This window comes from Hibiscus syriacus, unplaced genomic scaffold, assembly GCF_006381635.1.
Source record: "Hibiscus syriacus cultivar Baekdansim isolate YM2019G1 unplaced genomic scaffold, ASM638163v2 tig00010533_pilon, whole genome shotgun sequence".
Classification (NCBI taxonomy): domain Eukaryota; kingdom Viridiplantae; phylum Streptophyta; class Magnoliopsida; order Malvales; family Malvaceae; genus Hibiscus; species Hibiscus syriacus.
In genome coordinates, this window is record NW_024062223.1 from 1,458,006 (window position 1) to 1,518,953 (window position 60,948).

The 60,948-nt window shown below is 35.1% G+C and overlaps 8 protein-coding genes and 2 non-coding genes across 16 annotated transcripts; 6 read left to right on the forward strand and 4 right to left on the reverse strand.

Moving 5' to 3' along the window:
- Positions 1–2,612: 2,612 nt before the first annotated feature.
- On the forward strand, positions 2,613–3,159 carry LOC120204009 (TPD1 protein homolog 1-like). Its single transcript, XM_039204119.1, has 2 exons — positions 2,613–2,733; positions 2,825–3,159. Exons 1-2 carry the CDS (start codon positions 2,613–2,615, stop codon positions 3,157–3,159), a joined length of 456 nt encoding a protein of 151 aa, XP_039060050.1.
- A 2,555-nt stretch (positions 3,160–5,714) lies between these two features.
- On the forward strand, positions 5,715–7,036 carry LOC120204010. The gene is made up of 4 exons (XM_039204120.1): positions 5,715–6,286; positions 6,429–6,647; positions 6,727–6,816; positions 6,905–7,036. The coding sequence occupies exons 1-4, from the start codon at positions 5,780–5,782 to the stop codon at positions 7,034–7,036; spliced, it is 948 nt and encodes a 315-aa protein (XP_039060051.1). The 5' UTR covers positions 5,715–5,779.
- A 19,063-nt stretch (positions 7,037–26,099) lies between these two features.
- Positions 26,100–27,636, reverse strand: LOC120204011 (CASP-like protein 2B1). Its single transcript, XM_039204121.1, has 3 exons — positions 27,346–27,636; positions 27,135–27,267; positions 26,100–26,195 (listed from the first exon to the last, which is right to left on the reverse strand). The coding sequence occupies exons 1-3, from the start codon at positions 27,567–27,569 to the stop codon at positions 26,100–26,102; spliced, it is 453 nt and encodes a 150-aa protein (XP_039060052.1). The 5' UTR covers positions 27,570–27,636.
- A 2,671-nt stretch (positions 27,637–30,307) lies between these two features.
- On the forward strand, positions 30,308–31,045 carry LOC120204199 (NADH-ubiquinone oxidoreductase 20.9 kDa subunit-like). The gene is made up of 2 exons (XM_039204314.1): positions 30,308–30,567; positions 30,673–31,045. The coding sequence occupies exons 1-2, from the start codon at positions 30,414–30,416 to the stop codon at positions 30,834–30,836; spliced, it is 318 nt and encodes a 105-aa protein (XP_039060245.1). The 5' UTR covers positions 30,308–30,413; the 3' UTR covers positions 30,837–31,045.
- A 3,698-nt stretch (positions 31,046–34,743) lies between these two features.
- LOC120204198 (heterogeneous nuclear ribonucleoprotein 1-like) lies at positions 34,744–37,834 on the forward strand. 3 transcript variants are annotated; one of them, XR_005523918.1, is made up of 4 exons: positions 34,918–35,042; positions 35,211–35,433; positions 36,133–37,325; positions 37,601–37,831. XR_005523918.1 is itself a non-coding variant. In XM_039204313.1 (3 exons), the coding sequence occupies exons 2-3, from the start codon at positions 35,212–35,214 to the stop codon at positions 37,261–37,263; spliced, it is 1,353 nt and encodes a 450-aa protein (XP_039060244.1). In that variant the 5' UTR covers positions 34,744–34,795; position 35,211; the 3' UTR covers positions 37,264–37,834. The 3 variants fall into 3 exon arrangements, 2 of the variants coding, with proteins under 2 accessions (XP_039060244.1, XP_039060243.1); XM_039204313.1 differs by lacking the exon at positions 34,918–35,042 and adding an exon at positions 34,744–34,795 and having other exon boundaries at positions 36,133–37,834; XM_039204312.1 differs by having other exon boundaries at positions 36,133–37,834.
- A 943-nt stretch (positions 37,835–38,777) lies between these two features.
- Positions 38,778–38,866, forward strand: LOC120204275. Its single transcript, XR_005523927.1, has one exon. It is a non-coding gene; the product is annotated as a small nucleolar RNA snoR114 (small nucleolar RNA).
- Positions 38,867–39,213: 347 nt separating this feature from the next.
- LOC120204276 lies at positions 39,214–39,300 on the reverse strand. The gene has a single exon (XR_005523928.1). It is a non-coding gene; the product is annotated as a small nucleolar RNA snoR114 (small nucleolar RNA).
- Positions 39,301–47,249: 7,949 nt separating this feature from the next.
- On the forward strand, positions 47,250–49,625 carry LOC120204202 (ACT domain-containing protein ACR11-like). The gene is made up of 10 exons (XM_039204318.1): positions 47,250–47,458; positions 47,731–47,797; positions 47,882–47,998; positions 48,097–48,191; positions 48,355–48,439; positions 48,522–48,581; positions 48,823–48,878; positions 49,051–49,156; positions 49,255–49,323; positions 49,420–49,625. The coding sequence occupies exons 1-10, from the start codon at positions 47,316–47,318 to the stop codon at positions 49,480–49,482; spliced, it is 861 nt and encodes a 286-aa protein (XP_039060249.1). The 5' UTR covers positions 47,250–47,315; the 3' UTR covers positions 49,483–49,625.
- Positions 49,616–52,785, reverse strand: LOC120204203 (ras-related protein RABA5a-like). Of its 3 annotated transcripts, none has more exons than XM_039204320.1 (5): positions 52,575–52,785; positions 51,235–51,310; positions 50,884–50,953; positions 50,299–50,763; positions 49,616–50,192 (listed from the first exon to the last, which is right to left on the reverse strand). In XM_039204320.1, exons 4-5 carry the CDS (start codon positions 50,636–50,638, stop codon positions 49,867–49,869), a joined length of 666 nt encoding a protein of 221 aa, XP_039060251.1. In that variant the 5' UTR covers positions 50,639–50,763; positions 50,884–50,953; positions 51,235–51,310; positions 52,575–52,785; the 3' UTR covers positions 49,616–49,866. The 3 variants fall into 3 exon arrangements, with proteins under 3 accessions (XP_039060251.1, XP_039060250.1, XP_039060252.1); XM_039204319.1 differs by having other exon boundaries at positions 51,235–51,319; XM_039204321.1 differs by lacking the exon at positions 50,884–50,953 and having other exon boundaries at positions 51,235–51,319.
- Positions 52,786–55,057: 2,272 nt separating this feature from the next.
- On the reverse strand, positions 55,058–57,247 carry LOC120204200 (U-box domain-containing protein 4-like). 3 transcript variants are annotated; one of them, XM_039204316.1, is made up of 3 exons: positions 55,782–57,247; positions 55,452–55,536; positions 55,058–55,068 (listed from the first exon to the last, which is right to left on the reverse strand). In XM_039204316.1, exons 1-2 carry the CDS (start codon positions 57,111–57,113, stop codon positions 55,474–55,476), a joined length of 1,395 nt encoding a protein of 464 aa, XP_039060247.1. In that variant the 5' UTR covers positions 57,114–57,247; the 3' UTR covers positions 55,058–55,068; positions 55,452–55,473. The 3 variants fall into 3 exon arrangements, with proteins under 3 accessions (XP_039060247.1, XP_039060246.1, XP_039060248.1); XM_039204315.1 differs by lacking the exon at positions 55,058–55,068 and having other exon boundaries at positions 55,254–55,536; XM_039204317.1 differs by lacking the exon at positions 55,058–55,068 and having other exon boundaries at positions 55,254–55,536; positions 55,791–57,246.
- Positions 57,248–60,948: the final 3,701 nt, after the last annotated feature.

The window sequence follows — 60,948 nt, forward strand, 5'->3', positions numbered from 1 at the left end:
GTTCATAAACACGTTTTTATCTCAAAATTTTATACCAAACACAATTGAATAATATATGATTGTATTTTCTTAATATAAATTCAAATGTTCAGTTATTTTACAAGAATAAAGGTTTTAAAAATGTCAATGTGACATCTTGGACTCGTATCCAGGTCGGGTACGGGTTGGGGTGTTACACTGTCCCCTTGGTTACCCGGATTGGCAACCGTTCGTCGAGAAGAAAGGGGGAAAAACTGTTCGCTCTTCCCGTCGTTGATTCTCCCTCCTCCGGCTGGCGGTGCACATCACCGTCCGTTCCAATGAAGCGTCGTCAAAGCCCGACCAAAACCCCTAAGGTCGTTCGATGCTATCTGTCGCCGTTCAACACACGCACATATATATAAATATTAGGTATTAGTTGATGCCGTTGTTATTTTTATGCATTTTATAAGAGCTTTTTGGATCAATAATAAGCTTTAAATCAAAAGAGGAGAGAGTCTAAATTCCTAAGATTAACAGTAAAGGGACTAAACTTTAAATGTATAAATGTGCAAAGAATACAAGAACAAGGTGCATAATTAGACCAAATTAATGACAACAGTTTTCATGAAAATTGAAGGGTGAGGAACAAACTTCAAAAATGAAATGGGTATGTATTGATCCATCCTTATCCCTGCCAAAAATCAATCAACTATATATATATAAGCAGAAAAGCCAAGGTGTGGTATATACAGTCCCCAAAATGTAACATGTATATACATGTAAAATCTATTACCCGGACTATGTGATAAAAAATATTATTTTTTATAGAGGATCTAGTATCCAGAGAGAGAAGACTATTCATTAACATAAGCTAGTAAGTTGTATAATAATTAGGTCTAGCATTAGTCTCAAAGTTTCCAATTATAAATGATCTGCAGGAACAGCAGCTACCATTGTTTGAAATTCAAAGTCTTTACTGCTTGAAATTATTTTTTCTTGTGGCAATCCAAATGGAAGAAGCATCGGCTACATAAACTGCATTTATTGTAATTTTATTTAATTGTTTGATAGAATTAGAGTGAAAAGTTCTAATCAAGTGCGTGCATGCATGCATCTTGTGGCAGTGTCAAGTCACTGCCCGGGAATGTTTCCATGCATGAGATGGGAGTTATTTACCTGCACGAGTTCGTTGTCTTAAAACCAGCAACGACACCCACTTCGATAATCATTTAATTGATCATTCGATGGAACATCAAGGGTCTTGTTTTTACACGTCAATACACCCTGTTAATTAAGATTATGATGTGTTAACACGAAGATTAGGAGGTTGGTTAATCAAGGATGGTCATCGAAGGACTCAATATGGATAGTGAGCGCGTTTCTCAAAGATGGTTTGACTCTAGCTACATTAATGTCGCATTTGCACGTATGTTTATAAATCCTTTCTACTTCTACTTCACCATATGCAATCGGCCCCTCATTTATTTTTATGTTTCGGGAACGGTGTTGTTATACGTGTATGGTAGTGTACATCCATATCTTGGTGAGAGACTCGTGTTTATAAAGAAATCATGAAAATTTTAAAGGGGTCATATTAAAAATTATAAAAACAGAAAGACCAAATAATAATTTTCAAAAAAAACTTGGGATACTCCGGGTCCTCTCTAGCTTCCATTTAGGTCTGTCTCTCCTTGAGCCATGGTGACTAGGGTAAGTGTTCGATTCGAGTCAAGTTGAGTTGAGTTAAAAAATTATGAACTATTTAAGTTGATCGTTGTTCGAGTTTATGTTTAAATTTAATTGTTCATATTTAAATGATTTTCTATAATCATACACAATATATATATATTTTTTCATATGTGATATGCATATATCATATAGGGTTGAGAGAATCGACTCAAACTTGAAAATCAATATACTAATTACTAAAAAATTTGAGTTATTTGAGTCACTATTCAATTTATTCGAATTTTATTTTATAACTCGACTCAAATTTAAATTTTAATTGAGTCAAGTAAAATTTATAAAATTAGAAGTTGTATCGATTCAAGTTAATTTTAAGTTAAATTGAATCAATCGATTTTTTCTCACCCTATTTGCGACTTGATTGTAGTACTTTGAGCTGATAACATTTGTGATGCTAATAAAAATATAAAAATAAAAGTGAAATTCTTACACGTGGTAGCACAGTCCCCAAGAAAGGTGGGCAATGCGTTAATATGAGCTTGCCACGCTCCATGCTTGCTGGTGCTATAAATTCATCTGCAGCTCATCCAACTTGGTATTTCCCATCATCATCATCTTCTTCTTCAAAACCCTAGCCAGTTTCATCAATCAAAACACATACAAGAGAGGTCTGATATTTCTGGTGCATCAACTAATCACTTTTCTGAGTGATAATGACACCTGCTCCGGGAAGTCTTACACCCGGCAATGGCATCACCTTTCTGGCTTGGTTCTTGCCGCTGGTTTTACTTCTTTGCTTCGGTAATGTGCATCTTCTCCTCCGAAACTAACATGCATGTGTATTACTCTGAATCGAACATAATTATATTTAAATTTAAATTTAAATATATATATATATATATATATATATATATGTATGTATTCCATCTTCATAATATATAATTGAATTAAGACTCGATCGATAAATGAATGCAGTGGAGTCGTCGATTCAACAAGAGGAAGCACTGGGTCAAGGAAGCATTAAAAACTTAGTCTTTTCCAAGGAAAGCACATCTGCCATAACTAGGAAGCTGTTGCAGTCCACTGGTACGACACATATCATAAATTCCATCATTAAATATATCTAACAATTTTGACTTTGAACAAAAACCCTGATTTATGCACACACCACATGCAGACGACGGCGATGCCAATCGGATCGGCACCGAGTGTACTAAGGACGACATCGTTATATTCCAAGGCTCGACGGCACCGCTCCCCAACGGGATCCCGACGTACACGGTTCAGATAATGAACGTGTGCGTGTCGGGTTGTAGCATCTCCGACATTCACGTCAGCTGTGGGTGGTTCAGTTCGGTGAAGTTGATTAATCCCACCGTGTTCAAGCGACAGACATATGACGATTGCCTTGTTAATGACGGGGAGCCACTTGGTCGCGGCGAAGGCCTCTCCTTTGAATATTCTAATACTTTTAGCTACCCTCTAGCTGTCTCGTCTGTAGCCTGCTGCTAACTCACCACCACTGTTGTGACTCGTACTCATAACTCACCACCACTGCTGCTACCATACATACATATGGTATGTTGTTAGTGTTTTAGTAATGTTCTTCTACTTTGTATTAAGAGTCCATGGACTTTGAGGGGTTTTGATTAATTCTGTATAATGAAGAAAAGTGGTATAATTATAATTTTTACAATAATAGGGATTCAAATTGAATGTAGAGAACTATTAAATTACTAAATTTTAAAAATATAAAGATTTATTAATTATTTAAATTCTGAAATTTATAGAGTAAAATTTAATTATTTTTTTTTAAAAAGATATTTTAAGTGGGCAATGAAATTTAAGATTTTAATTTGAGTTTCTAGAGCTTAGAAATTTTTATATAGAATGTTAAAAATAATTCTTAAAGTTTAATTGAATGAATTTTTAAGTTTTATTTTTTAAATATTTTAATCTTTAAAATTTTATTTTTGATAAAGTCATATCTTTCATATAAAAATTATTAATTGATTAATGTCGCGAATAAATGCAAACGAACCGGTTATTCATGGCATCAATGTTGTGCGAGGGAATTAATAAAACGGTTCGTTTTGCGTTTAGGTCATGTCTGTGAAACATTGTCATTTTGATGGGTTTTTAGGCGGCGCCGTTTGATATTTGCTTAGGTTAAAAAGTCTCATTAAGGGTTTGGTTTTCAATCAATTGGAATGAAATATTATCATTTTAAAATTGACTCCAATAAAATTATTAAATGATATTAATAGTAAAATGTAATATTATATTTTAGAAAAATCTGAATTTAAATAATTATGTTTATAGATTGTATATACATCGTTAATAAATATTTTTTTTTTGAATAAATATTAGGATAAACTACGTGTTCAGTACTTAAACTATTAGTTTTTTTTCTGTTTTAGTATCTGACTGTCAATTTTTCAAAGACTTAATATCAAAATAAGTGCCCAAACTATATCATTATTCTTAAATAGGTGTTTAAACTATTTTTTGGCTCATCTATGTGTCTAATGTTACAAACATTACTCATTTAGGTGTCTCGATCCGTAATGGTCGTTATAAAACCCCGTTAAGTCACACGTGCTACAATATTAGAATTTTAAATTTTTTATTTTTTAAAAAATAAAAATATTATTAGGGAAAAAAACACAAAACCTTTATCTTGCATGCCCCTTTTTCCCTCCCTTGTTCCCCTCACCTTCCTCCCTTCTTCAACGGCCAAACGATCGACCAAATGGTCGGCTGTCACAGTCAGCGAAACAACTGATTATCACGATCGAATTTGAAGGATTGAGTTTTTTGAGATTTTAGGGATTAGAAATTTAAATTTAGGTATTTGAGAATTTTGAGTTCTGAGATGATAGTAAGAGTTGTGACCAGTCATTGGGTGGTCGAGAACGTATGGGTGGTCGATTGCCAGTGAATGGGTGACCCAATATGACCGACAGTAGGAGTAAATGGGACTAGAATAAGAGATTTTAAGAGTTTGAGGTTTTTTTTTATATATTTTAGATACAATTAAGGCTTTTTCGAAAATAAATTTTTAAAATTATCAGATTATGAAACGTGTCACTTAACTGGAAAATTAACGTTGTTGACGACCGAAACATTTAAATGGGTAATGTTTGTAATGTTAGGCACTTGAATGAGTCAAAAAATAGTTTAAGCATCTATTTGATAATAACAATATAGTTTAAGTACTTCCTTTTTTAAAACTATGCCTAACTTTTAGTTTTTATATCATTTTAGTATTCCGTCATTAAAAATTTAACGGATAGGATGACAAGGCATAGCTCCGATAAACGGATAACCAATCCAAACGGTGGACCATGAGAGAATGATGAGTCGACCAAACATAGTTCATTTTTAGGTTCATTGGACAGTTGACGATGGAGATCAGGGATGAAGAAATTGAAGAGTTCATCGCCAATTAAGGGAGATTGAGGCATTTTTCAATGAAACGGAGGTTAGAATCACGTTCAGGGGTTGAAAGGTACGGGCTGAAAAGTTTGAGCTTTATCGACCAATGATTGTAGATTCGACGATCGGTGAGCCCGTCCGTTAAATTTTTAACAGTGATGTACTAAAATGAAATAAAAAACAAATGTTAAAAATATTTTGCAAAAAGTTAAAAAATTAAATATTAAAACGGATCAAAACTGATAATTTATGTATTAAACGCATAATTTACCCCAAATATTATCTTGCTATCGCTCGATATTATTAAAAATAAATAAAATTAACTTATATAAATTTAATTAATTTAATTAAAAAATAATTAAAATAATAAAATAATAAAATAAACACTTATCTGCTTGATAACACTTGTTCATTAGAGTTTATATCATCATTAGTCCATTTAAACCAATAAAACACAGAGGCGCCTTTGGCATGCAACACAATTCAAAATTCAAAAAGCACCGCACACCCAAATCAACACATGTCCGTAATCAAAATTCGAAATGTCTCGTTCCCCCCCCCACCACAGAATTCAACGAAGACAAGACCCTTTTCAAATCAGTGAACACACCAAACATAAACCAGAACAGAACAGGGCGAGCAACTCTTACAAAAACCTTCAACAAAATCCCCAACTGCGTTTGTCCCTGTAAAAATGGCCACCCGCTACAAGTCGTACGATTCCTGCTCTTCCAGGTCCACCTCATCATCCATAGACCTCAACGCTTCCTCTTCCGCCAAACCAAAGCCCTCCTTCTCTAAAGCCCTCGCCAAACCAAACCCATCGGCCGTCACCCAAGGTTGCCGGAGCAAGACCACCAGCACCACCACCACTCACCACAACTTCACGAGCATCATGAAGAGATTCGTCGACAGTAAATCCAAAAACAAGACAATGGGCCAGCTTTTCATTCCGTCCGATGTACTTGCCGAGGATCTCAAGAAGACCGCCAGAAAGGGAACTGCTTTCACGGCGTTGCAGAGGAAGCTGTTCGGGAACGGCTCCGCCGATAAGGAGAGGAGGGCATTGACGGAGGTTAAAGGGAATACTAGGACTCTGGCTATGGTTTTGAGAAGTGAGAGGGAGTTACTGAGTTCAAATAAGGAGCTGGAGACGGAGATTGCTTTGCTCAAGCTTCAGCTTCAAGACAAGAACACAGAGGTGATCCCATTTGCTAATATAATTGCTTTGGGCTCGAGTTGGTTCGAGTTTTAGTTTGAGTTTGAATTCGAGTTGAAGATGTTAGAATTAACTATGAATTTTTGGGTTCGAATTAAAATTTAATATAGAAGGTGTTTTGCAGGTTGAGAAGCTGAAAGATTTGTGCTTGAAACAAAGAGAAGAAATCAAATCATTGAAAAGTGCAATACTTTTCCCCGACGCCATGAATTCTGAGCTTCAAGAACTTGTGGAAACGCAAGGTTCTGAGCTGACACAAGCCAAGCAACAGATCCCAACTCTGCAAAGACAGGTCAATTCTCTTACAGAACAACTCCAATGCCTTGCCCTGGATCTTCATCAGGTAATAATAATCCCAGTCCACACAAACCAATCCCATTATAAGCATGGATTCTTGTAATCAAACGTATGATTTTGAACAGATGAAAGCAGATCGGTCTTGTGACCAGTGGCATAGTAGCATCTCTCCCATGACGCCCGTGTTAGATGGAGTCGAGCATTCTGATTCTTTGGTAAGAAATTTAGATTTTACGATTAACACGTTATGTTCATTTACACTCCTAATCTCAACTCGAAATAATCGAGATCTAAAACTTTCAGGAATCTAGTTCTGGCGATCCAACAGCTCCTGGTAGTCCAAGTGACTTGGTCCTTGAAGATTTGAATCCATGTTTGACACCATACTATGCCAAGACAAAATCCAAGGTAGACGACGGTAGTTCGATTGTTTAGAATTCGATCCTGGATTTAAAATAAATTTATTGTAAACAAGGTTTTAGTTTAATTCGAATAAATTTATTCAATTTCCAAGAAAAAATGTATTCTACGATACTCTCTTTCTTGCTTGCAGAGGAGTGGAACATGAGAAATTACACGTGAAAAATTAACCGGCTTTAATGAGAACAAATTTCTGCAGAAAGAAGCAGCCTTCATCTATTGTCAATGGGATTCCAAAACTGATGAACCCACTTTTGTTTTATCATCATCAACTTATATATGAAAAACATAAAATTACAGGAAATTACCCTATAAAAGTGAAACATTTCGGGACACATGTTCTACCAGCCGGAGTTGTTCTTGGCCTTGTTGCCACCATATAAGCGGAACAGACCAAATGCAGATATACAAGACAGGACCACCATGCAAATGCAAACAAGTAGTGCCACCGCTACTCCTTCACCTACTTGGTTACAGAATTTCCCATACATGTTGTGAAGATACTAATTTTTTTATCCATATTATTATTATTATTATTATTATTATTATTATTATTACTATTATTATTATTATTATTATTACTATTATTATTATTATTATTATTATTATTATTATTAAATATATATTAAATATATATATAAATAATTAATTACAGGCCAATTACAAATGGACCGGCCCAGTTACAAACAAACCAGAACCGGTCCAGAACAAACCAGAAACCCTAAACATTTGGGGGTTTCAGTTAGGGTTACCTAACCCTAATCTAGCCGGCCGCCTCATCACAGCAGTTAGGGTCCCTAGATTGCTCCAGATGGAAACCCTAGGGTCTGATACCCTAGGGACACGCGGCCGCCGCTGCTATCTCGCCGCCTCCGCCACTGCCACGTCCCAACCGAAGGCTCCAGAAGCTCCAACGCCAGCCGTCCACGCCATGGCTACGGGGTGAGTCACCACTGGTAGTCCGGTGACTCACCGAGACCCCATCTTCGGACCGGTCCGATGGCCACACCGGTGGTGGCTATAAAAGCCACCACCCCAACCTGAAAAAAAAACACAGAGAGACAGAGAAAAAAGAGAGAGACAGAACCGGAGAAAGAAAAAAACAGAGAAACGAAAAAAAAAACAAACTACTAACCAACGATCTCAGTCAAACATCCCACAACCAGAAACAAAAAAGAAGGAAAAAGGAAGAAGAGAAACTTACCGAGGAAGCCCCGACCACCGGATCTCACCGGAACCTTCGAAACACCGAAGGTACTTTTGTAGATTCGCTCCGATTGGGAGCTTTTTAGGAGAAAATACCACCGGAACCGTCCTTAGGACGGTCCGATCTATCTATTAGAGTAAAAATTTGTTGCCGTCCGGTGACCGGCTTCCCTCCGATGAGGGAAGCTAGAGAGAAGGCAGAGAACAAATTTGTTCTCTCTGTTAGAGAGAGAACAGGGAAAATGAAATGAGAAGCTGGCCCTACGGGCCAGCCGGTTTGGGTTATAAATACCCTCTCCCAAACGACGTCGTTTCGGGGAGGGTATTTCTGTAATTTCACAAAGGGTAAATCCCATTCGAAGCCATTCCAATTTGTAATTTTTACATTCTAGTCACTAAATCGATTTTATAATACTTTTAATTTGATCTCGAAATTTTAATTTTATTTATTTTAGTCCTTCATATTAAAATAATATATTTAGGATAAATAACAGATTTAATCCCTTAATTTTGATAAATAATATTTTAATCCCTAGTTTATATTTTTAATTTATTTTATTATAATATCCGAATTATAGATAATTTTATTTTAGTCACTAAATTATGAAATAAGAAAATAGCTTGATTAATCCCTGTAATTTTGATTAATTATGAATTAGGTTTGTCAATTTTAATTTCACTATATTTTAGTCATTTATTTTAAGTATTTTTTTTATTGCTTTTAAATATATATTTAGAATTGTATTCTTTTACTTGCTTATATATTTAAATGTTGTTATAAGTATATAATAAATAAATATTTAGTTTTCAATATCAAAGAACAGGACAGTCTTAAAACAACTGGATGTCCTATTCAGATATTTTAAAATTAAACAATATTATTTAAATTAATATCAAAGAAAAGAGCTGTCTTAAGGCACCTAGAAGTTTTTTTCTGATATTTTTAAATAAATAAATATTTTTTATATAATTTTGAAATAATAGGATTATAAATTAAATATATTTTTTAATTTTAATAATAGAGACAATTTATAATTAAAAAGTACCAATTTTTGGGCGTTGTAGGGGTGCTAATCCTTCCCTAAACGTAACCGACCACGAATCCCTTTTTATTTAAAAAAAAAAAGATAGAATTTTTGGTTATAAAACGCAGATCAGTTCATTTTTTTTAATGGATGTTTTTTTAAAAAAACTCTTTTAAAAAAAATAATTTTTAGGTATTCGACCTACCTGATCCAAAAGGCCGATGGCGACTCACAAATTATTTTCAAAATTATTTATTCACATCAATTTCCCCGTCAAATAAATATTTCGTGCCCGGACGAAAACCGGTTACGACAGCTTGGCGACTCTGCTGGGGACAGGTCAAACTTTTAAAAATCAATTATGAATTGTCTCTATTAATTAAGAATTAAAAATTCATATATTTAATTTTTAATTTTATCTTTTCAAAATTTTTATATTTTTTTATTATTTTCATAATATTTACATATTTTATTTTATTTGTAAGTATTTTATTTCATTATTTATTTTGTCAGAGGTATGAACATTTCTCCTCACACACAACACTTGCATTGCATAACATAAAGCTCTAAAATTGAGTTGTCCCTTTTAAGTGGGAGTGAAAGCGACGTCTTCGTGAGAATTTATTCTCCGTGTCAGACCTAGCAAGTAACTTTCGGGGTTCATATGCTCTATGTTTTCGTGAGAATTTATTCTCCGTGTCAGGCATAGAGAAATGTATCCCCTCGAATTGAACTCAATCCACTTTAGTCTGTGATGGACTAGGGTTGAGGGTTAGCAACCCAAGGGGGCACTAACAAGAATAATTCGGGTACCTTTACTCTTAGATCTGAAACCCTGCATATAGAAAACCCTAGAAACTCTTCCGATCCTAAGTCATGCCGAAATTTTGTCTAAAATAGGTGTACACACAAGAGAAATGTATTCTAACTTTCTAGTTTATTTATTTTCTTTAAATTACATGTATATTTAAATTATTTAAATTTAGAAAAGCATGTTTAAATAAAAAATTATTTATGTAAATGTTAAATTTCTTTATTATGTAAACTAATTTATTTTCTTTTTGTGTGTTCTTTATTTTTCTGTTTGCATAGCATCATACAGGATAAAAGGCATTGATCCTTGTGTTAATTGTCTCATTGGAAAGCCTTCACCTATGGATAAAAAGTGTTCAAATCAAGTAATTCTGAACTCAGAAGTAAGACAGTGGGCTGAGGATGTACAAAGACAAGAAGGAGACAGTTTACAGGATGATTATATATCTGACTTGGCCAGTTATGCTCCAGTTTCATTAAAAAGAAATGATACGCAAGATTTGCGAAGCATTTGGGAAAGTTGGGATTCAAACAAAAAATTGCAGTTTTATCAGACTTACGGAGACATCCCATATTTGCTCTATGTAGAAGTTGATGATGAATTACTCCGAGCCCTAATTCAATTCTGGAATCCAGGGTACAATTGCTTCACTCTCAATAAAGAAGACTTGGTCCCTACTATTGAAGAATACACAACTTTGCTACATATAGATGGGGCTTTGGAGAATCGAATCTATTCAAAGTCAATTAAAACTCAACCCTTTCGAGTTAAATTAGCAAAGATTGCCGGGGTACAAGAAGAATGGGTGGCATCACGTACAAAACAAAAAGGCGAAAGCGAAGGCATTGCTTGGACCAACATTAGAGAGCTTATTCAGAGCCATCCAGATATTAAAGTACGATTCGATTTATTTGCTCTGGGTATATATGGTATGGTCATCTTTCCAAAAGTATTGGGATATGTTGAAGCTGCAGTGGTAGATTTGTTTGAGCAGCTACCGAAAAAGATTAATCCTGCTTCTGCAATCCTAGCAGAGACCTTCAGATCGTTAAATGCTTGTAGAAAGTTAGGAGGTGGACGATTCTCAGGGTGTACCCAGTTGTTATATGTTTGGATCCGTAGTCATTTCTGGAGGACAGAAAAAGTGTCATACCGACGCTTTAATACGGATTACTCACCATTAAAAGAATTTCTGGAGCAGGAATGGCCGAAAGAAATTAAGAAAGATATGTGGATTAATGCCTTTCGAAATTTACAAAGCAATGACGTGATTTGGCGAGCCCCGTGGCAAATCCAAAGGGAATTCTTTTACAAATGTGGAGATTACAACTGGATAATGCTGCTCGAATTATGGGGAGGAATTGGATATGCACCACTTCTGGTTATAAGACAGTATGAAGGTCGTCAATTTGTACCTGTCATTGCTGGATTACAGTCATCTGAATTCACATTCCACAGCAAAAATTATAAAAGAAGTATTATGGAAGCCGTTACAGCTTGGAAAACAACTTTTTGTATCCGAGCTAAAGCAGCAAAAGAAATGCTAACTCCTGATTATGAAGAATGGAGATCTGTCAGAAAAAACGAAAATATTCCTTTACCAGATCAAAATGAGGATATCTCTATGGAAGATCGCATTAAGGTGGTTCCGTCAGAGATTGAAATCTTGAGAGCTGAGTTTGAAGCAGAAAGAAAAGGCTGGTCGAAAGAATTAGAGCAAATGAGACAAGATAAAGCTATGATGGGGGTTGACATTGAATTTCATTCATCACAATGTGCAATGTTGAGAAAAGATAAAGAAAAAGGTGAGGATGAGTACAGAGCCTTACAGAAAAATTACCAGGAGTTATATAAATCCCGGAAAGCATCAGGATCAAGCCAAGCAACAATACAGATGACTAGAGAGTTGAACATCGAGAAAAGACGAGTTGAAGATCTGAAAGGAAAGAATAGCCGTCTACTCAAAAGCCTTGAGAAAGGAAAGCAAAAAATGGAAGATTTTGAGGTCGACAGAAGAGAGCGAATTATAAAACACAAGGCTGAGCATCGCGAGATCATGAATGAAATGCATAGAGAAAGAGATCGAGCCAAAGATTTAGAAGAAATGAAGAATGACATCTTTAATAAATTTGAAGGTGAGAAAAATATCATGTTCAAGGGATTTGAATCTGAAATGAACCAGTTGATTGCTGAACTTGAAGTCAGAGGCCAAAAGATGGAAGAATCCAATGTTGAAAAAGAAAAATGGGAGCTGGAAAGAAAAAATTTCAACACCAGACTTGAGGTAGAGCAGGAAGTGGCTAGAAATTGGATGCGAAGATGCAGAAACAAAGATGTGCAGATCCAGAAGCTTAATCAAAGAACGCAAGAAGCACGAACAAAACTTGAAGAAGATCTGGATCAGTCTAGAAACAAAAACTCAGAGTTTAATGCTTACATTTTGCAATTTGAGGAATCATTGTTTCAAGAAAAGGTTCGTCTAGGGCCTAATGATCTCAAAGAAAGTAATGAGGAAAATGCTTCACTGCGAAGACGCATTAGAGATCTTGAAAAAATTCTGCACAATTGTCAAGTCAGAATCACTGAGTTAGAGCAAACTCTTGAAGGAACAAATGAACAATGGCAAAAGTCAACTGAGTTCTATGTTGAAAGAAGTGAAGAAAGAAGTAATATGGTGTTCGAGGCCATGGTTCAAATGAGCGAAGTTGCTAGATATGTTGGGGAACTAGCTGTTGAAGCCAAAATAATTGAGCATCACGTTGATCCAGTTTCTAAGTGCGGAAAGAAGGTGTCATGGTTAATGAAAGAAATTATAGAGCTTAATAGGAAAGCTACGCCTTATCTGTAGTTCTGAACTATTTTAAAGAAACTTTTGTATGCCGATGAAAGTTGTTCTATGACAGTTAACTTTTTGGGATCAATACCTTTTTGCATACTTACATTTTGCATACATTCATCATTCATTTCATATTTTTCTCTATGAATAATTTTATAATTTTTTATTATTAAGATAAAATTCATTAATTAAAATTTGAAAAAAATAATAAAAAGATTTTTCAATCGCAGTTATTCTGGCCAAAAGAGAAATACAACATCACTACGGTACTAGACAAGCTACTAAGAGAATTATGGAGGATAAAATACAGCGTATTGAAGAACAGCATCATAAAGAACAAGAAGAAATGAGAATGAAGCTGGAAAAAATTGAAGCCAGTATTGCAAATTCACAAAACAGTATGATGCAGAAAATAGAGGACATGTTTAAAAGACAGGCTATCATTGGAAAAATGCCTGAAAATCCTATATCTTTTGATCAAGAATCTATGTATCCTTTAGGTTTTCCACCAGAACCAATTTATCATTCTGGCACTACACCTATACAAATCAATGCTCGTACATCTGCATTACAAGACGCCAAACCACATGAAGATCAATAAGTGAATCCTGCATCTTCAAGCAAAAATCCGCTTATATCCGATGTCAAAATAGGGGATCTTAATACTGAGCATTTGATACCAGATTTGAATGAGCTGAATGAGAAACAAAAAGTAAATGAAGAGCTGACCAGACAGATCAAGAGCTTAGAAGAACGAATGAAATCTGTGGAAATAACTGAATCATTCTATGGGTTTGACGCTAGTGAGTTGAGTTTGGTTCCAGACCTAATCCTCCCCATCAAGTTCAAAGCTCTTGAATTTGATAAATATGATGGTACTACATGCCCTTCATCTCACATTACAATGTTTTGTCGCAGAATGGCAGGGTATGTGAAAGATGAGAAATTATTAATTCACTGCTTTCAGGATAGTTTGACAGGACCGGCTTTAAAATGGTATACTCAATTGACCAAAGCCAACATTAGATCCTGGAAAGATCTGGCTAAAGCATTTTTAGAGCAGTATCGCCACGTAACAGATATGGTCCCTGATAGATGGACTCTCCAAAATTTGGAGAAAAAGAATAATGAAACATTCAGATAGTATGCCCAAAGATGGCGTGACACGGCAGCCCAAGTTCAACCACCTTTGTCAGAAAAAGAGGCCACAGTATTATTTGTCCATACATTGAAGGCTCCTTATTTAAATCATCTAATGGGGAATGCAACCAGAAATTTTGCAGATTTGGTCATTTCTGGAGAACTCATTGAAAATGTCTTGAAAAGTGGAAAAATTGAATCAAATGAGGGGTCTAGTTCCAAAAGACCTACGTACCGGAAAAAGGAGAATGAAGTCAACAATGCCAATTCTTACAGCAAGGATTCATCGAAAAGTGTTACAATAACCCAGCCAAGGGTTAAGAAAGAGGAAACAAACACTAATCGAGCAGATTCAAGAGGATCTCGAAAGGAAAATGAAAGGTTGTCTTTTACACCTTTACCAGTACCATATGCTGAGATCTATGATTCGCTGTTAAAAGCAGATGTCATACGGCCCTATCCTTTGGTTCCCATGCAACCACCATTCCCTCCTTGGTATGATACAAAGGCACACTGTGTTTACCATGAAGGAATTACGGGTCATTCTATTGAAAACTGTTTAGCATTCAAAAGGGTGGTTCAAAATTTGATCAACACTGGGAAATTGAAATTCAATACACCATCTGCATCAAATCATCCATTACCAAATCATGGAGACAAAAACGTGAATGCAATTCAGGAAGAGAACAGAAAGAAAGCAAAAACTGACATTTCTGAAATTAAATCTCCGTTTATTTGGATATTCCAACAACTCTCTGTAGCCGGTATAATTCCACAACAATTCAGGCCAAAGCAGAATGAAGGCAAGAATTATTGTGAATATCATCAGGAGAAAGGGCATAAAATTCAACTATGTCCTGAGTTTAGGGATTTGGTGCAGAAATTGATGAACAATAGAGAAATAGAATTCCTTGAAGAAGAACCAGGGAAAAAAGAAGATGATGTTTTCTCATCAGAGGATTCTAAACCAAGTCAAAGAATAAATGATCCTGTGATCATTAATGTAAAATCATCTACGGTGATTCCTACACCAATAAAGCCGAAAGTAGTTATCACCACTCCTCTACCATTTCCATACAAAGATACCCGCAGGGTACCTTGGAATTATACTACCAATGTTTCAATGGTAGGAAGATCTGTTTCTCTAGAAAAAACAGAAGAGAAAATACAAAGTTTGGGTACAACATCGACGTCTGAAGCAGTGAGCGAAGTCGGTTTCTTTACAAGAAGTGGGAGATGTTACTCTCCCGAAACATCTAATGCTTCAGAACAAGTGAAAACAAAAGGAAAAGCCATGGTAATACCTCAGAAGGTATTTGAAGATGAATCCCTTCCAGCATTTAATGAGCCTGTGACAGAAAAACAAGCCCAAGAATTTTTGAAATTCCTGAAACATAGTGAGTATAGTGTGGTTGAACAACTACACAAACAACAAGCGAGAATTTCTATTCTTGATCTATTGATGAATTCAGAAGCACATAGAAATGCATTGATGAAAATTCTCAATCAAACATTCATCCCTGAAGATATATCCCTCAATAAACTTGATAGAATTGTGGGACATATAGACGCTGACAATTACATAACGTTCACAGATGATGAAATACCGGAAGGCGGAATGGGGTCAGTAAAAGCTTTGAACATCACAACACATTGTCATGGTCATGTGTTGCCAGGAGTATTGATTGACAATGGATCCGCTCTCAACTTGATGCCTCTAGTCACACTTCAAAGAATGCCTCTGGATCAATCACACATGAAGAGTTATCAGAATGTAGTACGAGCATTTGATGGTACTCAAAAAGAAGTGCTTGGGAAAATGGAAATATCGTTGTTAATTGGCCCAGTCGTGTACAATATTGACTTTTTAGTGATGGACATCCACCCCACATATAATTGTCTATTAGGGAGGCCATGGATTCATTCAGCAGGAGCCGTTCCTTCTTCATTACATCAGAAATTAAAATTTGTTATTGATGGACAACTAATATGCGTAGGAGCTGAAGAAGAAATCATTGCATCGGTAACAAGTGATGTTCCATATATCGACACCAATGATGATGCTCTTGAATGCTCTTTCCGAGCTCTTGAATTTGTAAATGCAACCTTTATTGCAGAAGGAAGTAAAATTCCATATCCCAGATTGTCTGATTGCACCAAGATGACAGTACAACAAACTTTAGGCATCGGAGTTAAAGCTGGGAAAGGTCTAGGAAAGAATCTTCAAGGGATTTCAGTTCCTATCAGTATAAAGATGAAAAAAGATCGTTTTGGGCTGGGGTTTAAGCCCAATCTTCAGCAAAAGAACAAAGAGATGAAAAGAAGATGTGAAGACAGAAAGGCAAAATTGAAAGGGGGAGAAATCCTTTGGAAATACATGTCTTTCCCACATTTGAAGACCACATTCAGATCAGGGGGAACAATTAATGTAGAACAGCAGCTTGTTGAAGCCTTTAAAGAAGAAAAGTTGACGAAAGATCAAGACATAGTTGAAGAAGCTATGAATGGATTATTTATCAACATGATCATGAATGACAACAAAACTGGCAAATACTTGGACAGGATTCGACCATGTCTTCCTGGAGAAACACTCACCAATTGGACCACTGAAGATCTTCCTATAGTTTTTAATATTAACGCAGAGTAATATTCAGAACTAATCTTTATGTTTAGCTCAAAAATATGAAAAACTTTTTGTTATCTTGTAAAAGAAATTATGTTAAATATAATAAATTTTCTTTAAAATTTTCAGATGGAAATCATTCTTTACATTTTATTACATTTTTACATTTCATAAATTTACTATATTCTTTCGGAAATATGTCCGACTTAAATTTACAGGTGTCACCGTGTTAATAGCATCTGTATTCCTAAATTTAATCCAGTGATAAATTTAGAGCATCCTATATGTCTGGAAGAAATCAATGGTTGTGAGGATGAACTGGAATGTGATGTTCCTACTGAACTATTAAGATTGGTAGAAAAAGAAGACAAACAAATTCTACCCCACAAAGAAGAGGTTGAGACTGTGAATTTGGGAACAGATGAAGAAATGAAAGAGGTGAAAATTGGTACTACTCTGACAATCCAGATAAAACAAGAATTGATAAATCTCCTTCAAGAGTTCAAGGATATCTTTGCCTGGTCGTATCAAGATATGCCTGGTTTGAGCACAGATATAGTGATACACAAGCTTCCAATCAATCCAGAATATAAACCGGTCCAACAAAAGCTCAGACGAATGAGGCCAGAAATGTTGTTACAAATCAAAGAAGAAGTAATGAAACAGATCAATGCAGGTTTCCTACAAGCATCTAAATACCCAGAATGGGTAGCCAACATTGTGCCCGTACCAAAGAAGAATGGGAAGGTTCGAATGTGTGTGGATTACAGAGATTTCAACAAACTAGTCCGAAAGATAGTTTTCCATTACCCCACATAGACACATTGGTGGACAATACTGCAGGACATGCATGGTTTTCATTTATGGATGGATTTTCAGGATATAATCAGATAAAAATGAATCCTGAAGACATGGAAAAAACAACATTTATAACCATGTGGGGCACATTCTGTTATAAAGTGATGCCATTTGGATTGAAAAATGCAGGGGCAACGTATCAAAGAGCCATGGTAACTTTGTTTCATGACATGATGCACAAAGAGATTGAAGTATACGTGGATGACATGATTGCCAAATCCAGAACTGAAGAAGAACATATTCAAAATCTGAGAAAGCTTTTCCAGAGATTGAGGAAGTATCAATTAAAGCTCAACCCCGCAAAATGCACTTTTGGAGTAACTTCTGGGAAACTTTTGGGATTTGTGGTCAGCAAAAAAGGAATCGAGATTGATCCAGATAAAGTCAAAGCAATTCAAGATCTTCCACCACCTAATACAAAAAAAGAAGTTCGAGGCTTCTTGGGAAGATTAAATTATATATCTCGGTTCATTTCTCAATTAACTGACAAATGTGATCCAGTGTTCAAATTACTTCGAAAGAATAATCCTGAAGTCTGGAATGAAGAATGTCAAGAAGCTCTGGATATTATTAAGAAACACTTATCCAATGCCCCAATTTTAGTATCACCAATGCCTGATAGACCATTAATTCTCTACTTGACGGTTTTCGAAAATTCGATGGGATGTGTACTAGGACAACATGATGAATCTGGAAGAAAAGAAAAAGCTATTTATTATCTGAGCAAGAAATTTACTGATTGTGAAGTTCGATATCCCCCAATACAAAAATTATGTTGTGCTTTGGTGTGGACTACTCGAAGACTCAGACAATATATGTTATACCATACTACTTGGTTGATATCAAAACTTGACCCTTTGAAATTCTTAATGGAATCACCAGCTTTGACAGGCAGAATGGCTAGATGGCAGATGTTATTATCTGAGTTTGATATTGTATATGTCAACCAAAAAGCAATAAAAGGAAGTGTCATAGCTGATTTTCTGGCCAGTCGTGTATCAAATGATTATCAGCCTTTGAACTTCAATTTTCCCGATGAAGATTTGTTGTGCATATCCATGAATGAAGAAGTCAGAACAAATGATGAATTGTCAACTTGGAAGCTTTACTTTGACGGAGCATCTAATGCTTTGGGACGAGGAATCGGGGCAGTGTTAGTTTCTCCAGAAAATATTTATTATCCCTTTACAAGTAGACTGGAGTTCTTTTGCACCAATAACATGGCGGAATATGAAGCTTGTGTCATGGGATTGAAAGCAGCTATAGAAAGAAAAATCAAATGTCTCAAAATATATGGAGATTCATCGTTAGTGGTGTATCAATTGCGAGGAGAATGGGAAACAAAAGATCCTAAATTGTTGGAATATCGAAATTTTACACTCGAATTAGTGAAATAATTTGAGAAAGTTACCTTCAATTATCTCCCTCGAGAAGAAAATCAAATGGCAGATGCTTTGGCTACATTAGCTGCTATGTTTCAGGCAACTAAGAAAGTTGATATGATGCCAATCAAAATGCAAGTATATGAAATTCCTGCACATTGTTATAGTGTGGAAGAAGAAGTAGATGGTAAACCATGGTATCATGATATCTTGCAATATATCAAAAATCAAAGTTATCCACCAAATGCATCAGAAATTGATAAAAGAACCTTGAGAAGAATGGCTACTGGATATTTTCTTGATGGAGAGATTATGTATAGAAGAAGCAATGATCAAATGCTATTGAGATGTTTAAATACCAGCGAAGCTCGAAACGTCATTGAAGAAGTACATAGTGGAATATGTGGAACACATGCAAATGGTCTTTCCATGGCCAGAAAAATAATGAGATATGGATACTATTGGGCTACCATGCACACAGATTGCATTGATTATGCAAGGAAATGTCATAAATGCCAGATATATGCAGACAAGATTCATGTACCCCCATCTCCTTTACATGTAATGACAGCACCCTGGCCATTTTCTATGTGGGGAATAGATGTCATTGGTGCAATCACACCAAAAGCATCAAATGGACATTGCTTCATCCTTGTGGCAATTGATTATTTTACCAAATGGGTTGAAGCTGCTTCATATACCAATATTAAGAGATCCACAGTTTGCAAATTCATAAAGAAAGAGATAGTTTGCCGGTATGGCCTACCAGAAAGGATCATTACAGATAATGCTCTGAACCTGAACAACAAAATGATGACCGAACTTTGTGCACAGTTTAAGATCAAACATGCAAACTCAGTGGCATATCGTCCAAAGATGAATGGGGCAGTTGAAGCAGCAAATAAGAACATCAAGAGAATCATTACAAAGACCACTGAAACTTACAAAGATTGGCACGAGAAGTTATCTTTTGCTCTATATGCATACCGAACTACTGTTCGAACATCTACTGGGGCAACACCGTTTTCTCTAGTCTACGGAATGGAAGCAGTCTTACCAATTGAAGTTGAGATTCCATCGCTTCGAATATTGAGAGAAACAAAATTGGATGAATCTGAATGGATCCAAGCTAGAGTTGATCAATTGAACCTTGTTGAGGAGAAAAGATTGAAAGCTATTTGCCATGGACAGATGTATCATAAACGGATGATGAAGTCTCATGACAAAAAAGTACATCCAAGAGAATTCCAAGAGGGTGATCTAGTACTAAAAAAGATCTTGCCTATACATAAAGATTTCCGTGGGAAATGGATGCCTAATTGGGAAGGGCCATACGTTGTAAAAAAATACCTTTTCCGGAGGAGTATTGATCTTGGCAGAAATGGATGGAAAAATTCTGAGAAATCCAATAAACTCGGATTCTGTCAAGAAATATTATGCTTGAAGAAAAAAGAAAAAAGAAAGAAAAGAAAAAATAGAAAAAAAGAAAAAAGAGAAAAAAAAAGAAAAAGAAAGGGGGTCAAGGTGAAAACCCGCAAAGGGCATCTTGTAACCAAAGGAAGGATTTGAGTTGAAAACCTGAAAAGGCGGCTTAAATGCAGGTTGATATTAGGCATCTGGCAATTGAACCCTCTTAAGATTTTGACAGTTTGGAAGAAACTTCACATCTACAAGCATTTCAACAACGTTTGAGATCTTCCAGACAAAAGCTTACATCATTTCTCTAAATTGTGTCAATGTGATTAATTTAGAAATACTTATGCTTATAATTTGTTGAGACATTTGAATTTTTATCATTCTTATGCTTGCCATAACTTTGAATACAATTCTATCTATTTCAAGTTCAATTTATTTGAGATTCAATTTATTTTCGAAAATTCAATTTATTCTTTTATTGAATTAACATAATTTTGAAATAATTTAAAGATTTTTGAATATCACTTTATGATAATACTTTTAAATACATGGAATACAAAGTAAGCCAATCATCACCATCTTAAAGCCATGAACATTAAGATTGTTACACGGGATGCTACCGACAACAAGGCTGAATTTGACAAATCTACTCATCAATTGCTCCAACCGATCACCATTCAGTTCTTGCACCTCTGTTTTCAAAGATATACTAAGACAGTAGAAGGCGATCTTTGCAGCACTGATTCCAGCAAAAAGAAACAAGACATTGATATCACTGGGAAACATGTCTCTAGCAGCTCCTCATGTATGGTTTTTAAGGAAACCTAGAAGCATTTCCACTTCATCAGGTTCAAGTGGAACAACTTTATTCCTTCCAACCCATACTAGATTCCATTTTCAGCACTCATCAAGAACATACTTTTGGATACTCGAAGGTGGCTCATTGACATAAGCTTCAAGAACCTTACAGATCCTTTCTGTCAATTTGGCACTTCCTGTACATGTTTATAAACAGTTCAACTTTGTTCTTGGATCCCATGAAGGCCATCATTTCTTTGTCAATGGAAAAGCATCAGCACATGGAGGAAGCAGGATAAGAGAAAATCTGTTCTTAATTGGCAGAATTATGAATATAGCCCTTTTCAATGTAATAGCATGAAAATGCTTCGAATCTACAAATTCTGGCTCTACATCAAATAAGCATAGTGATATCCTAGTCCAAACATTAACTGAAAGAGACTCAATAGCATCTTCTGGAATTGTTCTTTGAGTTATCTGATCTGGTTGGACAGAACAATCATTGAATTTAGAAGATGAATTTGCCAATAGCATCTTTTGGAAGTGTTCTTTGAGTTATCTGATCTGGGTGGACAGACCAATCATTGAATTTAGAAGATGAATTTGCCAATAGCATCTTCTGGAAGTGTTCTTTGAGTTATCTGATCTGGGTGGACAGACCAATCATTGAATTTAGAAGATGAATTTGCCAATAGCATCTTCTGGAAGTGTTCTTTGAGTTATCTGATCTGGTTGGACAGAACAATCATTGAATTTAGAAGATGAATTTGCCAATAGCATCTTCTGGAAGTGTTCTTTGAGTTATCTGATCTGGTTGGACAGAACAATCATTGAATTTAGAAGATGAATTTGCCAATAGCATCTTCTGGAAGTGTTCTTTGAGTTATCTGATCTGGGTGGACAGACCAATCATTGAATTTAGAAGATGAATTTGCCAATAGCATCTTCTGGAAGTGTTCTTTGAGTTATCTGATCTGGGTGGACAGACCAATCATTGAATTTAGAAGATGAATTTGCCAATAGCATCTTCTGGAAGTGTTCTTTGAGTTATCTGATCTGGTTGGACAGAACAATCATTGAGTTTAGAAGATGAATTTGCCAATAGCATCATCTGGAAGTGTTCTTTGAGTTATCTGATCTGGTTTGGAAGACCAATCATTGAATTTGGAAGATGAATTTGCTCATAGTAAAAATAAGGATACTCAATAGCATCTTCTGGAAGTATTCTTTGAGTTATTTGATCTGGTTTGGTAAGAACTACAGAACCAATCATTGGAATTAAAAGATGAACTGCATGATCGTCTTTATTAAGAAGTTTCTTTTCAAGCTTCTTTTGCTTATTCTTTTCCCAAAAAAATCATAGCCCAAGTTTCGCCTTTTCTTGTAATTGGGATCATTGCATAATGGCTTCCCATCTTGTACCGGAAGAAATGTGTCAGTAACATTAGTCATGTGAGCAGCACATATAAAATTTGCCAATTCTGCAATTGATGAATCTGGACCACTTCTCTATATGTCTATTGAAGCTTCAGCCTTTGAGAATCCCATTTTTGTCAAGTATAACAGTTTATTCTCCTCATCAGAATCAGAATTCAAGATTTCTCGGTATTAAAAGAACTATCGATATCTGTGAAATCATCTTGAAAGGTCACTTCATAATCAGATGAGTTGTTATCAGAATCAACATGTTGCCTGAATGCAAGCTTTTCAAGAGCTTATACTATTGAGTTTTATTCTCAAGAGGTTTTGTGACATTATATCTACATTTACATTTGTCAAAGATGATAGATTCTCTGATTTGAAGAAGACAGATATATTGGGTTTTTACAATTGAAGAAATACTCAATTCACCAGTCTGAAATCAAACAACTTAATATTCATGCATCATATTTAGGTATTTGCAAAAATAGATGCATTTTCATTCATTTTTATTCTTGTTGAATTTTTAACATAAATTTCAAAGATTTTAGCAAAGATTTCGAATCCACTTGATGGATCAGTTTTTGCCAGAGAAGGTTCATAATGAGAAGAACTCATCTGAAGAAGGAAGAAGAAGTTCATAATGAGAAGAATTTGTTCAACCTTTTACCTGAACCCATCATTTGATGGATCATCTTTGCCAGAGAAGGTTCATAATGAGAAGAACTCATCTGAAGAAGGAAGAAGAAGTTCATAATGAGAAGAATTTGTTCAACCTTTTACCTAAATTCATCAATTGATGGATTATCTTTTCCAGAGAAAGTTCATAATGAGAAGAACTCATCTGAAGAAGGAATAAGAAGTTCATAATGAGAAGAATTTGTTCAACCTTTTACCTGAATTCATCAATTGATGGATTATCTTTTCCAGAGAAAGTTCATAATGAGAAGAACTCATCTGAAGAAGGAATAAGAAGTTCATAATGAGAAGAATTTGTTCAACCTTTTACCTGAATTCATCAATTGATGGATTATCTTTTCCAGAGAAGTTCATAATGAGAAGAACTCATCTGAAGAAGAAAGAAGAAGTTCATAATAAGAAGAACTTGTTCAACTTTTTGCATAATTCTATCACAGAATGAGATAGATTAGCATCAGCCTTTCTAGAGAAAGTTCATAATGAGAAGAACTCATCAAGAGCTTATTCAACCTGTTGAATGACTCTATCACAGAAAGGAGGCCATCATCATCCCCAGCAGAAAGTTCATAATAAGAATAACTCATCTGGAGAGAGAGAAGAATTTATTCAATATCTCCATTATGATCAAAGTAAAGTCAAATGGATAAAAAAAAATTATTATCTTTTCATCTTTGCCCTATTCTTGTTAACACAAGAATGAGCAAAGAGGGGCAACTGAAGATACTAATTTTTTTATCCATATTATTATTATTATTATTATTATTATTATTATTATTATTATTATTATTATTATTATTATTATTATTATTATTATTATTATTATTATTATTATTATCATTATTATTATTATTATTAAATATATATTAAATATATATATAAATAATTAATTACAGGCCAATTACAAATGGATCGGCCCAGTTACAAACAAACCAGAACCGGTCCAGAACAAACCAGAAACCCTAAACATTTGGGGGTTTCAGTTAGGGTTACCTAACCCTAATCTAGCCGGCCGCCTCATCACAGCCGTTGGATCTGAGTGATCCAACGGTCCCTAGATTGCTCCAGATGGAAACCCTAGGGTCTGATACCCTAGGGACACGCGGCCGCCGCTGCTATCTCGCCGCCTCCGCCACTGCCACGTCCCAACCGAAGGCTCCAGAAGCTCCAACGCCAGCCGTCCACGCCATGGCTACGGGGTGAGTCACCACTGGTAGTCCGGTGACTCACCGAGACCCCATCTTCGGACCGGTCCGATGGCCACACCGGTGGTGGCTATAAAAGCCACCACCCCAACCTGAAAAAAAAAACACAGAGAGACAGAGAAAAAAGAGAGAGACAGAACCGGAGAAAGAAAAAAACAGAGAAACGAAAAAAAAAACAAACTACTAACCAACGATCTCAGTCAAACATCCCACAACCAGAAACAAAAAAGAAAGAAAAAGGAAGAAGAGAAACTTACCGAGGAAGCCCCGACCACCGGATCTCACCGGAACCTTCGAAACACCGAAGGTACTTTTGTAGATTCGCTCCGATTGGGAGCTTTTTAGGAGAAAATACCACTGGAACCGTCCTTAGGACGGTCCGATCTATCTATTAGAGTAAAAATAAATTTTTCCGGCCACCGGATGCGGTGGCCGGCGGTGACAGTCACGGCGGCAGATGGTTGCCGTCCGGTGACCGGCTTCCCTCCGATGAGGGAAGCTAGAGAGAAGGCAGAGAACAAATTTGTTCTCTCTGTTAGAGAGAGAACAGGGAAAATGAAATGAGAAGCTGGCCCTACGGGCCAGCCGGTTTGGGTTATAAATACCCTCTCCCAAACGACGTCGTTTCGGGGAGGGTATTTCTGTAATTTCACAAAGGGTAAATCCCATTCGAAGCCATTCCAATTTGTAATTTTTACATTCTAGTCACTAAATCGATTTTATAATACTTTTAATTTGATCTCGAAATTTTAATTTTATTTATTTTAGTCCTTCATATTAAAATAATATATTTAGGATAAATAACAGATTTAATCCCTTAATTTTGATAAATAATATTTTAATCCCTAGTTTATATTTTTAATTTATTTTATTATAATATCCGAATTATAGATAATTTTATTTTAGTCACTAAATTATGAAATAAGAAAATAGCTTGATTAATCCCTGTAATTTTGATTAATTATGAATTAGGTTTGTCAATTTTAATTTCACTATATTTTAGTCATTTATTTTAAGTATTTTTTTTATTGCTTTTAAATATATATTTAGAATTGTATTCTTTTACTTGCTTATATATTTAAATGTTGTTATAAGTATATAATAAATAAATATTTATTTTAAATAAATATTTAGTTTTCAATATCAAAGAACAGGACAGTCTTAAAACAACTGGATGTCCTATTCATATATTTTAAAATTAAACAATATTATTTAAATTAATATCAAAGAAAAGAGCTGTCTTAAGGCACCTAGAAGTTCTTTTCTGATATTTTTAAATAAATAAATATTTTTTATATAATTTTGAAATAATAGGATTATAAATTAAATATATTTTTTAATTTTAATAATAGAGACAATTTATAATTAAAAAGTACCAATTTTTGGGCGTTGTAGGGGTGCTAATCCTTCTCTAAACGTAACCGACCACGAATCCCTTTTTATTAAAAAAAAAAGAACGAATTTTTGGTTATAAAACGCAGATCAGTTCATTTTTTTTAATGGATGTTTTTTTAAAAAAACTCTTTTAAAAAAAATAATTTTTAGGTATTCGACCTACCTGATCCAAAAGGCCGATGGCGACTCACAAATTATTTTCAAAATTATTTATTCACATCAATTTCCCCGTCAAATAAATATTTCGTGCCCGGACGAAAACCGGTTACGACATCCATTGAAGCTGCGTTTGCCCCAACTTGGCAAACGCTGCCGATTGTGTGGCGGCTCCAACTGCAGCCACGTTCAAGTATGCCAGGGTCTGCAAAAGAACCATCACATGTTAATCATATAATCCATATGAGACTTCAAAATTTTCAGGGGTTGCGATCACATCCTAACACTCCCTCAATCCATCTTTGATCCCCTCTTTCAAGGTAAAAAATGCATTGAAATGAATGCTTAGCAGCCATTGTGGTACCCAGGGATAAATAGAAGGGTGATAGGGTGCGGTTGTACCCCTAAAAATTTTAATTTACCCTATATTTTAAGTTTCTTTTATTATTTTTTATTAATTATCTAATTTCACGCCTCTTAAAATTTTATATACCCATATCCTTAAAATTTTTAATATAAGTTCTTAAGCTCACATCCTTTGACGTAAGTTACTGCGCCTGTCCCTCATGATACCTACCACCCTGCCAAATGTTCCAAATACATTAACATTGACATTCAAACCTTGTCTATCAACAAATTTTGTGGCTAACCTCGACTCTTCTTTCTCAGTTTCTCTTCCCTTTTCTCTACCACTTGAATGAAAGTTGTTCACTTTCAATGTATTCCACCTACTTAGAGATCAATATTCAGTTTACCTCCTTAACTATGCTCGTTTGCTTAATTCATCCTCAAAATTAATTAAAAGAAGACGATAAATAACAACGAAATTCAACGACATCATTCATAATGTGTAAATACAAACACATGGTATGATGTTGTACACAACGTCAATATATCCTATTCTTACCTATATACAAGGACGAGAAAGATTTTATGTCAGATGATGAATTTAGAAAATCCTGAGGTTAGACTTGTAAAATGTTAGTGGCAAAAATGTTTTATCCATACAAAATATAAAGAAATTATGTAATTATATAAGAATTTAAAATTGTCAGTGACGAACACTCCTATCAACATCCCTCCATCCGTCCATGTCTATACTCTATATGCATGCAAAGAGAATATTAGCAAAGAAAAAACATACCTGATCTCCAGAGAAAATAACCAAAGCCAGAGGCTTATTGAAGAGGACACTTCCTCTCACCATACCCACAACGCAACACACTGCTTGTAGTAATGAGTAGGCTGCAGCTATGCCATTGGCCACCACCAAAAACCTGAGTAAAAATGCAACACCAAAGTTGATAAGAAGAAGACGAAGAAGAAGCTAGAAGCTGAGAGCAAAAGGGTCTTACACGAGAGCTTTCATGTCTGTAAATCTAGCTTTCTTTTGAATCGTGAAGATTTCCTTGATCTGAGTATCTGTTCCAACAAGAACAGCTGCAAGTACACTGAGGCCACATATCAAAATCCTTAAGGCCAGTTCTGTGATTCTCACTCTTCTGTCGATAACCTTCAAATTAGTGCCGTTGTATCCGGGGACATCACCGGAACTAACCTCCACACCCAAATAACTCATGGCTTTTTCTTGCTGAAATCTGACGCCCTAACAGAGAAGGAAGAAATGTAGAGCAGCCCAGAAGAAGAAAACTCTTGATGAACAATGCACGTACACGGCAGACCGAACTCATTACCATGGCCGCCAGCCTACAACCACCCCCTCCTTAAATAGGCTTGGCTGGATGTGTACTGTGTAGAACAAAAATAAATAAATAAAAATCATATTAATATACTACAATACTATAATGTAAGTATTAAAATTATGTATTAAATAAAAAGATAGTAAAATAAAACATCAACGGAATAGACGTAGAGGAAAAGGAAGGGAAACTCTTGTGTACACGCACACTGAGACCACAGCCGAGGGGGGCATTAATGGTGCTGTACCCTTGCATTAAAGACCTTTTCTATGGCCAATACTAGAAGGAGCTTTTGGTGTTCCAAGAAGGTAAGGGACAGTGCCTTAAATCCTTCTCTCTGCAGTCTGTGGCTTGAATTCAATGACCACCCAGTCCTCTAATAGTTTTAGTGGTTTCATTATCGATCAAAATTGTACAAGATTCAAGTACCTTGAAACATAAATAATTTGTAGGTAGGAAGGTGACCTTCGGAAGAAGATAGCATGAGCCAAATCTTTCGTCTAACAATGTATGCAAAATCATGGGATTGTGAGAACCGAAAATACTGACATACATCTTCCGTGATACATGCAAAAGGTGACGAAAGGGATTGTGAGAACTCGAAAAGTACATATCAAACAGAGGATCTTTTGGGTTAGATTATATCAATTTGGTCTTGTTTTAAAATTTTCAAAAAATTTAACCCTCGATACATATAGAATATGTAAATTATGTGTTGTTTTTTAGAATTGGAATCAAACTGATATAATTCGTAAATATTAAGAATGGACGTTTAATACTTGTTAGAAAATAAACAACTAGTGACTCTTGCCTTAAAGCCTTTGTAAATGAAATAACCTAATACCACACCAAGAACCAATCACAAGTGGTGTATCATTTGTTACAGATGAAGGGATGTATCAACGTCATCACAATAGTCCAAATCTCGGAATTTGTCGACGACGACGATCGAAGACGTCGACGAAGTTGTCCCCATAACCGTCGGCAACAGAGCAAAAAGCGGGGTCTCCATGCACCCCAAAGTGCAAGAACTCGGAGCAGCTGCATGAGGATGTGAACCGCCAGACCAGAGTGATAGATTAAGTACTTGATGAGGTGGTGACGCTGTCAACAAGTAGAACAACAGCAAACCCGATGGCAACGGCGGCGGCGGAGGAGACTCCGACAGCTTTCGTAATAGTTCCCTTTCTTCCCTCATCTCTTTCTTTCTCTCCAACTGCCTAAACCTCTCTTGCAACAACGCGATGCTTCCCATTTTGTAGCCTTGAGGAAACCTTGAAGGGCATTTACGTGTGTGTGTGTATATATAGGATCTTTGATTATGCCGGTCACTTGCTTTTACAAAGTCATGCATTTGTAGTTGCTCCATGAAATTATAAGGGGCAAACGTCCAATAGGACAAGGTTGCATGGGACAATCTATGTTGGGGGGGGGCCCTTTGGTTTAGGGTATGCAAAGAAAAGGCAAATTCAACGTGAAGGGGAGATAAAGAGCCCAAAAGATTAATGTTGGAGGGTAAGCACATGGATTGGAATTTGGAAGGGCATATTTGGAGCAATGTAGGTTGAGGGATGCTCTCTTGTCGGGAATATCTTAGCTTGCCCTCAATCCAATGCTTCTTTTCTAGCTTTGAAGATACCAAGTAGAGCAATAGTAGGTTGAGGGATGCTCTCTTGTCAGGACTATCATAGCTTGCCCTCAATCCAATGCTTCTTTTCTAGCTTTGAAGATGCAAGTAGGGAAGGCACATAAATTCATATCAAATGGGTACAAATTTAGAAGTTAAACTAAAAATTTTAAGAGTGTGAAATTATAAGATTTTAAGAGTATAAAATTAGATTATCAATAAAAATATTAAAAAAAATTAAAATATAATAGAATTTTAATATTTTAAGGCCTGTGATCACATCCAGCACCCCTCAATCCATCCTCGTACCAAGAGATGGTGGATGATCCTTTCATAGTGGGGTAAAAGGCAAGAGGTAGAATAGAATAAGAATAGAATAGGGGGGAACAATCTTAGGAGGCTCATAATGCTTTGATTGAACAACAATGTACGACAAAGACAGACTGACAAACAGACATCCAAACATTCTCTCTCGTTTTTGAGATATGTTTTGTCTTCGAGTTGTTGGAATGGCATGGCATGCTGAGATGAAAGCTGCAGATGCCAACACTGTTTGGGATTTGAATGCTTCCTCGCTATGTAGCGGAACCGGAAAACGGATGGCAATGTAACGGGATAATCTTTTTCCAATCCGATTACAATTCGATGTTCTTGTTTATCGACTCGATCTTACCTCAAACTTAAATCTATTCAAATTAAAACAACTTTATGAGCTCTTATAAAATAGAATCGAATCGAAATCCATTAATTTGGAATATTTTATCATCCCTGTCTCGTTACTTAGTATTTGGAACATCGATGTTCGGAACTGCTGGTGGGTGGAACGAAAAGGGATGTGGGTTCATGGACAAGTTTCAAATCACTGTAACAAATATCATAATTCTCAAAATAATATCTGTGGAGTCGTATTGGGCTAATAAAAAGCCCGTTTTCCGTATTAAGTCAACTTTTGCCTACAAAATCTGAAACACACAGCTTAAGGCCCAAGAACAACAGAAACAGCTACGGGGTGTTCTGTTGTGTTTCCCCAATCTAAGTGAAGTCGTCGAAGTTGAGCAACAACCGTAGCATAATCGAAAGAAGCGAAGAACCACAGATGAACACGGACATCACAGCTTCAGCTAAACCAGAGTACCCGGTCATAGATCGGAATCCTCCCTTCACCAAGGTCTGCGGCAATTTCAACACCCTCGATTACCTCCGTTTCGTTACCATCACCGGCGTTTCCGTCACCGTCGGCTACCTCTCCGGTAACTTAAACATCATTACCTCGTTTACATCAGTCAAATGTAATTTGGGTCTATGGATTTGATTCAAATGGAATTTTGTTTTGAACCCCTTTTTGGGACTTTTAGGTATAAAGCCGGGACTGAAAGGGCCATCAATGGTGACAGGAGGGCTGATAGGATTAATGGGTGGCTTTATGTACGCCTACCAGAACTCGGCTGGTCGACTCATGGGATTTTTCCCTAATGATGGTGAGGTCGATCAGTACCAGAAACGGGGATTCAACAAGTAACTCCTTTTTGTTATAATCAAAGACATTTTGGATGACTTAAATGATTTTCAATAATCAGATTGTTTCTGCTCATGTCTCTTTGTCTTGCTGCTGTATTCAAAGAGGCTTTTGAAAAGTAACTTATGGGTCTAAGTTCCCAATGAATTGTAGTAGTATCTTTGCTTCGTTGTTATTGAATTATTTTGAGAATGCACCCCTTTTTTTCTTGATTTCCTTCTTTTGCTTGCATGAACAATTTAGATCGAGGCGAATGTATTTTCATTGATCTACATCACCTACGTGATAATTGGAGTCTTGATCTACATCACCTTCGTGATAATTGGAGTCTTTCTCTGGTTAAAAGAATCAGCTTCTGATGAGAGCCCAAGTGCCTTATTGAGAGGCAAAATTCAGATCTTCATATCTGCTGATTTGGGACTAATTTATGCCTTTGATCCTGGCGGAACTAGACTGAAGATAGGAATTTATGGTACTTGGGTTCTCATCAGCTTGTATCCTGTAAAAGTATATAACTTATATTTTTGTCAAGGGGGTTGAAAAAGACAACTTTCGCTTCGTAGCACTGAAGATTCAGGCCTTTCAGCTTGCGTCTTGTGCCGATATTACAATCTAAATTCTAGAGGATGTTCACAATCCAAATCTTTTGGAATAGTACTAGCTTCTTGGTTGGGGTGATCCATCTTTTTGTTTTGGACAGGTTGTGGTTACAAATATATCGAAGTTGTGCATATATGCATAAGTCGTGTGTAGATGTGTTCTAAATAGGTTCATCAAAACTAGATGGATCCTGGTATAGTTTTGACTTTGGAGAAATGGAAAGTCCAGCTCCATTACAATAATTTATCACTTTCTTCTTGTTATGAATTGGAGGTATTCTGGCCATTTTTCTCGGCCATACCTAATCCGTAGAAGAGTCTCCTTTTCTGGTTTAAAGCTTGCTAAACTTGTTCTTCTGGGTTTGAGTGGGAAGGGTTCTCCCTGCTTGCAAAAAGCACATAATTTTGACATACGGTTGCTTCAATTTTGAGTTGAGAACCCTAATTAGACCGCGATTGAGAAGAATATAGTGCCGAAACATTTATGTCCTTGATCTTATCTGGATTATCTTTGCAGCCTTTGTTTCTCTGTCAGTTCCTCTTTATGATAGATTCTCTCTCCATATAGCCATGTTTAATACCTGTATATGGAATTAGTAGATTCGCTAAGATGATTAACTAAATATTATGAAATAAATTAGTAACTTATACCATGCTGGAATGCAATATTAAACTGTATGCATTTTAGAGCATCGACATTTGAACTGTTCATACATTCATGTCGGACGACATACTCTTCGAGCAGTTGGAATATGTCTAATCTCGAACGGATGTTCAAATTTCTCTTTAGAGAACAGTATCGCAGTGAAGTATTGGATGTAGTTGACTCTAGGGACTATTGATTTTATTATTATTTGTTTGAAACTTTGAGTTTCGGTGAACAATCAATGGTGCATTTCCATTAGTCTTTAGTATATCCGTATGAATATCATGGATAACACCATTTGATGGTTTAAGTAGTTGGCATTCTCGGAGATCGGGTTTGATTATTTTATGGTCTTAAAAATGAAAAGATGCTTATGTTCTTTCATCTGCACACACAGAGATGGAATAGATTTTCATATGGAGTTGCTTCGTGTCGGACGGACGGTATAGATTTTCATCTGCAGGCTCCATTATGACCCCAGAAACCCTCATTTTCCGTCCAAGTTCTGCCAAAATTTTCCAAAAACCGAAAGTGGCATAGGCACTAGACAATACCACATATGTTCCTGCACTTGCCAGTTCCACATATGTTCTTTCTCATATCGTAATATAGATCGAGTCCGAATTTTCCTCATCCCTTCTGCACAAATCCAGCAATCATTGTATTCCAAGAAACCAAAGCTTTCTCGAGCAATTTATCGAACAGAACGTAGGCTGGCCATATTGGACTGGATTAACATGCTTTGTTCCTCCTACATTTTCCCGGAAGAGTGAAAAAAACATCATTTGAAGAAAATACCAGTCCAGAAAATGTAAGTGGAACGCATGTAAAAGAATATAAGATAAACACAACTAACATGAACTTTAATATTTTAGCTTCCCTTGTTTGGGACATGATTAGGAATCTTGGGATGAGGGTTGCATTTTATAGTAAGTCTAGATTAATGGAAATATGACGGGGATCTGGTCGACATTACACCCCCTTCCTACATTAATTAATTATCATCTTCCACGTGAATGTAATGATCATTTTCCTTTGTTACTATATATATATATATATATATATATATATATATATATATATATATATATATATATATATATATATGCATGCATGCATGTGTTTCATTTATATAAAACCCCATCCATCCGTTGTCTACCCATTGCTTAATTAATGTATAGTGGAACTATTATTATCAATAAAAGAAAGATTAAGAGGGACATGTGCGTAGATGATGATGGGTAGCGAATGGTAGAGCTGGCAGTAGTCTAATAATACAACTACTGGATTACCCTAAACCTAAAGCCAGAAAAAAGAAAAAAAAAGTTAAAATTTGTAATATATATATATATATATATATATAAACGCACGCACGCAAGCATGAATTAAGTGACCTCTATAATGAAAAAATTATTATTTCTTGAAGATTTGGGTTCAAGCAACATAAATGTCATACAGGAGTGTGAACGTTTAATGTCGGAAGATTGAATATTATCTGTAAACAGATATTGCGTTAATATCTAATATTTATATATTTTATTAATACAATTATAAGTATTTTCTATTATTTTATAATTTTTTATATATTTTTAAAAGAAATTTCATTGAATTATATGTTAACATAACGTACATGTGGGTTTTCATTTAAAATTGTTAAAAGAATAATATTTCGATAAGATTTTTTTTTAAAAATTGAATGTGAAATTGAATGAAGAAAAATATGATAAAATTATTAAATATTAAAAATTATTATTTTTTAATTTTTTTTGGCAAAATATCCTTCAATCCTTTGGAAGTATGTTAAGTATTTTTAATTCCTATTCAAAATCTGGTGTCCATCCATTACCTCTACGTTAAGTTACTTTCTAATTGATTTCTACTGTATTTAATTATAAAATAAATAAATAAAACATAAAAAATAGTTAACCAAAATTATATTTGTAAAGAAATAGATAAACAACGTCTAAAAAAATTCAGACGTAAATTTAGAAAATTAAAATCAATAAATTTTATAATAAAATTTTCAAATTTTACATTCTTTAGGTATCAATTATTTTTAGAATTTAAAATATTTTTATAAATGTATATGTATTAAATGATTGAATATATATAACTTCAAACATATACATATGAGAAGATTTTCAATAATTATTTGTAAGATATATATATATATATATACAATGTCGATGATTAAATTGATATTATTTAATAATAATTATTTTATACTATTAAAAAATATTTTTATTTTTTATCTTTCTTTTGGTGTAATGAACGAAAGAGTTACTAAATGCAAAAACAATGGAGTTTCAAACGAAAGACACAAATTTAGAAAGTCATGAACTCCAATGTAAGTTTCTTACATAGAAGGCACATGGATAGCCGAACTTCTCTCTTTCTCTATAAATTTAATAATAAAATATAATAAATTATAATCTATTTTCATCCAAATCGATTTCACTCACACATCTATGCCTCTATGTTCGATTCACTCATTCACGCATGTATATATATATATATATATATATATAGATATAATTCCACCCCATTGATGCATTAGCTTCGACAAAAACAAAAGGAAAAGGGGGGAGAGAGAGAGAGAGAGAGCGGAGGGCCTTTAAGCCCCTCTCTCTTCTTGTTATGCTTCTCCTCAGATCTTAGATTCTCATACTTCTCCCCATCTGGGTTAAAAACTAAATAAAAAAACATAGCCAGCAAAGGTTGATTCTTTGTTTCCTCTTGTTTTTGTCTTCATTATTTGCTGTTTTTCATTTCTGGGTATTGCTGTTGCATCTCATTTCTCATAAAAGTTCGATCCTTTTTTAGGAATCCTGGATTGTTGGTCGGTTGATGATGATCGAATTGGTTTCATGCTTTTCGATTGAATCCAACAGCGCTCGATCTCTGTTTACATTGATATAAAAAATAAGGACCAAAGCTTTGTTTGATTTTCTGTATTCAGACAAGGTATAATTTTCTTCTGTTTAATCTACATTACCATGTTTTATGTTGGATTGTTCTTTAAGACATGATGTTCAATCCTGAATTTCCTTGATCTATGAATTTGATTTAGCTGATCTATGAAAAAGACTCGATTTTTTTCCTCAGAACAAGAGTGTTGGATTTTGTGTTTAGGATGGAAATGGAACTTGGCAAGCTGTTCATTGGTGGGATTTCTTGGGACACAAATGAGGAACGTCTTAGAGAATATTTTCAGACTTTTGGAGAAGTTGTGGAAGCTGTGATAATGAAGGATCGGGCTACCGGTCGTGCCCGGGGGTTCGGGTTTGTTGTGTTCGCCGACCCGGCCATTGCGGAAAGAGTTGTTATGGAAAAGCACATGATAGATGGTAGAGCTGTAAGTTCCTTCTTTCTTAACTGTCTTATATAACATGATGAATTCAAAAGGATACTCTTTCATTGGTTTTCTTTCATGTCATGTATTATAACATTCAACATTAAGATTTAGAATTGGCAAGTTTCCTGTCATGATGTAGTTTGACGAATATATATGCATACATGCATATATATATTGTTGTTCATATTGTTGAATGTATATATATTGTTGCTCGCACACACATGTATATAGATTGTTGTTCATTGTGAGGTTTGCTTGGCAACATGTTGCTATTGAGTAGGAGCTATTCTGGTAATATGTATTCCCTAAAGTAGGCCATAGAGTCCCGAGCATTGTCGATGTCAACTGCTTTCATTTTCGGTTCTAATTATAAGTAGGATACCACTTCCGGTTGAGGATCAATGCTTCTCTTAGAAGAGAAGAGAGCAATTGCTGCCGAGAAATAGCACAAATTTTCTCGGTACAATTTCATTAAGAAGGGAACTTTTCTGATTGTGAGAAGGGTCACCATTGATAATAATTTACCATCCAAGAGACTTTGTAAAGAGCGTTTCAAAATTATGATTTACATGTAGCAGAAGAGCATATTGTACATTGTTTTTCTGAGTTGCTTGAACGAATTCTGGGGAAATTAAACAACATTTTACATTAAGATTCAAAGATTTTGTGCACCTGAGGAACTTGGATTTTCTCTTTCAGGTTGAGGCAAAGAAGGCAGTTCCTAGGGATGACCGTAACGTTCTAAACAAAAGCAATGCTAGCATTCATGGATCACCTGGTCCTGCTCGAACAAAAAAGATATTTGTAGGAGGGTTAGCATCCACCGTCACCGAGAGTGACTTTAAGAGGTACTTTGAGCAGTTTGGTACGGTTACAGATGTGGTTGTGATGTACGATCACAATACTCAGAGGCCACGAGGTTTTGGATTCATTACATATGATTCAGAGGAAGCCGTGGATAAGGTCTTGCAACGAACATTTCATGAACTCAATGGAAAAATGGTTGAGGTCAAACGGGCTGTCCCCAAAGAATCATCTCCGGGGCCAAGTCAGAACCAGTTAGGCGGATATAACTTTGGTCTGAGTAGAGTCAATAGCTTCCTTAATGGTTACATGCAGAATTATAATGCTAATTCAGTTGGAGGTTATGGTATTAGGACGGAAGGTAGATTTAGTCCAGTTACTGTTGACCGGGGTGGATTTCCTCCATTGGGCCCTGGTTATGGTATGGGACTGAGTTTCGAGCCAAATTTGAGTCCAAGCTATGGAGGAAGCTCAAACCTTAGTTCTAACCTCAGTTACGGCCGGGGATTGAACACTTCATTTAATGGAAAGCCGGACAGGTTTGCTAGCCTCGTTGGGTATGGTGGTGGTGGTGGAGGAAACAGTTCTATCTCTAACTTAGCAAGTCGAAATATGTGGGGAAACGGCAGTCCTAGCCATGCTGCTAACTTCCTGAACTCGAATTCTATCATGGGTTCTGGAAGTGGGAAATCAGGGGTGAATTCTTTCGGCAGCGTTGGACCACTTTGGGATTCATCTCCTACTACTGGTCAAGGAGGAGCTGCTTTTGCATACAACAGCGGAAACCTCAGATACGGAAATGGAGACTTTGGGGTTAGATCAGGAGGGATAGACTATGAGAGAAACAACAGGTTCGGTGCTGCACAGGTACCATCCCGTGGTGCTTCGAAAGGCGGTTATAACAGGGCTTATGCTGATATCGATGACAATGATTCACTTTATGGGGATTCCACTTGGCTGCCTTCGCCCTTAGAACTAGAGCGGTCTAGTTCCTTTTGGGCTGGGAAACACAACTGCAGATGTTAGGACTAATACCTCTGCTGGTTACATCGGACGCTACGGTGTTACCAATATGCAGTCAGATAGAGGTAAGCCGATTTCTTTTCTATTCTACTGTTTTGCTATTATCCTTTCCTTTTTCCTCGGATAATCTTGCCTACGTACCTACGGCTCTGCATATTTAAGATATAGAACACTCATCAACGGATGCTGGGAATGTACACTAGTTTTAATTTGGTACTCCATTTTTCACGCATGGTGCTAGACCAGTAATGAGAACAAACACATATATCAGTGATAAGTCGATCAATTCGAGTGCTTTCTTTGTGGTACTCGTCTCCTCTTGATCATCAGCTTTCTCCAGGAATTGCCGCGTAGGAGGACGATGCTACGATGTGAAAAATGACAATCGTAGGAAATTTGTACCGCGGGGCGGTTTAACGACCGGATTTCTTCATATTCGTAGGGCTAACTTGGTTTGCCGTGTTCGATGAAAACTTGATATAGAGATCAGTTACCGAGAATTCATGTAAGGTTTGAGCATTAAGGGTTTTCTTTTTCTTCTTCTTCATTTCCCCCCTTAAAGTTTCAATACAGGGTTTCCAGTGAACTTGCTGGTTTTATTGAACTTTGTAGATTGAAATTGTAATGACATATTTGGTTTGATTTTAATTTACATTGTAAAACTCTACTTTCTAGCTTTTTGGATCCCCAAGGCCAAGATTAGGGATGGATCGAGGGAAACGAGTGGGGCAAACTTCCCCTTAAAATTTAAATCATCGTAGATTTTAGATTTTTTTTCTATGTATTTTCTATTGAAAGTATATTTTCAATCCTTGGAATTTTATAAGTTTAAGTTCGTTCTCCTAAAATTTTAAAAGTTTAACATCGTCCTCTTGTCATAAAATTCTGCTTATGTCTCGGCATATATATAGATACACAAAATGTTTCTCTACACTCGGCGTTTGGTACGGAGGAAAGTAATTACTTTTTTAGACAATTTAGTTGATGAGAGAATGACGGATATAGGACTTGAATCTAACGGATTTCGATATGATTTTTTTAAGATTAATTTTTAAATTTGAGTTTAGGTTTGATCGGATTAAGTTCGAATTTAAAATGAAAAAAGTTGATATAAAATAATTGTATAATTATCTTTGGTATCTTTAAGAATAATTGCAATAATATCTCGTTTTATATTTTTCCAATTAATTTTTTATTTTATTGATTGAGAATAAAAATTATATATACGGGATCAAATATGATTGGATGTAGATTTTATCTAAAAAAATAGATCAAATTGAAATCTTTTTAAACTTGAATTTTAATCAGTATTTTCGTGTATATAAGATATTGTAATTTACATTTTTAAGAATCACATTCCCTAAATATAAAATTGTCAATCTATTCTATCTAAATCAATTCAGTGTTATCTAAGTTTGTTGTCTGGATTGATCCAACAGGCACCAGTGGTCTGGTGGTAAAATAGTACCTTGTCACGGTACATGTACGGGTTCGATCCCCTGCTGATGCATCTCTTGAAGTTGTGATGAATTCTGCGCTTTCAGTGAAGATAGGGTTTCCTCACCATCGTCCGATTTCCAGACGACAGATCAGCGCCTCTGAACTTCACATTATTTGTTTTTTCTTTCTGCCATTTAGCTTGACTCACCCTTCTCGCTTACAGCCTGCAATTTTCCTGCAAAATGCTTTGAACGTATTCCTGGTGTGGGAATGGCCATGATGAAGAACTCTAGGTACTGTTCTTTGAAACGCTAAGAGCTTCAAGAAAACAAGATTAAATTACTCTAATTCATGTTATGCGTGTATAAGTGATTACCTGGGTTTGTATCATTCCCCTTTTACCTGGTTTCAGTCACACCATAAGTAATAAATGTATGTTCAACTCTCACCATTAATCTTAACATGAACAGGATCCAAGTCTGAAACGATGGGAGGGGGGGTAAAAAAAGAATGAAGTTCAGAGGCGCTGTTTTATCGTCTTGAGTCAGTCGATCAAGAAGAACCCTTGCTTCATTGGAAGCGCAGCAATCATCACAACTTCAAGATGATGCACCAGCCGGGAAAATCGAACCCGAGTCAGTACCGTGGCAGGGTACTATTCTACCACTAGACCACTAGTGCCTGCTGTTCTTATTTAACTTCATTTTTATTTATAGATTATCCATTTTATACTTTCTTACATTATAAAAAAAAATTCATTCTCAATAAAATGTTCTCTTTTAAGGTATGAGTTCATTATTAAAATTGAATTATAAAAAATAAATAATATCAGCATTAACAAAATAAGATACGATGAACGTTTAAAAATGAAATGCGTGGTTAATTTGACATATCGAGATGGTTCTTTTATGGTCACTTTCATGGGTGCATTTCATCACCTACCCAGCGGTCCTTTCTCGCTTGCTGGGAGTTAGCCATAAATGATCACACTTGTGACATAGAACACCTCTCTGCTTCTTCTCACAAACTGTAATTATCAACATATGATGAATCACATTTTAGCCCTTGAATTTGTCAAACTCTTTTATGTTACTACTTAAACATTTTAATCTATATTGGTGCCTGAACTTGTCCAATTTTCTCATATTAGTACCTAAATATTTCTTGTTCCATATTGATACTTGAACGTATTTATTTTTCTCATATCAATATATATATATATTTTGTAACAATGTTAGAAAAGATGGTATGCCACTTTAAAATTTTACGTTGTTTAGTTCACGGAATGTAAGATTTAAGGGAGCTTAATGAGTTTAGCAACTCAATTCGATTAAAACTCGACTCGAGACCTTAACGAGTTGAGTCGAGAAAAGTCCAACTCGACTCGATAAGTTTGTGAGCAATTCGTTAATTTTATATATATATAATTTTAGTAGTTATCTTAAAAAATTATTACATTCACGAGATTACTAATTTAATAATAGATAATAAAAATATGATAAATTGCTAATCTATTAATTTTCTAATAAACAAAAAAAACTAAATTGTTAATTAATATTTTACTACACCAAAAAATAAAACCCGCTTTATCATTTTAATATATTCGTGGAATGCTATTTTGGAGTTTAGGAGTTTAGACTTTGAAATTGATTCATAATCTCTTTTGATAAATTTTTGGTTAAATTTATTAATTAATGTTTATATTAAGTTCTATATGTAGATTTTACCTATAGTTCATAAAATAAGGTAAAAATTTTGATGAGGTTAACGAGCAACGAGTTTCTTAAGGAGCACGAATCGAGCAAAATTTTAACGAGTCGAGTCGAACAACATAATTTTTTAACAAGCACGAGTCAAGTATTGTCCAACTATTGATCGACTCGCTCTATAAGCACCCCTAGTAAGATTACTGAAATGTTACATTACTCACCATATTATTAGGAATGTCGTATTACCTTGTTTGATTTGTTTTGTATGAATGTAAGATTATAGTGTTTGGTTAAAAAATACTCGATAGAAAAAATGTATGTTTTATCAAATTATCTTTGAGATATGTTTTCTTTTTTAGTCGGTTGAATTCTCCATATTAAAGTCAAAATATTTAAATAAAAGTTCATAGAAAATATAATTTTTATTATTTATAATGTATTTATTTATAAATAAAATTTATACACAAATAATTAATATATATATATATATATATTTTTATTATTTTAATTTTTTATTTCTTTGAAAATACAGAAACATACTTACACCAATATAATTATGTATTATTTTTAAGTACCAAAATTTTGAGAGATGTACATACTTACACGGGTGTAAGTATGTGTTTATTTTTAGGTACCAAAATATTTAGAAATGTACATACTTACATTGGTGTAAGTATGTGTTATGTAACATCCGCAATACCGGGTTAGTGATTAAATTGAAAAGTTTTAGAATTTGGTGATCAATTTAGGGAAAAATTGAAAAGTTTAGGGATTTAAAGTGTAATATTTTGATAGTGGATTAAATGGTAATTATGGAAGAATTGAAAGGGTGTTATGGTATTTTTATGTAAAAGATAATTATCTCTTATTTAAAGAGATAAGCTGATGGGTGAGGAAGTATCTGGAAAGCTACTTTCTTCTTCCTTCTTCTTCCCGTTGGTTTACTTCATAAAGGTGAGTTTAATTTCAGCTTCTTAATTCTTGAATTTATAAATTAGTTTTGATTCTTTGGGTATTAAATAAGCTTAAGGAAAGCTTATTTGGGATTTAAACAATAAGATAAAGGAATTAAGAAGGAATTTGTAATATGAGTTTTAAGATGAAATTTTGATATGGTATGGTTGTTGAAGTTTTATGGATGAATTTGACTTGTCATCAGTCTAATTAAGAGATTTGGAGTGATAGAATTGGAATTAGAACACATTGAAAATTTGGTATGATTCTTGAATCTCATATGGAAGATAGGATTTTGAGGTTTAAGATGAAATAAATGAATATAGATTGGTTTAAGTATGTGTACTAGAGTTAAGAATGAAAAGGGGATGATATATGAAGTGTTTGAGAGAAAATGAAGTAATTTTCGGGCTAAAATATGATTTCTGGGCAAGGGGAATCGGTACCCATTCAAGGGGAACCGATACCCCTTCAAACGAACAACATTTCCAGAATGCCAGAGGGGAACCGATACCCCCACAGGAGGGAACCGATTCCCCCCTAAAGGAAAATGCGAATATTGGTTTAATAAGTTCGTTTAAGTTGCTAGTATCCAATTACAAGGTGTAGGTATCTAATGATTGCCTCAAAATGTACATGTATGTAGATTCTACGCATAAAGCAATTCCGAAACGTTTGGCAAGTAAGATCGATCAAGGAAGATAACATATCGATATTGACTAGTGAGGCCAGGTGAGTGCATTTTAGTTTATAGGATTATAAGGAATTGGACTTGTGATAAGTCTATTTTCAATATTTGTTGTGTATGGATTATTGATTATAATGATGTGAATGACAGAAAAGGTATGTATACTTGATTATATGAAATGATATGTGCTTAGATGTGCTATGTGATTTATGTGATATGCCATATGGGAAATTAGAGTGTGAACTTTAGGAAGGGATTATATGATGTATATATGAACATATGTGAACAAAATAAGACATGCATGTTTACATGAATACATGAGAAATAATATAGGTAATATGATATGAATCTATGTGACTACGTGAGAAATAATATATGTCTATGAGAAGACATAAGAACAAAGTATAAGCTATGTGATATATGAATATGAATTCATATGAAAAGTGACATGTATTACATGAAAGTAAACTACGCGATTATATGCACATGTGAATGTGAATCACATGGAAATGTTCTACGTGTAAGTGAATTATGTAAAATAGCAATGATTTATATGATAACAAGAGAAAGGATATAAATTACATGAGTCATATGGTAAAGACTTATGAATCTATAGGAAAATGTTATGGGAACTATGTGATGATAAGTTATGAGAAAATATTTATATAGGTAACAAGCTATGTGAAATGGAATTAAGTAATATATGAAACTAGAATATAATGAATGTGAAATAAGTGATTAGGTAAAACTGTGAGAAGTTATAGGGCATTGTTATTCGAAGTATATGAAAGTATGTATATGGATAACTGTATAAGTTTATAGGTTATACTATGTGCTATGTGATATACTTAGTGTATGAGAATCATATGAGAATAAGAGATGACAATGAGTTACATGCCAGATGAACACAAGAGAAGTGTTATAAGCTACGTGATAGATGATTATGAAATCATACGAAAAGTGAAATATACATGTGAATATGTGAAGTGATATGAATATAATGCCCATGTTATATGATACGAGAGCTATAGGTATAGTTGGCATGCCAAGAGTCGAGGGTTTACCTATGTCTTTCGAGACATATGGACAGTTTACCGAGGATCTTTATGACCTCTGGACAGTTTACCGAGGATCTTTATGACCTCTGGACAGTTTACCGAGGATCTTTATGACCTCTGGACAGTTACCGAGGATCTTTATGACCTCTGGACAGTTACCGAGGATCTTTATGACCTCTGGACAGTTACCGGGGTCTTGGTGACCTCTGGATAGGTCCTTCGGGACATTTATATGAGCTGTGGTGACAGCATAGTGGTGCACAACCTCAATAGACTCACATATATACAGTTCTCACAGGTGCACATGGGCTAATAAGAGATAACATTGAATGTAATGTATAAGATATATGTGAAGTATATACTTATGGTGATATGTCATGTGTTGCTTGAATTATAATGATGTTGATAAAGATAATAATATACATGGGCAATGCAATTGGAAGACAAACGAAAAGTGAAAGTAATACAAGAAGATATGTTGCGTGTGTGTATGACATGATTATATATATTGTTATCGTGCAATAGATACATGCATATTGAAATGTCATGATTCAATGGTATGAATGCACGTTCATGAATTATTGTTATATGTTTAATTATTGCCTCACTAAGTCAACGACTTAGCGTGTGATTGTTTCACACGTAGGTTTCGAGAAGAATAAAGAGTAATGCGGAGCAAGACAGGTCAGTTCTCCTTACCAAATGTCAGATCAGAAAATATATGTACTGTTTACAGAGTGTAGTTGGCATGTAGTCTAAAGATATAAATGGTATGAACTCTGATATCTGTGGTAAACGTTTTGAAATAATTTAAATGTTATCAAAGTTTTTAAATTACTCACTATTTTATACGAATAAATGTTTGAAAAGTCAATGTGACACTTCGGACTCGTATCCGGGTCGGATACGGGTTGGGGGTGTTACATGTTAAATGGTACATTATTGTATTTTATTCATGTTGCATGTATGAGTTGTATAAAGAAATATAATATCAAATTATTTGAAAAAATCAATAGAAAACATAAAAATATAATATGAAAAATCTTTTATGAAAAATAATCTAAAAAAACGTAATAAAAAGCATACCAAAAATAAAATTTGAACCAAACACGTATATAATAAAATAAAATATTGATATTATTGTTTTACTTTTTATGATGAAGCATCATATTATTTTACAATAAGTTAAAAAATTAAAACCATTAAAAAGTAAATAAAATAAATTAATGATCATGTAATTGTATATAAAAGTAAGGATCATTTTGAAATAAATATATTATTTTAGGAGTATTATTGTCCTAGGAGAGAAATTTGTATATTAAAAAAAAGGGAATGACATTCTCTAAAAAAAGACTCAAAAGTTGTCACTCTGGGAATACTTCATTACCTTTGAGAGGGAATGTTATTAAACCAAACGTGGTTTAATAATCTTTCCGTGAACTAAACACCCTTAAAGTATGGTTGTAAATGAGACGAGACAGATCGCGAGCTACTCGATATCGACTCGATCAAGGCTCGATAAGTACTCGAATCGAATGGACTCGATTCGAGCTCAAGCTTGACTCGAGTTCTTAATGAGCCTAAACGAGCTACTCAATACTCGACTCGAAAAACTCGTGAGCAGCTCGAAAAAATGTTATATTGTAATTTTAGATTTTTTAAAATTACATTATTAAAAATACACTATTGATAATTATAAAATTTTAAAAATATATTAAAAATTCTATAATACAACTACCCTCAAATTTTAATTAATGTACTTGCAATGAACCCTAAGCCTTAAACCAAACCTATAAATCCTAAGTCATAAACCCTAAATGATACTTACCTCATAAATCAATATCAAGTCGATTAATTAATGTCTTTGCAATAAACCTTAAACCTTAAACTCTAAACCTTAAACCCTAAAATTGATTATGTGATAAAGATTAAGTTATGCACACGAAGGTAACATACAAATTATGCAAAATGATGTTATGCGACTCCTAAATAAATCAATCGCATACTTATACATAAACATATCAACATGCAAAATAAATATACACAACTAATTAAAGAAAACAATCTTAAATAGGGACTAAATTAAGAGAAATCTAAATGTGAGGACTAATTTAAACTAAATATACTAACTTTAGAATGATGATTAAATTTACGTAAATGTAAAATTAAACTTACAAAATTGGAATTAAACCAATGACTTAAATACAAAATGTGCATAAATTATAGGGTCTTATATGCAATTGATCCTATTCGATTTAAGCTAAAATAATATGAAAAATAACATAAATGACACCTGAACATTTAAAACAAATTTATGCAATTTCATTCGATTGAACCTAAATTTATTAGATTAAATTATACAAATTATCATTAAACTATGTCGGAAGGGTCTTTTAGATATGAAAGTTTAGATAGTTAAAAAATAGTTATTAAATTTATTAAAATATTATAAATTAGTGATAATTCTTGATAAATTTGAATATTGCTTTTATAACAATTGGGTAGGTTTTTAGAACCATTTTAAAATAGTTTAATAAGTTTAATGATCATCTTATAATAATTTGAACTTTTTTAATATTATTTATGTTGTTTAATGATTATTTTATAACTTAAAAAAATTGATGATTAAAAAGATATTTCAACATAATTTATTAGATTATCAAATTAGAGTAGATGATTAAATCTCAAAAGTAATAATAATAGAGGGACTAAATTATAATTTGATGAAATTTTATAAAACTTTCAGGTTTCATCTTCGTCACTTGAAGTAGGAACAGTTCCAACCATGACTGATCCAAACGTTACCGGAATCAACAACCAAGCTTCCCGAGTAGGCAGACTCGACCGAGAGGCTCGATTTTTACGGTACAAATAGCAGAGAAAGAATCGAAGATTCGAGAAGACAATCTGATACGCTTCCCGAAAGGCCTACGCCGAATCAAGGCCAAGAATCATAGGTCGGTTCGTCAAAAGAACGGAAACCGACATTAATGTCATCGACGACCACATTTTTGACTCCATGTCTTCTGCTTTTGCAGTGGCTTTATGGCGAAAACAAAGTACGGCATCGTCACGTCGTACGAGTCAGATTAAGAGGAAGAAGAAGATTATGATTGTGTATTATAGTTATTGAGTTCCAGAAAGTAGAATAATCTAATCCAGAGGCAATTGAAATTAATGGGAAGAAATGTGTATTAATGGAGTTTGTGTTAGCCATTTTTGTTTTGCAAGAAGATATTAGTTTCGTCTGAAGTTGATTTCAATCTCTGAATAAAAGAAAGGGATGATTACGTATAAAAGGGGGATGGGTTTCAAAAGTTGTTAGCCATTGTTCCAGAAACTTGACCATTGTTGTTGCTGAGCTGTTTTGAAAGTAGTTCATATCCCACATCGGTGGTTTTTGGGAGAATAAGGGGTAAAGAGAGTGTATAAAAGGGGGATGGTTTCAACAATTGAAAATTAATCTGTCTTCGAGCTTGAATCGAGTTTAAAATCGAGCTCAAAATCGAGCTTGAATCGAGCTAAAAATCGAGTTTCAATCGAGCTCGAGTCTTGAGTTTCAGTTAAGCTCTTGATTTTTTTTGAGTTCGAGCCTTTTCAAGTTCGAGTTGAGTTTCATTATTATCTTTCGAGTTTGAGTCGAGCTTGAAAATTTTAGGCTCTCAAGTTTTCGAGTCGAGTCGAGCTTACATTTAAAGTTTTCGAGTTCGAGTCGAGCTTGGCAATACTCGAGCTCGACTCGGCTAGTTTACACCCCTACCCTAAAGTATAAAAACACCACAATTGACTCACAATCGAAAGTTAAGTGATTAAAATGAAAGCATACTCATAATTGAGTGACCATAATATAAATAAAAAAGTTAACATCCGTTTAAGATTTAACAACATAATGATACAAGTGTTAATCATTTAATTAAGTGACTTGATTGTGATTTGTCTAAAATAAAGTTGACCCAATTATAAAACTACTCATAATAAAATGACCTTGTGGTGGAATTTACCCTTCGTTTTAACTTTCAACGTTGTAGCTTATATGCAGACAGAAGACAGGGATGAGTAGGATCTGTAACCGATTCAATAAAGTGGGAAGAAAAAGATAAAAGAGATAAAAAGGAGCAAAATTTGTAACTATGGGGAGTTCTCTTTCTCTATCACATTCACGTTTATTTCTCTTCAGTTTTGTTCCTTCTCATCTCTTCTGTTTCAATGGCTGCTGTGGCTATGGCTTCTGCTGCTAATTATGGTGCATACTTTAGAACCAACACTAAAAACAAGTATAAATTTCCTATCTTTGAACTTAAAAACCATTCTTGGCCTGCTGCCTCTGCCAATATTCTTGAGAAAAGAAGGTACCTTTCTTCAATCTAATTCATTTCTGGATTTTGGTCTTGTTTTTTTTCTATGTTTTTGTTTTACTATCCGGATATTTCCTTGTCTGGGTGTTGAAACTGTTTCTTTGGGAATCCTTTGAGATGAATTTCATGTTGCTTGAAGGGGGAAAAAACATCAATGCATTTGTAAATCCAACTGGAATCAATCAGTTTTATGGAGAAAAAAGCTGCAGTTTAATGGTTTTGTTGTATCTTCAATTTGATAGATCTTCGCTTTTAAATCATTACAGTGTTAGGTTGTCATCTTCAATGGTGCGAATCATTCCAAGAGCAACACCATCAGCCACTGCTGTGGAGGTATGGAAGAACAAATGATATATTTGGTTGAATTTTAACTATGTTTTTAGCTGGCTAAAGATCCATGGTTGTGTGTGTTTGAAGAATGATGACACTGATACAGTTCCAACCCCCAAAGTTATAATCGACCAAGACTCGGATCCCGACGCCACCGTAGTTGAAATAACCTTTGGCGATCGTCTTGGAGCTCTTATGGATACTGTATAAATCACTTTACTTAATGTGTTTTTCATATGGATTTTTGGGGTTTCACCAAGAATTTTTTGTGCATGATCTAACTATTAGTGAATGAGTTGCAGATGAATGCCCTTAGAAATCTTGGGTTGAATGTTGCTAAAGCAAATGTCTACCTGGATTCATCTGGGAAACATAATAAGTTCGCCATCACTAAGGCGTAAGTTGTATGCCTTTTAACTCGTCTTCGTCTCGTAAATAACTCGAATGTGAGAATGGAATGATGTGCAAGAGGTTATTCATTACCTAGTGCTATATATCTGTTGTTACAATAGCTATTTTCAATGTGACATTACTGATATAGTGTTGGTTCTTTTCTGTAGTACTACGGGAAGGAAAGTCGAAGACCCGGAACTGCTCGAGGCAATACGTTTGACGATTATAAACAACTTACTCGAGTATCATCCTGTAATCAGCTCTTCCTTTTCCCTAATGCCTAATGAGAAATCTCCTAGTGAAACCCTGTTTGGCATGTTACTTTGTGGTCCAGGAATCAAGTTCCCAGTTAGCAATGGGTGCGACTTTCGGTGTTGAGCCACCAAAAGAAAAGGTATATTCCTCTTGCATTTTCCTATGTTGAATGTTAGGTGAAACGAGCTTTACAGCAGCCCCAAGAAGACTGTTACGTCGACATTTGTTGTAATTCAAATGGATAGTTGTCGTGCTTGTGACCAAGACCGGTGCAACTGATCGTAAACGTTACGAATCGTCCATAAATTAATAAGCTGAGAATGATATTACCTAATAATCTTGGCCCTTGGTTTAAGTTTTGCTTTGCTGGGATTCCTCAGGTTGATGTCGACATTGCAACACACATAAGAGTCGACGATGATGGTCCCAATCGTAGGTAATGAATGCAGTGGTCAAATGCAACCACCGCCCTTGTAATTTCGATAGTTTAGTTAATACTCCTCGGTAGCATCATACATGTCTGATTCAGCCGAAAGGGATGATATGTTCCGGCTTGCAGTATTGGTTCATTTCCATATAATTTAATTTTGTAAATAAATTTGGTTCAGCTTGCTATACGTGGAGACCGCTGATCGCCCAGGGTTGCTGGTGGATCTTGTAAAAATCATCTCCGACGTCAACATCACGGTTGAGTCCGGGGAGTTCGACACTGAGGTGAAATGATTGTTTACTCTTTTCTCTTCCGTAGGTTGTCATCTTGCATTAGCCTAACGATATTATCTTTCTCTCGAAATTCTACCTTCAAAACATAGGGGTTGTTGGCAAAGGCAAAGTTTCACGTCAGCTACAAGGGTAAAGCCATCAGCAGGCCCCTGCAGCAGGTATACTGCAACTAACACATTGCACATTAAATTGTAGGCGTAGTATTAATCATTTAGGTACGGTAGGGCATACGTCCTAATCGCTTGCCTCGGCAGGTTCTTGCTAACAGTTTACGATATTTCTTGAGGCGTCCAACTACAGAGGAGGCGAGTTTTTAGAACCGGTATCGTGTGACATGCTTTGAAAAATAAAAGGATATGCACTAAACAAGAAGATATTCTGCAAAAATATGGTTTATTATGTAACATGAAGGCAGAAAGTGAAAGTTCTGCAGGAAATTATAACATTTGAATTTCATTTCTTTTTTCTGTTCTTCCCCTTTCAATCCCCCCTTGAGTTCATTTACATTTTGTTAATTCTGTAATCCGTAGAAGTCGCAACCACCGTGTGATAAAGCGAATCATGAACAAATAAAACAAATGTTACTAAATCAAACATTTTAACGGCACCGATAAATGAAGGTACGGAGAAGAAGAAATATCGGCAGCTTCAGTGGAAACTCGATGATGACGGAGAGTCGTAAAAGGTATGGGGCAATGGATTTAACAGCACCCACCTGCTTTGGCCTCTGTTTCAGGTTGTTGGTTCTCTCCCCCCTGTAAAACAACAGTCCTCCCATCCAACGGCACGTCTTGCTTCTTGCTCTCGTTAGACATCATGACTTTCCTGCTCAATATGTCGTAGATCCCTTTAACGAAGGTCTGAAATGCAGCCGCTACATTGGAGGAATCAAGTGCAGAAGTCTCCATGAAAAATAAACCCTGCGCCTCTGCCAAGGCCTTTCCTTCGGATGTGGGTACTTCCCGGGCGTCCTTGAGGTCCGACTTGTTGGCTACTAAAATGGTGACTACATTCATGTCAGAGTGAGCTGTTCGATATGACAAAGCACACAAATCAATCCTTAGCCATCATCGGCCAAGAACAACATATCCATAATATAATCAACAAAAGCATGAGTTTAGCATGGTTCTTACTTTGAAGTTCATTTAGCCATCTGCCGATGCTATCAAAAGTCTGCCATCTGCTAATGTCGTACACAAGAAGAGCTTCAACCGCACCTCGGTAATATGCAGATGTAACGGCCCTGAAGCGCTCTTGACCGGCCGTATCCCAGACCTGTGCCTTAACTTCCTTCCCATTTATATCCAGCTTCTGGGTCTGAAACTCTACTCCTATGGTTGACTTCGAATTAGGGTAGAATTCATTCCTAGCAAATCTTGCAAGTAAATTCGATTTCCCAACAGCTGAATCACCAACCAGTACAATCTTGAAAAGGTAATCCTCAGTTTTCTCATCCTCCAAAACAAAAGCCATTTTCTAATCTTCACCAAGGAGTGTCACTCTATACAATCATATCAACAACGAAAAGCTCTCGGCATTCAGTTTCTTCTCAGGGGTGGACTCGAGTTATCGCCTAAGAACCACCAACCTTATATATCCTGTTCAAGAACAGAAATGGGTTTAGCTGTTTAGGCAAGAAAAAAACGAAGGTAAGCTGGAAAAGGAAGCTATAAGCTGGAGAAGGAAGCTAAAGTAGGAATAAAGACCTGAGAAAATACCTTTCTTGTTAAGTTTATATTGGGTCAATTGAATAAAAAAACAAATAAATTCTACTCCACTCTCACCATCCTGCAAAATAGGCGAATCTACGCGAGTTATAAGTTAAGCTTCCTACAGTAACAACTCAAAATAGAGAGAAACACTAAAACCATTGGCAAATGCTGCAACCGATACAGATGACTAGTATAAAAAGACGATCCTTGTGTATAATCAACCAATGTAGTAATTGTTAGTGGATCGTGTCCGACTAAAATATTCGAGTTAAATAAAACTTTTGTCAGAACTTGAACGTAAATAGTTGAATGATTAAGTGAAACAAGTGATGTTCATTAGAAGGCAAGAAACAGTACCTTGATCTCTCCTTTGAACTTGCTTACACCTTGCCTGACACCTGAAATCCATGTTAATCTCCTTCTACTGCTTAGACTTTTGAAGCTCAAAACAAGAACATATGATAATTGTCAGATCATTTGAGCGAAACGTGCAACTAATAGATTGGAAAGAAAAACATCTCACCTAACAACCGTGACACGTTTATAGCACACCTAAGATTCCTAATCCTATATCCCACTCTTTCCCTTAACTAGTAAAACATCACATTGTTTTTGTATACACATTAAAAGAAAACAGATAACAAGTCACATTGGATAACAAAAACTACAGACGAGAATGTGAAACCAAGAAACGATAAGATTGTTTGAGGTCTCTCATGAGTATCAAATCATCTGCAACTGCAATGTAAGATGCTTGAATGTATGACAATATGCATCAACTATGCACTAAACCTTACAAGATAAACATATGATGTTTCAGTAGGGTTGCTCTTGGACATTACCGCTGGACCACGACGGAACATAGAACTTCAGATATAAACAAAGCCTTGTACTTTCACTTCTAAATGTGAGAGATCTTTAAAAAGGGGGGGTTTTGTCTTATTCTTTTTCTTAATTATACAGATGCTGAAAACTCAAGTCTTTAAAGGGTTACATATACATATGTTATATTTTTTTATAGGAGAGTCTTTTAAAGGGTTAAAATTAGAGATTGAAAAACTTTTACTGCAATGTAAACAGCTCATAAAAATTCACCACTGAAACTCTGATTGCAAGAACTAGTGAACTTTGACCTGGAAATAAACTGTAGACCTAAGTAAATCAATTTCCTTTTATTGGACAAGGGAAAGGGAGTAGGGATCGTCGAAAGATTGAATCCGAGACCGGTGTCAACTGAAGATCTAATATCAAGTACATTGCTACTCCATCAATTTCAACAAAATATGCTCTTGATCATAAAGTGAGATCAAATCACAGCACATCTTGACTCTAGTTTCGCATCAACGAGACGCCATTAGAAACTTAAATCACCAAGCAAACTGCCATTTAAATTTTATATTTTGTAATTGACTCAAAAGAGTAGAAACCAAGTTCACATATCGAACAGCTAGAGCGCCGAAACCATTATAACTAAGTCTTGAATATCCAAATGAATTAAACAACATATAACCCAAAAAATTCGATCTGGATATCATCAAAACCTTAGAGGAGCACACAAAAACAAAAAAGTGATTGAGAAATGATCCATAAACAGAAACCCAATTCGAAAATCAAATTCATTAAATCATCAAACAATAAATACAGAACAAAGGGTCTAAAAATCTAGAGAGAAAGAGATCGTGTGTCATTGGTCTCACCGACTATATAAGAAAAACAAATTCAGAAGGCTCCCTGCACCGCTCTTTTTCTTTTGTTTCTGTCAGATATTGCGATCAAATAAAAGGGTTAATAATGGATCTGATCAAATGATAATGTCAATAGTTTAAAGAAACAAATTCAAAGGATTTATCTTTAAAGGTTTAGGCTCTTCCAAGGGAGGTGGTGAGGGAGCAGGAGCAAAGCAAAGAGAGTAGGAGACAACCCCAGATTTGCATTTACTCTGGTTTAGCCTCCCTGTTAATTTCCTGGGCTATTCTTTTGGGCCTGCTATGAACCTCACTAAACATGTATTTATTGGTAAAAGTACTGCGCAGGTCTCTGTATTATAGCACAAAGTGCACTGTGGTCCCTCTATTTTTAGTATGAGTAAAATATCATATTCATTAATTAAAAAGTAACCTTTTAGATTAAACTAATATACATCCAGTGAATATAACCCATCTTTTAAAAAGAAAGAATATTGCAGCCAAGGATACAAGTTAAAGCCTACATCGTTTTGTATATAATGTCACATGCCAATATATATATATATATATATATATATATATATATATATCTATATCTTCACAGAGAACTGGTTTCAAATGGTTATGGGAGTTGTACATAAAAAAAATATAAAAAAAATATTTAAGTTATATAAAAAAGTGAATTTTCAAAAGATAATTATTACTTCCACCCGGACCATTCGTGTTTGTAGTTGGGTGTGGTGCCTGCAGTGTTGCAGAAGCAGGACCATCGCCTCAGGCGAACTTCAGCTGCTGAAGCAGGCTGAGATGAAAAAGGCTTGGCCGCTTGCATGCGGTTAAATGCAAGTTTTAAGAATGTGCCGGCTGCCGACAGTACAAGACAACATTGATATTGTTTGATTTGGTGACGGCATCGGGGTAAATAAATAGAATAGATGGTCACAATTTTGTTCTCACAATGAAAGGAAGGCATGCATGGTAATACACTTGGTCCATAGGCTGCCGACAGTTTGATCAGATATTACTTCGTATAACAATGAACAAAATTCAATTAGAATTTAGAAAAATAATTAAACACAATTTGAATGAACAAAATTCAATTAGATTTTTTTAAAAAATTAATCAAATTCAATTTGAATTTTACTCAATCCGATCGAATATTTAACCCCAACCACCTGCCCTTTGATGCTAATCATGCTATAGCTTTGTGGGGGGACTTGGGCTTGCTCGGCTGCTCACTTGTATTGTTGTCACAATTTGATCCACAGCATAAGGGCCACACATAAGTACATAAATTGGAATTGTCCTTTCATAAAATTATACGCTGTATCCTTCCTAAGGGGTTATTTCTTCCAACTTTTCCTTTCACTTCTTAGTTAATTATGAACATCATCGTCGTGGATGTAAACAAGCCGAGATTTTAAATTAAAATCCAATTCGACTCAAAAACTCGCGAATCTAAAATTTTCAAATTCGACTCGAATTCAAAATCATAAATAGAAATTCGTAAAAGCTTTAAAAAAACTCGAAATGAAAAAAAATCTTAAACTAAAACTCGATTGAAGCCTAAAATTCAAACTCAAACATGAACCTTAAATATATATACTACATTTTAAAAGAAAAAACGAATAAATATTAATATTATTAATAATTTATATTTAAAAAAATAAAATCTTAATATACTATATTTAGAATTACTCGCGAACTTTTCGAATCAAATATCAAGTAACTCATTTTAAGTCGTTCACAATTCAAGTCGAGCTTGAGCTCGTGTTAGGTCCATTTGAATCGAGTATTTATCAAACTTTGACCAAATCGATCTCGAATAGTTCACGACCTGTCTCAACTCCTTTCCAGCCCTAATCATCATAGATATTTTCGTGCCATTAAAAGTTAAATTTTGGCCATCATTGGAAAATTGAAATAGCAACACAAGAGAACAATTCCATAAACTGAACTCATAGATTTTCAACATGGAGATAGCAATAGTAGGACAAATCAAGCTTCTGCTCTGCCAGCTAATGCAGGAGTAATAACGACATAAAGAAAGAAGAAAAGAAGAGAGAGAGGCAAAGTTATGATAATCTACACACATAAATATGTGGTAGGGTTTGAACCTGTTGGCGGGCATTGCTAAATGTATATGCAAGTAGGATGGACAAAAGGGTGATGATGGCACATTACCATATTAACTACTTTACACCAAATATGTGCACATCCAGGGCCCTACCCATGGCCACCATATCCATCCACCTTAAGCTCTATATTCAATGCTTCCAACAATAATGCATATCTCATAATTCCCCCATTCCCATCTTGGAAAACTTAAGGGAAACAAAGAGAAAGACCGGGCACCTATACATTGCTCGAATATCCAGCAAGAGCATAAATAGCACAGCACAGCGATTATCATGAAAATGTATAAAAAGAAAATGGTGCATGATATGTGATAGCTTTCACCCGAAGCCTAACCCCTAACTGTTATTTCAATCGCTTAAAGTTGAAGCTACAAGATTTCAGAGCGTATCATCGACAAGACTGTCCATTTTCACTATGTAGAAAACCGACAACTAGTAATAGGTCGATACAGACTATGCAAATAGAATTTTGATCGCCTAAACAAAACACAAGGAGAATAACCCAAATCTAATTAATCTGAAACCCACATGCCTAGCAAGTATTCCACCCTCTAGAACATGTAAACAAGAGGGGAAACAACCCCAAAACCTACTCAAAATCATACATCTAAATGTCAGTCACTTGTGCCTCCCCTAATTTTTTGCTTCTTTTTTTACCTGCACGATCAGTTCTCAACCACACTGTACAAACCATCAAAGCAATCCCTATATACAAGAAGAAGAAAAGATTTTTTTACCAAGGTATGATTACCTAGCAATTAAACTTCCCTTCTCTAAGGACTAGATGATGATGCATCTTGCCTTGGTTCTCTTAGATACCCAAGAAGTGTTTCCGCCTGCAAAATTAGGATGTAACGAACATGTCAGTTCTTGATGAGAAGCAGGCATTATCGAATATTTAAACATATACATCATGCATGGATGCACTACAATACTCATCTACTCTAAGAAATGCACGGTTCTGATCATCCAAGCTAAACTACTTAACCAATCAAGCAATTTAATAAACTGTAAACTGCATTGGCATTAGAGAAACAAAGTCTCAAGCTTAAACTATCTAGTAATTTATGAAGCATTCAACTGCAATTACCTTAAGCTTAGCCCTGACACTCCCAGTCTGAGAAAGAGCCACAAGAGGGGGTATCGCACCTTCCCTAACAAGCAAACCACGATTCCTAACGTTATCAGCACACAACTGCAACAGTGTCAACACCGCGAACTCCTTCCCCTTGACGGAACCATCTTCGATCACCTCCACAAGTGCTGTAATCCCAGCTTCCTCCACAATAGCTTCTCTTCCTTCCTTAATTCCCGCCAAGCTACTGAGAACAACCATTGCCTTCTCCGACATGCCAGTCCCTTGCTCACCCACCATCCCCACCAAAGGCTTAACTGCACCAGCACTCACAGCCCTCTCTTTGTTCTGCCTGGCTGAACATAGCTTATAAAGAGTTGTCAGTGCATCTTTCTTGCCTCTGTTGGATCCGGTCATCAGAAGAGATACCAGCGGCGGGATCGCACCGCATGCTCCGATTGAAGTCTTGTTTTCGTCAACCAAAGCTAAGCTCAGAAGCGCGCACGCCGCGTTTTGCTTTGAAGTTTCGGTGCCTGTCTTGAGAACATACACTAATGATTTTATAGCTCCGGCATTTATGATTAGGGTTTTGTTCGCTTCGAAAAGAGACAGATTCAGCAACGCAGTCACGGCGTGCTCTTGAGTCCAAGGATCGCTGTTTCGTAGGAGCGGAATCAGAGCAGGGATAGCGCCGGATTCTCCGATTAACGCACGGTTATCCACGCGGTTCTTCGCTAGTAACCTTAGCTTTGCAGCAGCCGACCGCTTCACCGCAATGGACAGTGATTGTAAGCCGTCGATGCAGATTTTGACCGTCGGTTGAAGATCCTCCGGCGATATACTCTCGATAATTTCCGTCGAGAAGTTCTCTCTCTGCACAAACCCATGACACGGTTCCGGTTCCGGCTCGACTTCGGCTCCACCGTTGTTCTCTTTCAAGATGTTTTCCGGCGACCGCAAGCTCGCAAGCCTCTGCAACTCACCGGAGATATCGCTGCTACAAGCGGAGAAATAACTGAAGGCCTGAGAAATGTCCAAAAACTCCTCGTTTTCTGACTCGGACTTAACCGATTTAGCTTTGGCAACCAGTTCGCCGAGCCGCATGTCGATAACCGATTCGGTGAGGTTCTCGGAGACAAAACCAGACCGTTCGGGAACCGCACTGGTGAAAGAGCAGCTGCTGTTATCGGCGCTTTGGTAGAAATTGGAGCGAACCGTACGCATGGAACGGCCGGCGTGTCGGTGGATTCTGGTGGTGGAAGGTGAACCGGGAGTGTACAAGTTTCTACCCAGAGGAAACCGGTTCGAATTCGAGTTAGAATCTTCCAACGAAACCATCTCTCTAGCAAACAAGAAACGATTTCTAAGTACTCAAAAACACCAATCAATTCAAATTACGAGAATCCGTTCTGGTTTCTAAGAGAAATTTTCATTTCAATATTGAGAGTGTGGAAAGTATCAGTGGAATCATGGAAGACCGTGGGACTGGGAAATGAATGTTGGATTTGCTTTCTCTCTCTGGTGCTATTTAACTCCTTTTGGGGTCAAACTTTAATTTTGGTCCCTCTACCATAGTTTAATTCCGGATTTAATGCCTATTCTTTGATAATATCATTAGTTAGTCCAATGTGTTAACCAGTTAACTATATCGATTAAAATATTAGGTGAAGTACATTAGAGGTCATCAAACTACGTAAGCATATTTTTTGGTAAATAACTTTAAAATATTATAAAATAGTTATTAAATATTCTAAACAATTATAAAATGATCCGTTGCAATATTAAAATAATAATAAATTTCAATAAGTTTAAGGACTATTTTATAATATTTTAATAAATTTAACATATTTTATAATAATTTGATAAATTTGAATGATCATTTTATAATTGTTTGAGAAATTTAATAACTAATTTTTAATATTTGAAAGATCACTCACCAGAAAAGCAATATTATATAGTTCGATGACTTATAGTATACTTTACCCTAAAATATTTATATGCTTTTTTGCTTAACGCCACATGCAACATATCAAAATCAGCTCGAAGCAAACCTCAACCGTAAACTTTGTTATTATTTTTTAAATATCGGCTTAAGTATTAAAAACATTATATATATATATATATATATATGAGATTTTAATGTTAAATAATTAAAAATTATCTTTAAATAAATATTATTTTTTATTTATTTTAAATTAATATAAATAAATAAAAAAGAGTATTCTAAAAAGCCCTTTCAAGTTTTTAATGTCTTAATTAAGTATAATGATTAAATATCAAATTTAAGCATAACAAAAGGAATCAAAGTCACAACGTAACCCTCTTCTCGGTATATGCTCTGGGTGAAGTTACAGTTACAGTTACGGACGGTGAATATGAAACTATTGACGGAATAGATAAAAAGAAGGTAGTGTTGTCAGGTCATTTCCATTGGGTCCACTGTATTGTATGAGGTTGATGGTTGTTTGTTTGAAAAGTATACGGTGGTGATATGACGGTGGTCACAGCCATGTGTATTTCGTCGCTTTTTAAAAATTAGTAAGAAATGATAAGGTGCGGTAGTTTTAATATACAGTTAAAAAAAGAGAAAATAATTTCAGTGACAAAAAATCTTAAATAATATACGATTTTGATCAATTTTTTTTGGATTTGCGAAAATGACCAACAAAATCGCAATGCGATCTCCACTATCGCAAATTCGCGTTGCATTTCGCGTTGCGATAGTTGAAAATCGCGTTGCGATAGTCTACAGTTGTCGTTGCGATTTTTCAAATTTGTTGCGATAGTCTACAATTGTTGTTGCCATAGTCTACAGTTGTCGTTGAGATTTTCCAAATTCGTTGTGATAGTCTACAGTCGTGGTCGTGGTCGTGGTCGTAGTAATACGTGTCTTCGACACGTCCGCGCGGATACTATATTTTTAGAGAAATAAAATCTTTTTTTTTAACTATCGCAACGACAACTGTAGACTATCACAACGAATTTGGAAAATCACAACGACATTGTAGACTATCGCAACGCGAAATGGAATATCGCAACACGATTTTCAACTATCGCAACGCGAAATGCAACGCGAATTTGCGATAGTGGAGATCGCAATGCGAATTAAAGATCGCATTGCAATTTTGTTGGTAGTTTTCACAAATCCAAAAAAAATTGGTCAAAATCGTATATTATCTGGGATTTTTGGTCACTGAGGTTATTTTCTCTTAAAAAAATATGTTATCGGTTTTGTTATTATTTAAATAATAAAATCGATAAAAAAATTACTGAAAACATTATTATTTCTACTGATTTTTTATTATCGTACACTTTACCGGTTTTGTTATTACACTTTACCGGAAATATTAAAAAACATTGATATTTTAGATAAAAATAATAATATTTTAAGTAAATTTTTACGAATTTTTTTATTTAAATAATAATAAAATCAATAACATTTTTTTAATTGTATATTAAGAGTGTCGGAACGTAGAACTTCGAAATTAGTTTCTTTTGGAATGCGGTAAAAGTGCTGCTGCACCCGGGGTAACTTTTGTTTTCACTTTTTTACTCTTGCCAAATTGTCAACGCCTTCGTTGAGATCTCACCTCTAGAATAGCAGAACCAGAGGATAAAGGAAAGATGATGACACGAGAGACAACACTTCCTTCCGTAATATCTTTAAACAGAGACCAGCCAATTTATACAAGAGGCAAACTGATAGTTGGTTAGGACACTGCCTAACAGCCTAAACCGTTCCAAACGATGACTCCGAATAATGTCCAAAATCTGTTACTTTCAAAGGAGAAAATTCATTTCATCGAGGACGATACCATATTAGAATATAGAAATAACTACAGAAAAATGGCATGACTTGATTACTAAGCATAAGTTGATTTATATACACATTGCATGGAGCAATTAGCTCTAACAACCCTAACAACCGAGCGACAACCTCCTAACAACTAATCACACGGCCAATGCCACGTGTATGGCACAGTTACAACAACAACACTGTTAACTATATTGCTAATATTTTATTATTATTTATTATATTTGATGTTTATAATAAAAAAAATTATCAATCATTAAAAAATGAATTACACAACATCATCCAAACACTGTAAAATGATTTTCAGAAAATATTTTTTCAAGAAATGTAGTTCATTTACTAAATTCATTTTCTCAGATCTGTTTTTCATGAAATAAACGAACCCTTAATTTTTTTTTCATATTATGTCTTTTATTTTTTTTTCTTGAGTTTTTTTTTCAATTTTAAATAAGATTATGTGTATTTGTGACACATTTTTTATTGTTCTTTTGATAGGATTTTTATATACTCTGGCACGTTTCTTACGGTTTTTGTTAAGTTTTTCGTATATCTCTACGGTCGTGTTAGTGCTTACACAAAAACCCTCATGACATTTGTTTTCTAATTGGTTTGTCGGTGGTCACACATTGTCAGAACCCCTAGTTGGCAAAAAAGTTATTAGTCGATATAATCATAATTATGTAACGAAGAAGTCTGATTCGCTCACTACTCCTTCATCACTTTGTAAAGTGTCTCGTTTGACAGAGACAATGAGTTTTATGAAGATTACTGTGTTCTCTTGATGTTGGATGTCAATATCAATGGAATGTTTCAATTTTTTTCCGTATCATTAGATTTATCATTTTCATTTTTTGTATGAATTTTCTGTTGACCATTGTCTCTAATTCATTTTAGATGCGTTGTATGAATAGGGAACGACAAATGAGTTCATACTCATTATATTCTAATTTGATATTTTTATTTATTATTTTTAGTTTTTTAAATTTTAATCTTGAATAAAATAATAATTATTAGACTTATTAAGTCAAATATTTTTATTAATTATATTATATATAAATTATAAATTTAATTTAATTCTTGTTATTTGATTTAGTTATTTTAATTAAACCACGTTGCCTCTATATCATTAAAATCAAGACTAAAATTGTATATTTTTTTTAAAAAATAGAAACCAAGTTTATAATTATATATATGTATAACACGTATTAATAATAAAATTTCTCCTATTACTTATTACTTCATAAATAATTAACCTTTATTTGATTAAATTCCACTTTGACTTTGTGAGATCCATGATGACTGCGCAGACTTGTAAATCGCTTTCTGCGGATTTCAGCACGATGATCAAATCTTTGTTGG

Bases quoted from the DNA above. Each gene is read 5' to 3' on its own strand.
- LOC120204011 (XM_039204121.1), bottom strand. From the start codon at position 27,569: ATGAGTTATTTGGGTGTGGAGGTTAGTTCCGGTGATGTCCCCGGATAC. The intron at 27,268-27,345 runs GTAAGACCCTTT...ATTTTTACTCAG, and splicing joins ACAGACATGAAAGCTCTCGT to GTTTTTGGTGGTGGCCAATG. The intron at 26,196-27,134 runs GTATGTTTTTTC...GTTCTTTTGCAG, and splicing joins TTATTTTCTCTGGAGATCAG to ACCCTGGCATACTTGAACGT.
- LOC120204010 (XM_039204120.1), top strand. From the start codon at position 5,780: ATGGCCACCCGCTACAAGTCGTACGATTCCTGCTCTTCCAGGTCCACC. The intron at 6,287-6,428 runs GTGATCCCATTT...GGTGTTTTGCAG, and splicing joins TTCAAGACAAGAACACAGAG to GTTGAGAAGCTGAAAGATTT. The intron at 6,817-6,904 runs GTAAGAAATTTA...TAAAACTTTCAG, and splicing joins TCGAGCATTCTGATTCTTTG to GAATCTAGTTCTGGCGATCC.
- LOC120204200 (XM_039204316.1), bottom strand. From the start codon at position 57,113: ATGGTTTCGTTGGAAGATTCTAACTCGAATTCGAACCGGTTTCCTCTG. The intron at 55,537-55,781 runs GTTGAATGCTTC...CTAATTTTGCAG, and splicing joins CTAAGCTTAAGGTAATTGCA to GCGGAAACACTTCTTGGGTA.
- LOC120204202 (XM_039204318.1), top strand. From the start codon at position 47,316: ATGGCTGCTGTGGCTATGGCTTCTGCTGCTAATTATGGTGCATACTTT. The intron at 48,192-48,354 runs GTAAGTTGTATG...TCTTTTCTGTAG, and splicing joins AAGTTCGCCATCACTAAGGC to TACTACGGGAAGGAAAGTCG. The intron at 49,157-49,254 runs GTGAAATGATTG...TTCAAAACATAG, and splicing joins CCGGGGAGTTCGACACTGAG to GGGTTGTTGGCAAAGGCAAA.
- LOC120204199 (XM_039204314.1), top strand. From the start codon at position 30,414: ATGAACACGGACATCACAGCTTCAGCTAAACCAGAGTACCCGGTCATA. The intron at 30,568-30,672 runs GTAACTTAAACA...TGGGACTTTTAG, and splicing joins CACCGTCGGCTACCTCTCCG to GTATAAAGCCGGGACTGAAA.
- LOC120204198 (XM_039204313.1), top strand. From the start codon at position 35,212: ATGGAAATGGAACTTGGCAAGCTGTTCATTGGTGGGATTTCTTGGGAC. The intron at 35,434-36,132 runs GTAAGTTCCTTC...TTTCTCTTTCAG, and splicing joins ACATGATAGATGGTAGAGCT to GTTGAGGCAAAGAAGGCAGT.
- LOC120204203 (XM_039204320.1), bottom strand. From the start codon at position 50,638: ATGGCTTTTGTTTTGGAGGATGAGAAAACTGAGGATTACCTTTTCAAG. The intron at 50,193-50,298 runs GTAAGAACCATG...CATATCGAACAG, and splicing joins ATGGCTAAATGAACTTCAAA to CTCACTCTGACATGAATGTA.
- LOC120204009 (XM_039204119.1), top strand. From the start codon at position 2,613: ATGAATGCAGTGGAGTCGTCGATTCAACAAGAGGAAGCACTGGGTCAA. The intron at 2,734-2,824 runs GTACGACACATA...CACCACATGCAG, and splicing joins GAAGCTGTTGCAGTCCACTG to ACGACGGCGATGCCAATCGG.